Source organism: Gorilla gorilla, chromosome 2 (genome assembly GCF_029281585.2).
Source record: "Gorilla gorilla gorilla isolate KB3781 chromosome 2, NHGRI_mGorGor1-v2.1_pri, whole genome shotgun sequence".
Lineage (NCBI taxonomy): Eukaryota > Metazoa > Chordata > Mammalia > Primates > Hominidae > Gorilla > Gorilla gorilla.
Window position 1 is genome coordinate 177,981,368 of NC_086017.1, and position 72,089 is coordinate 178,053,456.

At 35.8% G+C, this 72,089-nt stretch overlaps 1 long non-coding RNA gene across 1 annotated transcript; it reads right to left on the reverse strand.

Moving 5' to 3' along the window:
* Positions 1-33,764: 33,764 nt before the first annotated feature.
* On the reverse strand, positions 33,765-59,968 carry LOC129532304 (uncharacterized). Its single transcript, XR_008677992.1, has 3 exons — positions 59,843-59,968; positions 56,027-56,161; positions 33,765-33,812 (listed from the first exon to the last, which is right to left on the reverse strand). It is a non-coding gene; the product is annotated as an uncharacterized lncRNA (long non-coding RNA).
* Positions 59,969-72,089: the final 12,121 nt, after the last annotated feature.

A 72,089-nucleotide genomic window follows, 5' to 3' on the forward strand; every position in this document is an offset into this window, starting at 1 on the left:
CATATACATATTCGAAGTCTGATAGAAAAAACTATCTAGCCTGGAGACATTTTTAAATCACATATAGACTAAAATTGACACTGGAAAGATGCAGGATTTATATATACTAACACATATTTAGAAGCAATATATGCACCATATTTCTGCCCATTTTTACTCTTCCATATGTTGCTGATTCTCTGTGGTTTTTCTATTATTTCTCTACCAAAGAGGTTTGTCATTGTCTACTTTTATTCTATATATTTTTTTAATTTGAGAGTACATATTATGGAATAGCAAAGGCTTTACCTCTTATTATGTCTTTACTTTCAGATTCACTTTAACTAGAAATTCTTTTTAAGTCTTTGGTCAGATTCTTGAGGCAGAATACAAATAAGCTTAAAAGAAATTGTTTTCCAGTCAAGCCTTCAGATGAGAATGCAGTCCAGCTGACACTTTAATTTCAGCCTTATCAGAGCCTGAGAAAAGAACTCTATTCAGCCACATTCTGAATGCTGACCCACATAAACTTGGACATAATAAATATGTATATTATAAGCTGTAAAGTCTGTGGTAATTTGTTTTGCAACAATAAATAATTCAAGAGCCATTTTAAATAAAATAATATAAAACAGAAAACAAAGTTAGATAAAAATAATTCATTACAATTTAATGCAAACAATTGGTATTTAGGAGTGGTGTATTTCTATAAAGATACCTGAAAATGAGTTAACAACTTTGTAACTGGGTAACAAGCAGAGAGTGTGGAGGGTTCAGAAGAAGATGAGAAGATGTGAGAGAGTTTGGAACTTCCTAGAGACTTGTTGAATAGTTGTGAACCAAATGGTGATAGTGATATGGACAGTGAAGACCAGGCTGAGAAGATCTCAGATGGAGATGAGGAAGTAATTGAGAACTGGAGCAAAGGTCACTTTTTTTCACCTTGCACGTAGAGCTGGTTGGATAGTGCCCCAGCCCTAGGGATCTGTGGAACTTTGAACTTGAGATTGATGATTTAAGGTATCTGCCTGAAGAAATTTCTAACCAGTAAAGTCTTCAAAATATTGTCTAGCTGCATCTAACAACATATGCTCATAAGCATGAGCAAAGAAATGATCTGAAACTGGAATTTATATTTAAAAGAGAAGCAGATGTAAATGTTTGGAAAATTTGCAGCCTGGCCATGTGGTAGAAAAGAAAAGCCTATTTTATGGGGAGGAATTAGAGCAGGCTATAGAAATTTGCACAAGTAAAAAAGAGCAAAATGCTAATAGTCAAGACAATGGGTAAAAGGCCTCAAAGTATTTAGGAGACCTTTGCAGCAGCATTCTTCATGGCAGACTCTTCTCACAGACACAGATGCCTAGGAAGATAGAATGCTTTCATGAGTTGGGCCCAGGAACCCGCTGCCCTGCACAGCCTCAGGACACTGTTCCCTGCATCTCAACTGCTCTGTCCCCAGTCGTGGCTCAAGAACCCCAAACACAGCTTGGGTCTCTGCTTCAGAAGGTGCAAGCTGTGAGCCTTGGCAGCCTCCATGTGTTGTTAAGCCTGCTGGTACACAATGTGCAAGAATTGAGGTTTAGGAACCTCCACCCATTTCAGAGGATGTATGAAAAGGCCTCGATGTCCAGGCAGAAGCCTGCTGCAGAGACAGAGCCCTTTTGGAGAACCACTACAAAGGCAGTGCAGAGAAGAAATGTGGAGTTGGAGCCCCCACACTGAGTCGCCACTGGGATACTGCCTAGTAAAGCTGTGAGAAGAGGGTCACTGTCCTCCAGATCCCAGGATGTAGATCCACCAACAGCTTGCACCATGTCCTTGGAAAAGCCACAGGCACTCAGCACAAGCCCTTGAAACAGACTCAGGAGCTGAACCCTGCAAAACCACAGTGGTGGAGCTGCCAAGGCCTTGGGAGCCCAGCCCTCACACCAGTTTTCCCTGGATATGAGACATGGAATCAAAGGAGATTATTTCAGAGCTTTAATGTTTAATGACTGCCCATCTGGGTTTTCGATTTTCACGTGGCCTATTGCCTCATTCTTTTAGCTGATTTCTCCCTTTTGGAGTGGGAGTATTTACCAATGCTTTTCTACCAATTGTATCTTGGTAGTAACTAACTTATATTTGATTTTAAAGACTCATAGGTAGAAGGGACTTGCCTTTGACTCAAATGAGGCTTTGGACTTGAGTTAATGCTAGAATGAGTTAAGATGCTGGGGGACTGTTGGGAAGGTTGTATTTTGCAATGTGAGAAAAACATAAAATTTGGGAGTGGCCAGGGGTGAAATGATACAGTCTGGATCTATTTCCCCCCTAAATCTTATGTTCAATTGTATCCCTAATGTTGGAGGCAGGACCTGGTGGAAGGTAATTGGATCATGGGGGCAGTTTCTCATGGTTTCACACCATCCTCCTTGGTGCTGTCATACAGTGAGTTCTCGTGAGATTTGGTTGTTTAAAGGTGTGTGGCACTTCCTCTCTCTTCCTCCTGCTTTGGCCCTGTGAAGTGCTCACTCCCCCTTTGACTTTCACCATGATCATAAGTTTTCTAAGGCCTCCTGAGGGGCCAAGGAGATGCTAGCATCATGCTTCCTGTATACCCTGTGGAACTATGAACCAATTAAATCTCTTTTCTTTATAAATTACCCAGTATCAGGTATTTCATTATAGCAATGCAAGAATAGACTAATACATTGATAAAGTCAATGAACATTTAATTAAACTAAGTAAAACATGCAGCAAACTCAAATACAATCAGAAATTAAAAAGAAGACATTAACACTGATACAACAGAAATAATATGATCATAAAAGACTTACAAAAAATTTTACAACAACAAATTGAATAACCTAGAAGACAGAGATAAATTCCTTGATATATATAACTTACCAAGGCTGAATTATAAAGAAATAGAAAATCTTAACCAACTAATAGCGAGTAAAGGGATTAAAATAATAATAAAAATTATGACATCAATGAAAAGCACAAGTCTTGAAGACTTCACTGATGAATTTAAACATTAAAAAATAACTAATACCAATTCTTCTTAAACTCTTTCAAAAAATTAAAAAGAATATAATTATTTCAAACTCATTTTACAAGGCCAGAATCACTCTGATTCCAAAGCCAGACAAGGACACTACAAAAAAAAGAAAATTACAAGCCTATGTCCCAGATAAGCATACATGCAGAAATCCTTGAAAGAATACTAACAAATCAGATCCAACAGTACGTTAAAAAGATGATTTAATATGATCAAGTGGGTTTTCTTTAAGGGATGCAAGAACAGTTCAACATACGTAAATCAATAAGCAAGATATATCACATAAACAGAATGAAAGACAAAAATCATATCTCAATAAATAAAGATTTGACACAACTCAATATCTTTTTATAAAATCTCTCAACACATTAGAGATAGAAAGTATGTACTTCAGCACATTAAAGATCAGGTATAACAAGTGCGCAGCTCACATAATCAATGAGAAAAAGTTGACAGCTTTTCCTCTAAGATTAGGAACAAGACAAGGGGCCCACAATTATCACTTCTATTCAGTATAGTCCTGAATATTCAAGCCAAATAAATTAGACAAGAAAAAAACATTCAAATTAAAAAGCAAAAAGTTAAATTGTCCCTATGTGCAGATGACATGATCTTATATATAAAGTATTTTAGCAACTCCACCTAAGAAAATTATTAGAAAAAATAAGCAAATTTAGTAATGTTGCATGATACAAAAATCCACATTCAAAATTAGTAGCATTTCTATACACTATATAGTGAGCCATCTGAAAAAGAAATTAAGAAAATACCCCCATTTAAAATAGCTGTAAAAGATAAAATACCTAGGAATAAATTTAACCAACAAGTAAAGATGTCTACATTGAAAACTATAAGACAGTGGTGAAAGAAATTAAAGAAGACACAGATGAATAAAAAGACATATTTATAAGTATGAATAATTAGATTTGTTAAAATGTTCATACCACTCAAGCTGATCTATAGAAGAAACATAATCCCTATTAAAATAACAATGATATTTTTCACAAAAAAAGAGAAAAAATTCTGAAGTCTGTATGAAACTACTGAAAACTGGATAATCAAAGCAATTTTGAGAGGAAAGAAGAAACCTGGAGGCATCACATTACTTGACTTCAAAATATATGACAAAGTCATAGTAACCAAAACAGCATAACACTGCCATAAAACCAGACACATAGACCAAAGGAACAGAAAAGAGTTCTCAGAAATAAATCTACACATTTACAGTCAGTTGATCTTTGACAAAGTCTGCAAGAAACTACAATGGGAAAAGGACAGTCTCTTTAATAAATGATGTTGCGAAAATGGATGGATATCTATATGCAGATGAATAAGATTAAACACTTATCTTACATCATAGACAAAAATCATCTCAAAACAGTTACAAGAGTTAAATGTAAGACTCAACACTATGAAACTCCTAGAAGACAAAATAAGCAAATTCTTCAGGTCATTGGTTTATATAATGATTTATTGGATATGACCCCAAAAGCAGAGTTAACAAAAGCAAAAGTAGACAAATGATATTATATTAGCAAAATTTTCCACACAGTAAAGCAGACAATCAACTGGATGAAAACACAACTTATAAAACATGTGGAAATATTTTCAAACCTTACATCTGATAAGGAGTTCATTTCCAAAATATATAAGAAATACAAATAATGAAATAGCAGGAAAACAAATAACCCAATTTAAAAACAAGCAAAGGATGTAAATACCATTTTTTTCAAAAAAAGACATACATATGGCCAGTAGGCATATAAAAAATATTCAACATCACTAATCATCAGAAAAATGCTAATTAAAACCACAATGAGATATCACCTTACACCTATTGGAATTTCTATTATCAAAAAGATGAAAGATAGTAAGTGTTAGCAAGGATGTGGAGAAAACCAAACCCTCACAGACTGTTGGTGGGAATGTAAATTAATGCAGCCTTTATGGAAAACAGTATGGAAGTTTCACAAGAAAATTAAAATAGAACTACCATATGATCCAGCAATCCCACTACAGGATATGTACAGTAGTTTTAAACATGAAATCTATATTTCAAAAAAAAATTTGCACTCCTATGCTTATTGCAGCATTATACACAGTAGTCGAGATATGGAATCAACTTAAGGGTCCATGAAGGGATGAATGGATTTAAAAAATGTGATATATATACACAATGGAATACTGTCCAGCTTTACAAAAGAAGGGAGTCTAGTCACATATGACTATATAGATGAATCTGTAAGACATTATGTTAAATGAAATAAGCCAGGCACAGAAAGACAAATACTGCCTTATCTCCCTTATATGTGTAATCCAAAAAAATAGAGTTCATAGATGGACAGATTAGAATGGTGGCCACCAGGAGGTGGGGTGGCTGCTGGGAGGGGGGATTGCATTGGGGAGATGTTACTCAAAAGGTACAAAATTTAAGTTTGATAGGAAGAATAAGTTCAAGAGATTTGATGTACAACATGGTTATACTACATAGTTAACAATATATTGTATTACTGAAAAATGCTAAGAGAGTGGACTTAAAGTATTATTACTACAAAAGTGATGACCACGTGAAATAGTTCATGTATAAATTATTTAAAATAATGTGTGGTACATAGTAAATACACAATTTTATCTCTCAATTTCAGAAACCCTCTTCCCTTTATGTTTTTGGCAATGTTCTCTTTGATGACATCTTCATATGAGGGTAGTTTGATAATATTAATTTTCTATTCAGTTGCTTAAAAATAATTTAATCTTTACTATCATTAATCATATATTTAATATCCTTACTAATATATAATGTTCATTTCAAATTTGTAACTTGTTAAGAGTGATGTTATGTAAAGTTTTAGAATCAAATTTGGAATGCAATTATTAGTTTGTTTTAAAAAACTTCGTTAGACTTTAGGGTGTTTCAAATTTACTGGTGCCGTGACTAATTTGAAATTGAATTCACAACCATCATCAACAAGTTTGTCAGTATTCTGTGTCAAATTATCAAGAAATAAATATTTCCAGTGGGTTCATAGAGTTTATTTATTTTCATTAAAATGATTTTAAATCATCATCTATTCAAATGCACCTCTTTAATTTAGTCATTTCTAACCTTTCAAAAACTGTCTTTAAAAAATTATTTGTCTAATAATAACTCTTCTGGTGTGTACGGCTAGCAAGAGGAGAAAGAGATAAAGAGGAATGTGCACACCCCTCTAATTTCAGCTACTAAGTTTCAAATGAAACTGACAGTTACATACTTTGGTCAAAATTTATGATGGAGACATTCTTAACTCTAAGGGAAATTGAGAAACAGTATTTTATTCTAGACTGAATAACTACTATTTAGTTAAAAACTGCAACTTGTATTGCTTAAGGAAACAGGGATATTAGAAAATATTATTAAGAAAATGGTATCTGCTACAACATACATATTTGCCTATTTTCTGAGAAGAGAATCCATTTTTATGAGATTTTTGGTATTAACTGGGATTTATTTGCAGATGAATTTAGACAATTAAAGCAGAAATAGGTTTATTTCAAGGTATTATTTAGCTAGCGTAATTTTTAATGCATGTGGATTCATGTAATCAGTCAAAAGTTTTGTAGCCAGGAGAAACGTCCAATCATTCCATAATACTGTTCCAGGAGAAATCCCTCTTGACACCCCTATAGCCACAGATCCCAGAATCTTTGCCAAGCTACTGCAGAGAAAATCAAATGACTACATGAGTATCTCTGCCAGAAGAGCCATTAAGCCTCACTCATTCTTTACATCATCCTTCTTAATTCTGAGAAGGTAGATTGGCTTAAAGTTCCCTATCCAATCAGTTGCAAGGGATGCTGGAAAATGTAGTTTTGGGTTACAGCCTAAGAAAATGAGAATTCACAGTGAAGAAAGGAAACAAAAATGGCAAAGGCATGTTTAAAATATTTTGTGTGTACAAGCAACATGTCTCATTTTCCAAGGTATCCATGAATCACTAAAATTTTTTTAATGTACTGCACTGTTTATTTGAAGACAGATATAAAATGATAATTTGACAAATTTATATATATTTTAAGAGAAATAAAAATTCATGTGTCCCAATGATATAAACTAAAAGCAAGAATTATTTGCAACAAACTAGATACTCAAATTGTTTATATTCTCAAATTGCATATCTCCTTTTCAAATAAATAAAAATATTAAATTAACATAATAGGTAAAAATAATTGATGTATTAATTATACATTTATAGGAATAGACATTCAAATGCAAAAAATAAATAAATAAATATTTTATTTTAAATCTTAAATCTTAAAATCTATACTCCCTATCACATTAAAAAATATGATGAGTGGTTTGATCATTTATTTTATTATAAAATAAAAATAGATACATTAAAGTGAGAAAAACTTACCAGATTTAGACTTAAAATATCTGTATTCAAATTTTCTTTTCCCTAATTTCTTACTTTTAACGTTTCAGAGGCTTATGTAATGACTAAGAAAATATGGATAACGAAAACTATCTCAAAGTTTAAAAATGTAATTGAAGTAACACATGAATCAGTTTATGAACAAAGGCGAATTGTGACAAAGTAGAAAGAAAAGAATCATTTGTATCACTGACACATGAGACCTGGATTTCTAGTAAGCAAAAGAAAAAGCTATCAGGCATAGGAAATAATGTCCTTGAATCAAAACGAATTATAATTATTGATTTTTTAAAATTGATTATCTTCAATATTCTGACTTAAGAGTAAGGCGTTGGTCTGAATAGCATTAGATATAATGAGAGTACTAAGCACACACAAACAAAATATACTCTTCTCATATTTGAGGAGTTTCCATTGTATTATTATTTGTTTTTTTTTGTTTGTTTGCATTCATGGGTGTATTTAGGCAAATTTCCCTGATTCTTCATAGCATCGCTAGCAAATGAACCCTTTCCCTACCTGGTCCCGCGGTAGCAACTACAGTGATCTTATGTGGGATAATAGACTCAGAGAAAACATCTCTAGGTGAAAATAAATAATAAATAAAAGATCATCATTCACTTGGCTCTAACAATAAAAATGCTAGTCCTAAAGTATACAGTAATAAGGAAATACACAGATTCACTGATATTCTTATTAGTCCTGCTCTGGTGTATTACTTTCTTATGGCTGAGGTAACAAAGTACCACAATCTGGGTGGCTAATAAAAACCTAGTGTTTTTTTTTCTCACAGTTCTGGAGGCTACAAGTCTGTAAATCAAGATGTTAGTAGGATCATGCTCTCTGAGACACTGGGAAGAATTCTTTTTTGCCTTTTCCCAGTTACTGTGGGTTGTCGTCAATCCTTGTGGGTTGTCGTCAATCCTTGTGGGTTGTCATCCTTGGCATTCTTTGGTTTGTAGCTGTATCATCTCTGCCTCCATCACCAGTTACAGAGTTCTCCCTATGTGTCTCTGTCCTTTTCTTAAAAGGCCACTAGTCATATCCTAATGATGTCATCTTAACTTGATTACATCTGCAAAGACTCTGTTTCCAAAGATCACATTCTGAGGTACTACGGGTTAGAAATCAAAATACTGTTTGCAGGGACAAAATGCAACTCATAATATTTGCATCCTTGAAAAATGTATATGTATTTATATTAATTATACATTTTGTTTATATTAAATATATGTAATATGTATTATATATCTAATATATATACTATATATTTATATATTTATATAATACATATCTATATATATTTATATGTAAATATATAATATATATTTAATATATTTATATGTAAATATATAATATATATTTATATGTAAATATATATAATATATATTTATATGTAAATATATATAATATATATTTATATGTAAATATATATAATATATATTTAGTATATTTTTACATGTAAATATATAATATATATTTATATAAACTATTTATATATACATACATATATAATAAACTGTCTTTAAAAATTATTTGTTTAACAATAACTCTTCTCATCATGTTCAGCTAGCATGAGGAGAAAGAGATAGAGGAATGTGCACACCCCTCTAATTACAGCTGCTAAGTTTCAAATGAAACTGACATTGATATACATACATATATATAATGTATATGTAAATATATTTTATATGTATATAAAGTTTTCAAGGATTCAAAAATTATGAGTTGTACTGTGTCCCTGCAAAAGATATGTATATATAAAAAACAAACCAATATGTGTATTACACACACACATACACACCCATTGGTTTGTTTTTTATGTCCCTTATTTTTTTGTGTAATTTAATTTTTAGTTAATCCTGGGGGATGCAATGGATTCCTTATAAGGTTTCTAGGTTACTGGTGAACGGGGAGAAAGTGAACATTTCAAGACTCAGAAGGCCCATATCCTAGTCCCAGTTTCACCACAAATAAACTATAATGCTGGGCCAATGTAAGGATGTCTAATGTCTACTGTGAGGATAGCATAAGATAATACACTTCACTGCAATTTCAAATGTATGACTTTTTCTTTGGAAGCTAAGACCTCCTTACAGGATAATAGGAAGGTAGATGGCAAGGGTTACTTGTTTGTTTCATACACCAAAAAACAAAACTGAGTTGATGGGAAACATAAGAGATAAATCACTTTAACAAGATAAAGGCTTTTTTAAAAAACAAAGGTGTTTGTCAGAGTAGTAATAGGAAGGGTCAATTTGTATGTCACAAATTAGGATAAAGGGAATAGAAGCTGCTCACATGTTTAGACAAGGTTTTGGGCACCAAAGTAATGTCATATATTGATAAGATTTGTCCTGAATGGTATTGCCTAGGTTTTCTTCTAGGGTTTTTATGGTTTTAGGTCTGACGTTTAAGTCTTTAATTCATCTTGAATTAATTTTTGTATAAGGTGTAAGGAAGGGTTCCAGTTTCAGCTTTCTACATATGGCTAACCAGTTTTTCCAGCACCATTTATTAAATAGGGAATCATTTCCCCATTTCTTGTTTTTGTCAGGTTTGTCAAAGATCAGATAGTTGTAGATATGTGGCATTATTTCTGAGGGCTCTGTTCTGTTCCATTGGTCTATATCTCTGTTTTGGTACCAGTACCATGCTGTTTTGGTTACTGTAGCCTTGTAGTATAATTTGAAATCAGGTAGCATGATGCCTCCAGCTTTGTTCTTTTGGCTTAGGATTGACTTGGTAACGCGGGCTCTTTTTTGGTTCCATGTGAACTTTAAAGTAGTTTTTTCCAATTCTGTGAAGAAAATCATTGGTAGCTTGATGGAGATGGCACTGAATCTATAAATTACCTTGGGCAGTATGGCCATTTTCATGATATTGATTCTTCCTACCCATGAGCATGGAATGTTCTTCCATTTGTTCGTATCCTCTTTTATTTCCTTGAGCAGTGGTTTGCAGTTCTCCTTGAAGAGGTCCTTCACATCCCTTGTAAGTTGGATTCCTAGGTATTTTATTCTCTTTGAAGCAATTGTGAATGGGAGTTCACTCATGATTTGGCTCTCTGTTTGTCTCTTATTGGTGTATAAGAATGCTTGTGATTTTTCCACATTGATTTTGTATCCTGAGACTTTGCTGAAGTTGCCTATCAGCTTAAGGAGATTTTGGGCTGAGATGATGGGGTTTTCTAGATATACAATCATGTCATCTGCAAACAGGGACAATTTGACTTCCTCTTTTCCTTAAAAAAAAAATCTCAAAAAACTAGATATCAAAGGAGCATACCTCAATATAACAAAAGTCCTATATGAAAGATCAACAGCTAGTATCACATTGAATGGGGAGAAAGCTGAATCCAAAGACATGTGCAACATCTCCAAGAAATGCAGAATTACATAAAATGGCTAAACTTAAAAATAATTGGTGTTCCTGAGAGAGAAGAGAAAGCAAATAGTTTGGAAAATTTATTTTAGGAAATAAAGAAAACTTCCCTGGCCTTGCTAGAGTTTTAGATAGCCAAATACAAGAAGCTCAAAAAACTCCTGGGAGATTCATTGCAAAAAGTTCATCACCAAGGCATATAGTCATTAGGCTATCTAACAGCAACATTAAGGAAAGCATTCTAAGAACAAATGAGACAAAACCATTAGGCAAACTATAAATGAAAACCTATCAGACTAACAGCAGACTTTTTAGCAGAAACCTTACAAGCCAGAAGGAACTGGGGCTCTATCTTTAGCCTCCTTAGACAAATAACTGTCAGTCAAAATTTTTGTATTTAGTAAAATTAACTTTCATAAATGAAGGGGAAATTAAGTCATTTTCAGACAAACACATGTGAAGGAATTTATTACTACCAGAGTAGCCATATAAGAAATGTTAAAATGAGTTATAAATCTTGAAGCAAAAGTCCTATACGCACCAGAATAGAATCTCTTTAACGCATAAAACGCACAGGACCTATGAAATAGTAACACAATATTAAAAAATGAAGTTAACTAGGTAACAATTAATGTGATGACTAGAATAGTACTTCACATTTCAGTATTAATTTTAAATGTGAATGGCTTAAATGCTTCACTTAAAAGATACAGTTTGGAAAAATGGATTAAAAAAATTCAGATACCAAGTATCTGTTGTGTTCAAGAGACTGACCTAACACATAAGTCTTCATATAAATTTAAGATAAAGGGGTAGAAAGATATTTCATACAAATTAAAACCAAAAGCAAGTAGGAGTAACTATTCTCATATCAAATAAAAAGGACTTTAAAGCAACAACAGTAAAAGAGTCAAAGAAGGTTATTGTATAATGATAAAATAATCTAACAAGAATATATTAATTAAATCCTAAACTTACATGCACCTAACACAGGAGTTCCCAGATTCATAAAACAGTTACGCCTTTACTCAAGAAATAAGACAGCAAGACAATAATACTGGGAAAATTCAATACTCCATTAACAGTACTAGACAGGTCATCCAGACAGAAAGTCAACAAAGAAACAATGAACTTAAACTACACTCGAGAACAAATGGACCTAATAGACATTTACAGAACATTCAACCCAAGAACTGCAGAAAATTCATTCTTCTCATCAGCACATGAAACATTATCCAAGATATACCATATCATAGGCCACAAGACAAGTCTCTATAAATTAAAAAAATAAAAAACATGTCAAGTGTCTTCTCACATCACAGTGGACTAAAACTAAAAATCAACTCCAAAAGAAACCCCTAAAACTATATAAATACATGGAAATTAAACAGTATGCTTCTGAATGATTTTGGGATAGCAATGAAATCAATATGTATATTGAAATATTATTTGAAATGAATAATAACAGTGACACAATTTATCGAAACTTCTGGATACAGCAAGAGCATTGCTAAGAGGGAAGTTTATAGTGTTATATACCTACATCAAAAATTGAAAGATCACAAATTAACAACCTAATATCATACCTCGAGAATCACAAAAACAAGAACAAATTGAAGCCAAAGTTGCCAGAATAAAAGAAATAAGAAAGATTACAGCAGAACTAAATGAAATTGAAACAAAAAATACAAGAAAAGTTGGTTATTTGAAAATATAAATGAAATTGGCAGAACGTTAGCTAGATTAACCAAGAAAAGAGAGAAGATTCAAATATGCTTAATTAGAAACGTTACAACTGACACTAGAGAAGTACAAAAGATCATTCAAGACTACTATAAACACTTTTATGCACACAATCTAGAAAACCTAGGAAATGGATAAATACTTAGTAATATCAACCCTCCAAGATTAAATAAGGAAGAAATTGAAACCCTGAACTGACCAGTAACAAACAGCGAGGTTCAATCAGTAATTTTAAAATTGCCAATAACAAAAAAGCCTAGGGCTAGATGGAGTCACAGCTGAATTCTACCAGACATTCAAAGATGAATTGGTACCAATCCTACTGAAATTCTTCCAAAATATTGAGAAAGAGGGAATCCTCTCTGAATTGTTCTATGAAGCCAGTAACATCCTGATACCAAAACAAGGAAAGGCCATAACAAAAGAAATAAAAAAAACCTACAGACAAATATTCCTGATAAACTTAGATGCAAAAGTCCTCAACAAAATACTAGCTAACCAAATCCAACAGCATATCAATAAAGTAATCTACCATGATTAAGTGGGTTTCATCTTAGGGATGCAGGGATGATTTAACATATGCAAGTCATAAATGTGATACACCTATAAACAGAATTAAAAACTAAAACCATATGATCATTTCAATAGATGCAGAAAATGCATTCAATAAAATCCAGCATCATTTAATGACAAAAACCCTCAACAAACTAGTCATAGAAGGAACTTACCTCAAAATATGAAAAACCCTCAACCAACATCATACTGAATGGAAAGAGTTGAAAGCATTGCCCCTGAGAACTAGAACAAGACAAGGATGCACAGAATGGGAGAAATGCATTCAACAAAGGGCTAGTATAAAGAACCTACAAGGAATTCAGACAAATGTGCAAGAAAAAAAAATAATAATCCCATCAAAAAGTTGGAGAATGACATGAATAGACATTTCCCAAAAGATGTACAAATGGCCAATAAATATGTTTTAAAAGTTCACCATTATTAATCATCAGGGAAATGCAAGTCAAAACCACAATGAGATACCACCTTACTCCTGTAGGAATGTCCATTATTAAAAGGTAAAAACAAAATAGATGTTTTTGTGGATGTGGTGAAAGGAGAATGCTTACACACTGCTGGAGGGAATGTAAATTAGTACAACTTCTATGGAAAACAGTATGGCAATTCCTTAAAAAACTAAAAGTAGACCTACCATTTGATTCAGCAATCCCACTACTGGGTATCTACCCAAAATAAAAGGAGTTATATGAAAAAGACACATGCACGGGTATGTTTATTGCAGCCCAGTTCACAATTGCAAAGATTGGAACTAATCTGAAAACCCATAAACCAATAAGTGGATTTTTAAAATGTGATATATATGCACTACACAATGCTTCTCATCCATAAACAGGAATGAAATAATGTATTTTTCAGCAACTTGGATGGAGCTGGAGGCTATTATTCCAAGTGAAGTAACTCAGGAATGGAAAATCAAACATCATATGTTCTCACTTAGAGAGTTAAACTATAAATATGCAAAGGCACACAGAGTAATATAATGGATTTTGGAAGCTCACAATGGGTAGGGTGGAATGTGGGATAAAAAACTACATTTTGGGTACAACATACACTACTTGAGTGATGGATGCCTTAAAATCTCAGAATTTGCCACCATATAATTCATTCATGTAACCAAAAACCACTTGTACCCCAAAAGCTATTGAAATTAAAAAATAATAATAAAAAGGAAATGTGGTGCATGTACACAATGGATTACTATTTATCCAGTTAAAAAACAATGAGATCCTGTCATTTGTAACAACATTGATAGAACTGGAGGTAATTATGTTAAGTGAAATAAGCCAGGCACAGAAACACAAACTATGCATGTTCTCACTTATTTGTGGGACCTAAAAATTAAAACACTTGAACTCACAAAGATTGAGAGTAGAATAATGGTTACTAGAGGCTGGGAAGGGTAGTGGGGAGAGAGGGATATGGGGATGGCTCATGGGTACAAAAATATAGTTAGATAGAGTAAATAAGATCTAGTATTTGAAATTACAACAGGGTAAGTACAGCCAACAATAATTTGTTGTTCATTTTAAAAATAAAAGTATATAATTGGATTGTTTGTAATAGAAAGAATAAATGCTTGAGGTGAAGGATACCCCATTTACTCTAATGTGGTTATCACATATTGTATGTCTGTATCTAAATATCTCATGTGTTCCATCAATATATATACCTTCTATGTACCCACAAAAATTAAAGATTAAAAATTAAAAAAATAGATTCTCTGAAAACATATGCTTCATTAAAGTCATTGTAAAGCTAGATGCAGTACATTTTTTGCAAGTTTGTGCATTTAACTTACAATTAATATCAAGACTATTGTATTATATCAGCGTTGTTTTGATTGTAACTGACAGCAATTCCTACCCAAACTAGCTAAAAACAAAAAAAAAAAAGTACTATAATGAATTCTGTATAATGACACTGTATTAGTCAGAGTTCTCTAGAGGGACAGAACTAATGGAATATATAAAGGGGAGTTTATTAAGTATTAACTCACTTGATCACAAGGTCCCACAATAGGCCATCTGCAGTCTAAGGAGCAAGGAGAGCCAGTTTGAGCTCCAAAACTGAAGAACCTGGAGTCCGATGTTCGAGGGCAGGAAGCATACAGCATGGGAGAAAGATGGAGTCTGGGAGACTAGGCCAGTCTCTCTTTCCACATTTTTCTGCTTGCTTGTATTCTAGACACGCTGGCAGCTGTTTAGATTGTGCCCACCCAGATTAAGGGTGGGTCTGCCTTTCCCAGCCCACTGACTCAAATGTTAATTTCCTTTGGAAAGACCCTCACAGACACACCCAGGATCAATACTTTGTATTCTTCAATCCTATTAAGTTGACACTCAGTATTAACCATCACAAGTCCACCCCTTGTCAAACTTGAACCCATACACATGTCCTGAGATCATACATAATCTCAAATAAAGACAGTAAAGCCAATAATAAGGTCATAATTGTGCCTAACATAATACAACTATGCTTCCTACAACCAGAAATGCACCAATTACCCACCCAAATACTACTACATAAAGTTAACAATACTTAGACGTTGATGTGAAGTCAATAAATCTTATGTCACATGTTAAAGGAGAAAGCAAATAAAATGAAGATATTTTCTTAGTACAAGTCCATATGTGCACAAATATGTTTTAAACAAAACAAGAAGGAAATATTCATAACAATTACAGTCCTCATTTCTGCAGCTGATCATGTGGTCATAACGGGTATTGATGACTACATTCTTCTACTATCCATTCTATATTCCCTTTGCCTTCAGCAAGCACCTCAGCAGGTAGTGGATCTCTTCCTGGTGGAGTGACCCAAACCTTCATTCCTGAAGCGTCTGGGTCATGTGCAGTCCTGTCTGGATTGGGCTGTTTTAGTTTCCCACTGACCTTAATCACAGGGCATGGTAATACTAAGAGATGCCCTAATGGATCTTCTGTATTCCATGCATACTCTTTCTTACCTCCGTTGTGGAGTACTAGACTAATTTCGTCTTGATAGTCCCAGCCAATCACCCAAGCTAACACTGTAACTCCCTTCTTAGCCTGTTGACTTAAAGGTAGGAGGATCCCAAAGTATCCAGATGACAATCTTAACTTCCAGTTTACTGGAATCGTTGTGTCTTCTGGTAGCAGCATTCCTCCCTCTGGAATTAAGACCTCTAGGCCCGCAGTACTTAATGTTGTGGGAACAGAAAGCAAAAAAATTATTACTAGTGGATCACTAGGGGTAATGGTGAGTGGTGCCACTTCCACTTCTACACCTTGATTTCTTGACCCGTGAATCCTGGCTACAGGAGAAACAGTACCCATATATTGGACACTGATTCAGAGCATACACCACCTTCTGGAGAACTTTGCCCCAGCCCTGCAAAGTATGGTCACCTAGTTGGTATTGTACTTGTGGCTCCAAAAGGCCATTCTACCTTCCTATCAATCCAGCTGCTTCAAGATGATGAGGAACATAGTAAGACCAGTGAATTCCATGAGCGTGAGGCCACTGCTATACTTCTTTAGCTGTAAAGTCAGTGTCTTGGTCAGAGACAATGCTGTGTGGAATACCATGACGGTGGATAAGGCATTCTGTGATTCCACGGATGGTAGCATTGGCAAAAGCATTGTGCACAGGATAGGCAAACCCATATCCGGAGTCAGTATCTATTCTAGTGAGGACAAACATCTGCCCTTTCCATGATGGAAGAGGTCCAATATAATCAACCTGCCACCAGGTAGCTGGCTGATCACCCTGAGGAATGGTGCCATATCAAGGGCTCAATGTTGGTCTCTGCTGCTGGCAAATTGGGCACTCAGCAGTGGCCATAGCCAGGTCAGCCTTGGTGGTGGAAGTCCATGTTGCTAAGCCAATGTGTAACCTCCATCCCTGCTACAATGTTGCCTTTGTTCATAGGCCCATTGGGCAATGATAGGGATGGCTGGGGACAGAGGCTGAGGGGTATCCACAGAACGAGTTATCCTATTCACTTGATTATTAAAATCCTCTTCTGCTGAGGTCACCCTTTGGTGAGCACTCACATGGGATACAAATATCTTCACAGTTTTTGACGACTCAGAGAGGTCCATCCACATACCTCTTACCCAAATTTCTTTGTCACCAATTTTCCGATCATGCTTCTTTCCAGTCCCTGACCATCCAGCCAAAGCATTGGCTACAGGCCATGAATCAGTATATAATCACATATCTGGCCATTTTTCCTTCCATGTGAAGTGTAAAGCCAAGTGCATTGCTGGAAGTTCTGCCCAGTGGGAAGATTTCCCCCTAGCACAGTCCTCCTTCAGGGATGTCCTAGAAAGGAGCTGTAATGCTGCAGCTGTCCACTTTCGAATGGTGCCTGCATGTTGTGTGGGACCATCTGTGAACCAGGCTTAGTCTCTCTTCTTCTGTCAGCTGATAATAGGGAACTCCCCATAAGGCTGGTGCAGGCTGGGGGAGAGGTGCAGGGTGGCAGGAGTGAAGACCATGGGCATTTGAGTCACTTCCTCATGTAACTTTCGTGTGCTTTTGGGACCTGCTTGAGCCCAAACACGTATAGACCACTTCTAATTGATGATGGAATGCTGCTGTGCATGACTCACTTTATGACTAGATGGGTCAGGCAGCACCCAGTTCACGACAGGCAGTGCAGATCACATGGTGACTTGATGACCCATAGTCAAAAGTTCAGTTTCCACCAAAGCCCAGTAACAGCTGTCTCTCAAAAAGAGAGTAGTTATATGCAGAAGATGGCAGGGCCTTGCTCTAAAATCCTCGAGGTCTCCCCTGTGATTCACCTATGGGGGCCTGCCAAAGGCTCCATATAGTATCCCTATCTGCCACTGACACTTCGAGCACGATTGGATCTGCTGGGTCATATGGCCCAAGTGGCAGAGCAGCTTGCACAGCAGCCTGGACCTGTTGCAGAGTCTTCTGTCCTGTACCCCACTCAAAACTGGCAGCCTTTTGGGTCACTCGATAAATGGGCTGGAGTAAGACACCCAGGATCAATACTTTGTATTCTTCAATCCAATCAGTTTTAATCTGAAATGTGAATACACGGTAGAAAAAAATCCTAGCAGGACCCAGATTTGCGGCACCTCTGTTCAACTTGATTTTCTTCTCATTTTGGATTTTTCTAACCTCATGACTGAAGAATGAGTGCTACATGTTCTAAAAATTTGTCTTTTCTGAGTCCCATCTAACAGAAAAAGCAAAGCATCTTTTCCAGTCACTTCACAAGTCTTGAGATATATTGTTTACCACAATGCAGAACAATGGCTTGGATAATCTGATGCACTGCTCCAGTGGTCTTGAGTGTGGAACCTCAATAGCACAAACTAGGCTGAGAGTATAATTTAGCTGATTTCCAAATAATAATCAAAAACTTGCTGGAGGGAAGCAGAGTAATGCCAGGCAGCCAAATCAGCACACTCTGGAAGGACTGCAGAGGCAGAATACTGACTTGGTTTGCACTTTTTCTCCAAAAGGATCATTTGTTTTCTCTCATACTGAATAACTTTGAACTAAAGACAAACACAGTGAATACCTGTTGCCAAAAAATAGATAAATTTAATGGATTATCCAATAAGGTATTGAGGGTTCATATTTGTGTATTTGTTTTGCTTTTTCTCAGTCACCACGAAACCTAACCAGAGATAAAATGAAAATACATAATAAAAAGTTACTTTAAAGATGTCTTTTCTAATAAAATTTTTTATTCATTTCTTATTCAAATTAACATTAAAATAACTTTGGTACTACATGTGTATTATGTGTGCCTATATACGTATACATACACACACACATATGTATACTACATCTATATACTTGCAAATCTCTATATCTATATGTCTATATTGTATATACAGTATGTATATATAGTGCATATGCATATATAAAAGTAGATATAGTACATATACCTACTTATTATATCCAAATGTCTACATCTTCATATATCTAAATATAAACAAAATTAAATATGTCAATTTTTGATGCCATTTATCATATCTATTTTTATTATGCTCCTGAACATCCAATATATTCATAATACATGATAGCAGCTTTGATTTAATATAAGGTTTCTGAACAGTGGATTTTACTTTTTGTTATAGCAAATTGTCTTTAGTGATTTTAGATGATGATATCATTAGAAAATTTATTTTAATATTTGAAATAAAAAACTCAGACAAAAAATTTTGGTTAATAAATTTGTATATGGGTATAATACATTGTGTATATACATATGTGTATGTGTGCATGTGTGTGTGTATATACCAAGGATTACACATGAAAGAATTCAGGAATCAGAAAATGTATTTTTCTATGTGCTACAAAACCTGGTTTGTTTCTAAAATTTTTGCAAGATAGACATCTGACCTTAACCAACCCACGTAATCCCTCTGGATCAGTTTCTTCTTACCAAATGTAAATTGCAGCATATATTTGTTCACAAAATATTTATTGAACATCTATTATGTGTCACCTACTGTTGTAGGTTCTGAAGTCATAGCAGTGAACAAAACTGACAAAGAGGACCCTGCTGGCACAGAATATATATTCTTGTGAAAAAGAGACAATAAATAAGAAAGAGTAAAATCCCCTAAAAAAAAGACTGTGGCTCTCCCTCTCCCTCTCCCTCTCCCCACGGTCTCCCTCTCCCTCTCTTTCCACGGTCTCCCTCTGATGCCAAGCCAAAGCTGGACTGTACTGCTGCCATCTTGGCTCACTGCAACCTCCCTGCCTGATTCTCCTGCCTCAGCCTGCAGAGTGCCTGCGGTTGCAGGCGCGCGCCACCACGCCTGACTGGTTTTTGTACTTTTTTGGTGGAGACGGGGTTTCGCTGTGTTGGCCGGGCTGGTCTCCAGCTCGTAACCGCGAGTGATCCGCCAGCCTCGGCCTCCCGAGGTGCCGGGATTGCAGACGGAGTCTGGTTCACTCAGTGCTCAATGGTGCCCAGGCTGGAGTGCAGTGGCGTGATCTTGGCTTGCTACAACCTCCACCTCCCAGCCGCCTGCCTTGGCCTCCCAAAGTGCCGAGAGTGCAGCCTCTGCCCGGCCGCCACCCCGTCTGGGAAGTGAGGAGCGTCTCTGCCTGGCCGCCCATCGTCTGGGACGTGAGGAGCCCCTCTGCCTGGCTGCCCAGTCTGGAAAGTGAGGAGCGTCTCTGCCCCACCGCCATCCCATCTAGGAAGTGAGGAGCGTCTCTGCCCGGCCGCGACCCCGTCTGGGAGGTGAGGAGCATCTCTGCCCGGCTGCCCCATCTGAGAAGTGAGGAGACCCTCTGCCTGGCAACCGCCCTGTCTGGGAAGTAAGGAGCATCTCCGCCTGGCAGCCACCCCGTCCTGGAGGGAGGTGGGGATCAGCCCCCGCCAGGCCAGCCCCCCCATCCGGGAGGGAGGTGGGGGTCAGCCCCCACCAGGCCAGCCGCCCCATCTGGGAGGGAGGTGGGGGGGTCAGCCCCCCGCCTGGCCAGCCGCCCCGTCCGGGAGGGAGGTGGGGAGGGTCAGCCCCCCACCCGGCCAGCCGTCCCATCCGGGAGGTGAGGGGCGCCTCTGCCCAGCCGCCCCTACTGGGAAGTGAGGAGCCCCTCTGCCCGGCCAGCCGCCCCGTCTGGGAGGGAGGTGGGTGGGTCAGCCCCACGCCCGGCCAGCCGCCCCGTCCGGGAGGGAGGTGGGGGGGTCAACCCCCCACCCGGCCAGCCGCCCCATCCAGGAGGTGAGGGGCGCCTCTGCCCGGCTGCCCCTACTAGGAAGTGAGGAGCCCCTCTGCCCGGCCAGCCGCCCCGTCCGGGAGGGAGGTGGGCAGTCAGCCCCCGGCCCGGCCAGCCGCCCCGTCCGGGAGGTGAGGGGCGCCTCTGCCCGGCTGCCCCTACTGGGAAGTGAGGAGCCCCTCTGCCCGGCCAGCCGCCCCCTCCGGGAGGGAGGTGGGGGGGTCAGCCCCCCACCCGGCCAGCCGCCCCATCTGGGAGGTGAGGGGCGCCTCTGCCCGGCCGCCCCTACTGGGAAGTGAGGAGCCCCTCTGCCCGGCCAGGCGCCCCGTCTGGGAGGCAGGTGGGGGGTCAGCCCCCCGCCCGGCCAGCCGCCCCGTCCGGGAGGGAGGTGGGGGGGTCAGCCCCCCACCCAGCCAGTGGCCCCATCCGGGAGGGAGGTGGGGGGGTCAGCCCCCCGCCTGGCCAGCTGCCCCGTCTGAGACGGAGGTGGGGGGGTCAGCCCCCCGTCCGGCCAGCCGCCCCATCTGGGAGGTGAGGGGCGCCTCTGCCCAGCCGCCCCTACTGGGAAGTGAGGAGCCCCTCTGCCCGGCCGCCACCCCGTCTGGGAGGTGTACCCAACAGCTCATTGAGAACGGGCCATGATGACAATGGCGATTTTGTGGAATTGAAAGGGGGGAAAGGTGGGGAAAAGATTGAGAAATCAGATGGTTGCCGTGTCTGTGTAGAAAGAAGTAGACATGGGAAATTTTTCATTTTGTTCTGTACTAAGAAAAATTCTTCGGCCTTGGGATCCTGTTGATCTATGACCTTACCCCCAACCCTGTGCTCTCTGAAACATGTGCTGTGTCCACTCAGGGTTAAATGGATTAAGGGCGGTGCAAGATGTGCTTTGTTAAACAGATGCTTGAAGGCAGCATGCTGGTTAAGAGTCATCACCACTCCGTAATCTCAAGTACCCAGGGACACAAACACTGCGGAAGGCCGCAGGGTCCTCTGCCTAGGAAAACCAGAGACCTTTGTTCACTTGTTTATCTGCTGACCTTCCCTCCACTATTGTCCTATGACCCTGCCAAATCCCCCTCTGTGAGAAACACCCAAGAATGATCAATAAAAAAAAAAAAAAAAAAAAAAGAAAAGACTGTGATGAGTGCTAACGTTTTTAGAGAAATTATGGAATGAGAGTAGAAAGTGATATAGTAGCAGGTTGATCAGTAAAATAGGGTAAGTGGTGAAGGGCCTGAAGCTGTTTCTTAGGAATGTCAAATTCTATTCTGGAGAACACATTCTAGGCCTTAAACATTCTGTCTGAATTTTTCAAGTAAATAACTGTATATGTGACTGAATATCAATTAAAACAGGCAAAGTAATATTTACCGTGTTTAATAAATTCATTTCTCAACTGGATAAAAGTAATCTTTCTCAGAGGACTCCTTATTATTCAAGTTACCACAGCCCAAACCCTCCAATTATTTAGAATATTATATGCTTCAAATAAATTAACCAAATTATTTTCTAAAAATCTTTGTTTAAATGTGTATATGTATATATTATATTTTATATTTATTATACACATACTAGTATATATGAAAAGCAATTAATATTTTATTTTCAGTTCTTCCAATATTTGGAACTAAAGAGAAAATTTGCTTTTGTAGCAAGTCACTGCTGAAAATGATATATGTGGCTAAAAGTTTTAATCCTCTCATATTTTCTTTTAATTTTCAGGCTGTCAAATTAATGCCAATAAAAAATTCTTCAATTAACAGTCTGCGGGAACAAATTCCTTCACACAATTCCTATCATTGAAGGATTATTTAACCTTCATATAACCCCTTTAACAGAATTACTAACACTGAGATCTTCAATAAGAAAATATAATTCAGAGTGAAAAGAATGAATAAAATTGTGGCAGGTGACACTGGAAACAGATTTGAAATGACAATGTGTGTTGTGAAATTATTATTTCTCCTGTCACATCTTTATTTCCTAAAGCAACCTAGAGTTTTCAGTTTATTCATAATTCTTATTTATTTTGACTTAGAAACACTAACAGTGAATTTAATTAAATTAATTATGACTCAAGCATTATTGCTGCATTTCAAAAAATAACATAAAATAAATATTTAAACTGTTGTGACCTTCACTTGCATATACCAAAATATGAGCAACTATTTATCACATAATTCTTATATTCAGGAATATCTAAATACCTTCTATTAAGGTATATTATATAATTGTTATATTTAAGCATTAAGATTTATAGAAATATTTCAGGAAATATAGCCATCTTTCTAGCAATAAAAGCATTTCATAAACCCATGCAGACTGTCATCCCAAGACTGAATAGGTAAACAGGTCCAAATTATATCATCAGAGTCAGCAATTAAGAATTTTAGGTTGCTACATCCTTATTACTTCTCTAGTTTAATTCGATTACAACAATATAATTAATAAGCACAGAGGCACATATACAACCTTGTTTGTCTGATCTATTCTAGTTGGCACCCTTACTTGGGGAAAAGTCACAGAAGCCCATGTCAAAATAAGATGGAAACTCCTAGTGTCTTGGTCAAGACTTCCTGGAATTGGAGAAATTGTAGCCGACAATTATTTAAATTGCCCTTCCTCTTTCAACCACAATCATTTTTTGCACCAATAATGTTTAGGGGTCCTACCTTCAGTTATTCAAGATAAAATTTATAATTTTTAGTATATCATTCAGAGACCTTCATTATTGTTCATTGGTTCATTTTTTTCATGCTCATTTCTAGCTACTCCTCTATAAAAACCTTAAATAAAAGCCACTCCAGTATGTCTGGTTTCAGAAGAAATATTTTCTCTTACTTTTGTGCTTTTATTCGTCTTCCTGGAAAGTTGTTTCTTCTATACGTGGCTAACTCCCAATCATTCTCCAAAACTTATCTCAGGCATTACCTTTTCTGAAATATTATTTTCCATGCGACACTGTGGATTAGAAGTTTTTCAATGCATCCCCACCATAGCATTATCTATTTCCTCCCATATTAACAGTTGCATTCTGTCATAATTGATAATATAGAATTAATGGGGCATAGATAATATATATTTGGAAAAGTAGATTTTGGGAGGTCAGGCTGACCTGGATTCAACACTATCCTTAAGTGTTGAACAAATTAATGAATCATATTTAGTCTTGTTTTTCTCTTCTGTAAAATGAGGGCTAAAAGTTTATGCAATAAAAGAAAGTTTTGACAATAACTTATCTATTAATTCAGATATATATACATATATATACACATCTGAATAAATAAATGAATAAAAGAAGAGAGACAGAGAAACATAGAGACAAAGAGAGGAAAAAAATCTGAGAATAGAAAATGGTGTGATTTATACAGCATAGGATTTTACCATCTAACCATAAAAAGAAAGTGAAGAAAAATATTTTTTTCTAAATTTGGAAATTTCAGACTTAAGAAATAAAGAGAATGGGAAAAATAATAATTCAAGACAATGTAGCTAAATTATTGGAATAAATGAGCAAGGCTCATGAAATGTTCTTTTCAAAGAGATTTTTTAAGTTTATAAATTTCAGACAACAGTAAATTATGGATAGAGCCATAAGAGTAGTTTACTTAAATGAAGTAAAAACAGTTCTCTAGCTATGAAAATTTGTATACTTCAAAAATATAATATGTATATAATTATATAACATACATGTTTTACTAAAGATATTTTTAATAAAACTTCTATAACTATTAAGGAGTTCATATTACACTATTTATAAAAGTGTATCAAAATTTATTCTATCACATGGGTAACGTTTAGCTCATTTCCAGTTCCACTATTGTAAATCATCCATTATATACACATGTGTGTGTCTATAAATGTTTATTTACAATGTTTTATCTGTATTGTGCATTATTTCTCCTGAAAAAAAAATTCTAGAAATGTAATTTTTAAAATTATGACTAAGATTCATGTACAAATTGTCAAATATCTTTACAGATAGGGTTAGGCCATATACAAATGCAATCTCACTGGTACAGGATAGAAGACTTCTATGCATTACACTTTTCCCATCATTAATTCGTATTACTTTTGGACAACTTACAGTAATTTGAACAACATATTAATTACTTTCTTATAGATTGTTATTCTTATGTAATACAAGTTTTTTAATAACTAAATATATGTCTTTTAAATGTTTCCTTGTATGTCAAGTGCATTTTTGGTCCATCTAAATTGCTTAATTTTCCAGTGATAGTCATTTGAAACTATTTTTCAGGAACCCCAATTATTCTTATTTTAAATCACATTCCTCTTTAATTCATAACAAAGACTCCTCTCCATCATTTTAACTATCATTTCTCACTGTCTATTCAAATAAAGGCAACCCAAATATCAGTCTTTAAAATCACTGATTAAATCTTCATCCTCAACTCATGTCTTTCTTCCTTTAAAGTACTTACTGGATTACAGTTTGGGTTTTGTTTCATTCATTCATTCATTCATTCATTCATTCATTCATCTATCTATGCATTCATTCATATAATTCAAAAATCAAAATATTTGAGAATACATATGTAATGAGCAGAATTGTACCATTTCGAAATTCATATGTTGAAGGCCTAATTCACAATGTGCTGGATTTGGAGATAAGGACTTTAAGAAAGTAATTAAGGTTAAATAATGTCATAAAAGTGGGCCTCTAAATCTTATAGGACTAGTGTACTTACAAGAAGAGTTAGAGACACTGAAGATCTCTTATTTCTCTGCACATGCTCACAAAAGAAAGGTCATGTGAGGACACAGTGAGAAGGTGGCCATTTGCAAACTGAAGACAGAGTCCTCACCAGAAACTAACCCTACTACCATCTTGATCTTGAAATTCCAGCCTCCAGAACTGTGAGAAAATAAATTTCTCTTTTTTAATCTACTCTGTGGTATTTTGCTTTGTCAGCCTTAGAAAACTAACGCAACATGCAATATAAACTCTCCACACTCCACCTTCTAGTCCCCTAATTCATTTACATAGAGGCAGCAATTTTATTAATTTTAGAGTTCTTCTAGAAATATTTGTTGCATGTATAAGTAAACACACACACATTCATATCTTTTCATTTATTTTTTATAAATGATACAACACACTACCTATACTGCCATTCACATTGTTTTTTATTAAACTGTATTAATTAGCCACCATTTATAACCGTAAAAAAAAAGGAGATTTCTCATTAATTTTTTTTTTTTTTGAGACTGAGTTTTGCTCTGTCACCCAGGCTGGAGTGCAGTGGCATAATCTCAGCTCACTGCAAGCTCTGCCTCCTGGGTTCATGCCATTCTCCTGCCTCAACCTCCCGAGATTTCTCATTAATTTTTAAGTGGCTTATGAAGTCATCAAAATTTATTTAGCCATTCCTCCAATAATAAAATTTTATTTTCAGTATTTTGCTACTAAAAATTTGTTAGACTGAAAAAATTGTATATGTATCATTTCCTACTTTGCAAATATATCTGTAGTATAAACTTCTAAAAGGAGAATTGTTTTATCAATGATTTTAGTACTCACAATTTTTATAGAAATTGCTAGTCTTCTATATGGGATTGTCTTAATTTACACTTTCTCCAGAAATATGCAAAAATTTCTGTTATCACAAACACTTTCTGTTACTAAACTTTTAGATATTTGAGAACATATGTGAAATGTAATAATTTGTATGGTATTTATATTTTTATTACTCTTAGTAAGTTTGAACATTTCTGTTCAAGAGATGGAAATAAAATTGTTGGCTGGGCTTTTCTTCCTTTTCATATTTTAATATGCTATTCAATATTTTCCTGCATAAAACATTGTCAAAAAATTCGTCTATCTTTCATTTTCTTACAAATAATATGACCTTTGTGGTTTGCTTGCTCATTTGTTTTTTATGTCTAGCTATTTTAGCAGATTAGTTTCAATTGTATTTGCTTTAAGTTTATTGTAGAATGCCCTTTTGATATAAACTTTCAAATGTTTTAATTCTTTACAAAAAAAAGTCAAATATTTTGAAATGAAGTTTTTAGGTTGCTAGTATCTGGGCTGTTTCACTCTATTTTCTTGTATATATAATGTGTGTATATATATATAGTTCTTATATATACATGTAGACCTTTGGTATACATGAATTGGCTTTTGCTTACCTAACTTCTCTATTTTTTCTCATTTCTTATTATAACTTTCATTCCTTTTTTAAAAGTTTCATTCTTTCACCTTCTAGCATCTTATGTCACTTTTCTTGATCTTTTAAAAAATATTTTATTTCTCATTTATTCTTCATTTCTGGAATGTTTTCTTTTACTATTTTATAAATATTTCTTGAAGTCTCATGTCTATTTTCTGAGTTTTTATATTTCTGACTTTGTTGTGTTTTTATATTTTTATCTGTTTTTACTGTAATTTAAAGATAATTTTAATATATGTGGTCATGACTTTCTGACATCTTTTCATTGTCTGTAAAGATGACATTCTGTTTTTATACTTTGAAAAAAATACTTCTGAATGGAATTCTTGATCTCAATTATTTTCTGTTACTCATTATTAAGCTAGGTTTATTTTCTAGACCTTTTAATAAGATAAATTGGCCAGGGAAGCTTTCATAGTTTCATTTCTCCAGAAATTTCTGTTGTTTTTGCAAAGTGATTTAAAAAAAAAACTCCTATTTTCTGACATCTCCCAACTTTGTTACATATTCACCTCTTATGTGGTCTTGCTCTTTGTCCCTATTGCATCTGTTCTGATTAGTTAGGAAAATATCACTAGCAGTTTCTCCTTAGTGTGAGACTCTTTCATGGTTCAGCTACTTAATTTTCAAAGCTCTTTTTTTTTTTTTTTTTTTTGTAGACGGAGTCTCGCTCTCGCTCTGTCACCCAGGCTGGAGTGCAGTGGCGCGATCTTAGCTCACTGCAAGTTCCGCCTCCGGGTTCACGCCATTCTCCTGCCTCAGCCTCCCGAGTAGCTGGGACTACAGGCACCTGCCACCACGCCCGGCTAATTTTTTTTTTTTTTTAGTACAGACGGGGTTTCACCGTGTTAGCCAGGATGGTCTCGATCTCCTGACCTCGTGATCTGCCCACCTCAGCCTCCCAAAGTGCTGGGATTACAGGCATGAGCCACCGTGTCTGGCCAATTTTCAAAGTTCTTAAAGCCCAAATGATCCCAAATCTTCAAGCATGATTCCGGATCACCAGTACTTGCCCAAAATTTAAGTGTAGATTGCTTCTCAGTTAAATTGTCTGTTTTCAAACTGCCCTAGTGTACATCCTAGTGAATATCTGTATGATATTTGGGGCAGGATGCTACTCTTTGTATCTCCTCCAACATGTCTTCATTTCTGTGATGATTTAATTTTTATAACTTTTTTTTGGTTTTCCTTTCTCAGATTTGAATATATCCTCTTGTCTTTGCATTTCTTTCCTAACTTTGTGTATTTCTACAATGTGGATTTGTTTCTCAACTACAATCATCTTGTTATATTTTTATAACATTTATAGAAAAGTATTTAGTTTCGGTTTTCATTTTTTTCCCTTGGAATTTTTTTCTTGTGAATATTTTTTGTTTATGATTTACTTTTCCTTTGCTCTGACAGCGTAGTTGTAGATACAGTCATATTTCCTGAAGAAAGTAGGTTTTTCTGTTTTTAAAGACTCTGATTCCCTTTATAAGCAATGCCATCATAGTAGAGAATTCGCTGTTTAATAACAGGCTGCCCTCTATTTCTATGTTAGGGCTTCACAGTGAAGAAAAACAGAACTCATGTTTTAACCTCATGCTTGCTGGGTGCACTTACCAACAGCTTCATTAAATTTCTAGATTCTTGCAAAAGGTTTATTTTTGCAGTCTTCATGTCAACTGTAATTGTTCTCTTTACTGTCCTCACAACAGAATAAAATATATCAAGGAGAGCTTGCCAGGGGCTATGTTAAATGAGAAGATTTTTGATAATTATTTTGTACGCCATGTTTTTGGGAAAGCTGTGTGCCAGTGAAACAAACATTCATTTAGTGCTTGTTTGTACCTAGATAAAGATACAGATACAGACTAACATCGAATGTAATGGTGAACAGCAAAGAAGAAGTTTTAACATTCAAGGATTTTATATTAATGGGAGAAGAGATATATAAAGAAATAAACAGTTAACTAAGTTGCACTTCAGAAAGCTACTTAGAGAAAAATTAAGCATGGTAAGTGTGATAGGGAAGCCCTGGAGATTGATTAGGATTGCTGTTTTATATAGGGAAAGCAAGAAAAACCTGTAGTAGATTAAAAGTTGAGCAGCTACTGGAAAGAAGCAGAGGTAGCCATGGAAACAACTGTTGAGGGCCTACACCTTAGGAGTCTAAATGTACATGGAACTCAAGAGCTTGATTCTACTCTACCTTTAAAGGTATGTTTATGTGTGTTCTGTCCTAGAATTTTATAAACTTAGTATTCTTAACCCTTTTTTTACTTTATAATTTAATTGATCCTTTAGTTATAGGTGTCATGTTTTTCTACTCTTACATTATTTTAATACTAGATTTAGATTGATACTTTTTTTCCAGTTACAATATGATTTTCTGTATTACTGACTATGGAAACTTTCTGATACATTATCAGAAAGTTTCCAAAATATTATTTAAACAAATTTGTGATAATTATTTATTCTCTGTTATAGGTTGAATTGTGTCCCTTAAAAAGAGATGTTGAAGTCCCAATCCCCAGTACCTGAGAAATGGGTCAGATTTAGAAATAGGATTGTTGCTAATGTAGTCAGTTACAATGAGGTCATTAGAGTGAGTCCTAATTCAATATGACTGTTGTCTTTATTAAAGGGGTAAATTTGGAGACAGAGACAGACATGAATAGAGGGAAGACAATGTGAAGACATACAGGGAGAAGGTGACCATATGACAGGAGTGGTGCTCCTACAACCCAAGGATTGCCCATAAACCACCAAAAGCAAGAAAATTCAGGGCAAGATACTCCTCCAGAGGCTTCAAAGAAAGCATGGCCCTGCCAATACCTTGATTTTGGATTTCTAGCCTCCACAGCTGTGAAAGAATAAATGCATGTTGTCTTAAGCCACCTAGTTTTTGATATTTTCTTATGACCTTTCCCTAGGAAATTAGTATATCCTTGTATGTCTTGCATTTTCTTTATGTCTCACTGAGCTATGCCAACATAGAAATAGAAAAATGCAATTTTAAAAAATATTTATTCCCATCAGCTTACAAAATCCCTCTTCCTTTTACTTTACTTATTTCACAGCTTTGGAAAGGTCCCTGCTTCCTCTGAGCCTTCTACAGATACAGCAAGAACCCATTGGACGAGGTGACCTATGGCTTTCTCCTATAACTGGAGTATCTTCTGGCCAGGCCCATGGAGGAATACTCCCTAATAACCAAATTCTGAGGCATTCATTCATTATCTTTAAAGCAGTGCTTCCCAAACTGTAACATGTATATTAACATAAATTACCTATTGATCTTGTTAAAATGCATAGTCTAATTGAGTATTCTGATTGAATATTTTATATTTCTAATAAGTTACCTAACAATGCTGATGCTCATGTTCCAAGGACTGCATATTGAGACACAAAACTCTAAAACTTGACCCAATAACTCAAGCCATAAACCCAAGTATCACTCTTACCTTCCTCAGCCAAAACTACTTCCAGGTTAAGCAGCAGTTTTCTGCATTTTTGAAAAATGGTACTTCTCTAGATGTTGAAACTTGAAAAAGATATTCTATTGGTGAATAAATTAAAAATAGATGCCCCACTTGGTTGGATATTTTAGGAGACAACACAGCTTCTGTTGGAATATATAGTTCTAACAGGACTCAAGGACTGGCAAATTAAACAAGAGCTGCATTTCAGTCTCCACTTTCCTTTTACTCAAATGTCTTTAAAAGGCACAACCTGCAAAAAGTGAGGCCTATCCCTTCTCCACCTTCCTGCTCATCAAGAGCAATCAAGTTATGTCAAGTATAATTCAAATATTCTCTTTAATCTATCTTCTCTTTCCTCCTTGACTCATTCAGACATTAATCGCATGTAATCTAATTACTTATCTTCAATCACTTACCCCAGAAAAATATTTTCTTTATTGCAACCATATTTACCCTTCTAAAACATAACTCTACTTATCTTCTTCCTCTCCTTAAAAATGTATGAAGAGTACACACCGTTATTAGTCCATTCTCACGCTACTGTGAAGAAGTTCCTAAGACTGGGTAATTTACATAAAGGAAAGAGGTTTAATTGACTCACAGTTCAGCATGGCTGGGGAGTTCTCAGGAAACTTCTAATCATGGCAGAAGGCACCTCTTCACAGGGTGACAGGAGAATGAGTGCCAGAGGGGAAATCCCAGACACCTATAAAACCATCAGATCTCATGAGATTCTCTTACTATCATGAGAACAGCATGTGAGAAATAGTCTTTATGATCCAATTACTTTCCAGTGGGTCCCTCCCAGGACTTGTGGGGATTATGGGAACTACAATTCAAGATGAGATTTAGGTGGGGACACAACCAAACGATATCAACACCTTCAAGGTGATAACCTACAAATCCCTCAGCATGACATAGAAGAGGTTTTAAGGTACTACCCTAACTATGACTTAAGGTTGACTGTACTTCTTTGGTTTCTATTTCCCTATATCTCACCCGTGTATTTGCCTAGAGTTTCTGGCCACTATTGTGGTATACCAGGTGCGGTGGAACTTAAAATTATCAAGCCCAGACTAGGTTGGCAAACAAAACAAGCATACTATAGTCCAATGGAGAGAATTATAATATCAAGAGGCTTTGCTACAAGTGAAAGCTTGCATGTAATAATAGAACTTAATACTAACCTTCAATGTAGTTATTCATTAGATTTTGTTAAAGTCTTAACACAGTTCACAAGTAAAAACAAACAAACAAAAACATGTTTATCTATGATACTGTAAAAGATAGTGCCTGTGACTCATTAAAATGGGTAATGTCTTCCTGGGCACAGAGCCAGACTCCATTTCTTACTCTCACTTCTACATAAGTATAGCCATATATCTAAGTTCTAAATGATGTGTCCTACATTGTTACAACAATGCCACCTAGTGAATTATATCTCTGTACATCTCCATTGCTTTACAAGGTGACTTCACAACTCTTCATATCAAAAGATGGAGTTCATTTCCAACCTCTTTTAATTCAGACTGGCCTTGGGACTTCTTTTGAGCAACAAAATATGGCAGGAATAATGTTGTGATCTCTGAGGTAGGTCTTACAGCTCTTGCACCTTCTGTTTGCATCCTCCACCATCCACTTGCATTTTAGTCTTTCATTTTAGGCTTCTCCAAAGCATAGGCATTGCTTTTCTATGCCTATGCTTTGGAGAAGCCTAAAATGAAAGACTACTTGACCAGGTCCCAACTGATCCATCAGCTGAATGCAGCCAATGACTTAGCCAAAACAAGCACTAGCAGAAGATCAACTCAATCAAATCACGAAATTGTGTGTATCAGGGGAATCATTGTAGTTGTTTTGGGACATGGAGTGTTGGAGTGATCCTTTACACAGAAATAGATACAGAAAGTGACATTTCCAAAAATAATTGTACCGTTTCCAAAACTGACCCAAAATACTCTCTTCCTTTTCTCATTAGCTGGAATGGAGATGATTCCCAAAAAACCTTAGAAGGCATTAATGAAGATAGCAAAACTTCCCAGAGCCTGATTTCTGAATGATTGTCCATTTGGCATAGTCACCAGGTAAGTTCAGAACTGCAAGAAATAAAAAGTATATTTTAGTCATTTTACATTTTGAGTTTTAGTACAGAATTTAACTTACACTAAGTAATATACAAGCAGTAATACCATTAATATAGTCTTTGGCATTTGTTTAGCTAATGTCTAGTTTCAGAAGCATTTTATTTATAAACAAATAGCTTTTGTGAAAAATTATTGGTTATTTATATATAATTATATTTGCAATATTAATTAATTTTTTTCACACAAAAACATTTTGGTAAAATAGAGAAAAATTCAGGATAGGGAAGCATTTACCTATAATTCCAATACTTGCATGTTTTATTTCTTGCATGTGTGCATTTTTTACTAAATTTATACTTTAAGCTAACATATTATATACAATTTCTATACTAATTCATAACTTTTGAAAATGGTTGCATCACACTCCATCTAGTGGATACAGCATAACATTTCTTATGCCTTTTTATTAATAATTTAAGTTCCAAATACTCAGTGTTGTAATTCTATAATGAGCATTTTTGTAAACATAGTTTTTTCTTTTTTATGTCACTCCTTTATTTGCCACTCTTAAACTCAACATTTTATTACTTACATTGAGTTATTCAAATTATTTAGTGCACTTAATTCACTTCACATATTATTTGCTTTAAGTTTATGTTATGGTTATTTAAAAGACAATAATATTAATATAATATTGAATTCTTTATCAAACACCACAGTTTCCCCTCAATTTTCAAGCTTAATCACTATATAGAATGTGAAATAATGATGATTATTTCTTTCTCCCCCCAAAATGTTTAGGCTGTTATTTCCCAAAAAATGGCTTAATACTTTGTACATCTTTTTTTCCTATATGATTAATAATAGTTATTTTCCAAAAACCAAGAACCAAGAACACTTTTGTTCTACTGAACCATGTTCTCCATATTATGTTACCCGCAAGAGACAATGATTTCATGTAATGCAATAAGATAACCATACCTACCACCCTATCATTGACTTCTTCACATCTTCTTCTGTTTATCTCTACTTGAATATATTGCTGACACCTGAAATGTAAAATTTTAAAACAACATAAATTACATTATCTGTCAACACATACTTTTCCCAATGTTTCTATTACTTTTAAAATGTTGTCAACACCCTCAAACTTACCCAGAGCTTTCCCCTGCTATTCAGACTCCTGTATTTTTCATTAGCTGGCCCATAGGCTCCTGAAAAATAATATATGTCCAAAATGAAACCAATCATTTTACTTTTGCATCTACTTCGATTTCTGATTTTTCCCTCTCTGTGAGTAGTGGTATCAATCCAAGTCATTCAAACCAAAAACCAGAGTCATACTCATGCTACCAAAACCCTTCTTATCTGATCACTCTTTTTATTTGGTTTTGTTCATTTTTGCTTGTTAACATTTTTATTGACATATAAACTTTATGCAGAAAGTACAGAAATAAACACCTTTATGAATTTTTACCAGCCAAATACATGTTTATAAGCAGGAGCAATTTAAGGAGAAGAACATTGCTAATATATGAGAACTCTGTTAATGCCTACTTTCAGTAACTAAACTCCATAGAAGTTTAACCATGATACTAATTTTCTTTTTTTTTTTTTAATTATACTTGAAGTTCTGGGATACATGTGCAGCATGTGCAGGTTTGTTACATAAGTATATACATATGCCATGATGGTTTGCTGCACCTATCAACCTGTCATCTACATTAGGTATTTCACCTAATGCTATCCCTCCCCAAGCCCTCCACCCGCTAGCAGGCCCTGGTGTGTAATGTTCCCCTCCCTGTGTCCATGTGTTCTCATTGTTCAACTCCGACTTATGAGTGAAAACATGCAGTGTTTGGTTTTCTATTCCTGTGTAGTTTGCTGAAAATGATGGTTTCTAGCTCCATCCATGTTCCTGCAAAGGACATGAACTCATCCTTTTCTATGGCCGCGTAGTATTCCATGATGTATATGTGCCACATTTTCATTATGCAGTCTATCATTAATGGGCATTTGGGTTGGTTCCAAGTCTTTGCTATTGTGAATAGTGCTGCAATAAACATATTTATGCATGTGTCTTTATAGTAGAATGATTTATAATCCTTTGGATGTATACCCAGTAATGAGATTGCTGGATCAAATGGTATTTCTGGTTCAAGATCCTTGAGAAATCTCCACACTGTCTTCCACAATGGTGGAACTAATTTACACTCCCACTAACAGCGTAAAAGCATTCCTATTTCTCCACATCCTCTCCAGCATCTGTTGTCTCCTGACTTTTTAATGATTGCCATTCTAACTGGCAAGAGATGGTATCGCATTTTGGTTTTGATTTGCATTTCTCTAATGACCAGTAAAGATCAGCTTTTTTTTTCATGTTTCTTGGCCACATAAATGTCTTCTTTTGAGAAATGTCTGTTCATATCCTTCACCCACTTCTTGATGGAGTTATTTGTTTTTTTCTTGTAAATTTAATTTCCTTGTAGATTCTGGATATTAACCCTTTATGAGATAGATAGATTGCAAAAATTTTCTCCCATTCTGTAGGTTGCCTGTTCACTCTGATGGTAGTTTCTTTGGCTGTGCAGAAGCCATTTAGTTTAGTTAGATCCCGTTTGTCAGTTTTGGTTTTTTGTTGCCATTGATCTTGGTGTTTTAGTCATGAAGTCTTTGCCCATGTCTATGTCCTAAATGGTATTGCCTAGGTTTTCTTCTAGGGATTTTATGGCTTTAGGTCTTACATTTAAGACTTTAATCCATTTTGAGTTAGTTTTTGTATAAGGTGTAAGAAAGGGTCCAGTTTCAGTTTTCTGCATATGGTTAGCCAGTTTTCCCAATGCCATTTACTAAATAGGGAATCCTTTCTCCATTGCTTGTTTTTGTCAGGTTTGTCAAAGATCAGATGGTTATAGATGTGTGGTGTTATTTCTGAGGTCTCTGTTCTGTTCCACTGGTATATATATATATGTGTGTGTGTGTGTGTGTGTGCGTGTGTGTGTGTGTGTGTGTGTGTTGGTACCAGTACCATGCTATTTTAGTTACTGTAGCCTTGTTATATAGTTTGAAGTCAGGTAGCGTGATGCCTCCAGCTTTGTTCTTTTTGCCTAGAATTGTCTTTGCTACACAGGCTCTTCTATTAGTTCCATATGAAATTTAAAGTAGTTTTTTCTAATTCAGCGAAGAAAGTCAATGGTAGCTTGATGGGGATAGCACTGAATCTATAAATTACTTTGGGCAGTATGGCCATTTTCACAATATTAATTCTTCTTATCCATGAGCATGGAATGTTTTTCCATTTGTTTGTGTCTTCTCTTATTTCCTTGAGCAGTGGCTTATAATTCTCCTTGAAGAGATCCTTCACATCCCTTGTAAGTTGTATTCCTAGGTATTTTATTCTCTTTGTAGCAATTGTGAATGAGAGATCACTCATGATTTGGCTCTCTATCATTGGTGCATAGGAATGCTTGTGATTGTTGCACATTGATTTTGTATCCTGAGAGTTTGCTGAAGTTGCTTATCAGCTTAAGGAGATTTTGGGCTAAGACGATGGGGTTTTCTAAATATACAATCATGTCATCTGCAAACAGAGACAATTTGGCTTCCTCTCTTCCTATTGAATACCCTTTATTTCTTTCTCTTGCCTGATTTCCCTGGCCAGGACTTCCAATACTCTGTTGAATAGGAGTGGTGAGAGACGGCATCCTTGTCTTGTGCTGGTTTTCAAAGAGAATGCTTCCATCTTTTGCCCATTCCATATGATATTGGCTATGGGTTTATCATAAATACCTCTTATTATTTTGAGATATGTTCCGTCAATGCCTGTTTATGAGTTTTATTTTATTGAGTGTTTTTGCATGAAGTGGTGTTGAATTTTATCGAAGGCCTTTTCTGCATCTATTGAGACAATCATGTGGTTTTTGTCATTGGTTCTGTTTACATGATGAATTATGTTTATTGATTTGTGTATGTTGATCCAGCCTTGTATCCCAGGGATGAAGCTGACTTGAACGTGGTGGATAAGCTGATGTGCTACTGGATTCAGTTTGCCAGCATTTTATTAAGGATTTTCACAACAATGTTCATCAGTAATATTGGCCTGAAATTTTGTTGTTTTGTTTTGTCTCTGCCAGGTTTTGGTATCAGGATGATGCTCGCATCATAAAATGAGTTAGGGAGAAGTCCCCCTTTTTCTATTGTTTGGAATAGTTTCAGAAGGAATGGTACCAGCTCCTCTTTTTACCTCTGGTAGAATTTGGCTGTGAATCCATCTAGTCCTGGACTTTTTTTTGGTTGGTAGGCTATTAATTACTGTCTCAATTTCAGAACTTGTTATTGGTCTATTCAGGGATTCGACTTCTTCCTGGTTTAGTCTTGGGGGGGTGTATGTGTCCAGGAATTTATCAATTTCTTCTAGATTTTCTAGTTTATTTGCAAAGAAATGTTTATAGTATTCTCTGATGGTAGTTTGTATTTCTGTGGGATCAGTGGTGATATCGCCTTTATCATTTTTTAATGTGACTTTTTGATTCTTCTCTCTTTTCTTCTTTATTAGTCTGGCTAGTGTTCTATCTATTTTGTTAATATTTTCAAAAAAAAACAAGATCCTGGATTTATTGATTTTTTAAGGGTTTTCTTGTGTCTCTATCTATCTCTTTCAGTTCTGCCCTGATCTTAGTTATTTATTGTCTTCTGCTCGCTTTTGAATTTGTTTGCTGTTGCATCTATGGTTCTTTTAACTGTGATGTAATGGTGTCAATTTCAGATCTTTCCTGCTTTCTCATGGGGTCATTTAGAGCTAAAAATTTCCCTCTAAACACTGCTTTAGCTATCTCCCAGAGATTCTGGTACGTTGTGTCTTTGTTCTCTTTGGTTTCAAAGAACTTATTTATTTCTGCCTTAATTTCATTATTTACCCAGTAGTCATTCAGGGGCGGGTTGTTCAGTTTCCATGTAGTTCTGGGTTTTTGAGAGAATTTCTTAATCCTGAGTTCTAATTTGATTGCACTGTGGTCTGAGAGACTGTTTGTTATGATTTCTGTTCGTCTGCATTTGCTGACGAGTGTTTTACTTTCAATTATGTAGTCAATTTTAGAATAAGTGTGATGTGGTGCTGAGAAGAATGTATATTTTGTTGATTTGGGGTGGAGAGTTCTTAGATTCTGTTGGGTCTGCTTGGTCCAGAGCTGAGTTCAAGTCCTGAATATCCCTGTGAATTTTCTGTCTCATTGATCTGTCTAATATTGACAGTGAGGTGTTAAAGTCTCCTGCTATTATTGTGTGGAAGTCTAAGTTTCTTTGTAGGGCTCTAAAAACTTGTTTTATGAATCTCGGTGCTCCTGTATTGGGTGCATATATATTTAGGATAGTTAGCTCTTCTTGTTGTATTGATGCCTTTACCATTATGTAATGCCCTTCTTTGTCTTTTTTTTTAATTTTTGTTGTTTTAAAGTCTGTTTTATCAGAGACTAGGATTGCAACCCCTGTTTTTTTTTTTTTTTTGGTTTCCATTTTAAATTTTCTTCCATCACTTCGTTTAGAGCCTATATGTGTCTTTGCATGTGAGACGGGTCTCCTGAATACAGCACACCAATGGGTCTTGACTCTTTATCCAATTTGCCAGTCTGTGTCTTTTAATTGAGGCATTTAGCCCATTTATATTTAAGGTTAATATTGTTATGTGTGATTTTGATCCTGTCATTATGATCCTAACGGGTTATTTTGCCTGTTAGTTGATGCAATTTCTTCATAGTGTCTACGGTCTTTACATTTTGGTATGTTTTTGCAGTGGCTGGTACTGGTTTTTCCTTTCCATATTTAGTGCTTTCTTCAGGAACTCTTGTAAGACAGGCCTGGTGGTGATGAAGTCCCTCAGCATTTACTTGACTGTAAAGGATTTTATTTCTCCTTCACTTATGAGGCTTAGTTTGACTGGATATGAAATTCTGGGTTGAAAATTATTTTCTTTAAGAATGTTGAATTTTGGCCCTCACTGTCTTCTGGCTTGTAGGATTTCTACAGAGAGATCCGCTGTCAGTCTGATGGTCTTCCCTTTGTGGGTAACCCAACCTTTCTCTCTGGCTACCCTTAACATTTTTTCCTTCATTTCAACTGTGGTGAATCTGATTATTATGTGTCTTGAGATTGCTCTTCTCAAGGAGTATCTTTTTGGTGTTTTCTGTATTTCCTGAATTTGAATGGTGGCCTGTCCTGCTAGGTTGGGGAATTCATCCTGGATAATATCCTGGATTGTGTTTTCCAACTTGGTTCCATTCTTCCTGTCACTTTCAGTTATGCCAATCAAACATATGTTTGGTCTTTTCACATAATGCCATATTTCTTGGAGACTTTGTTCGTACCTTTTATTTTTTTTCTCTAATCTTGTCTTCATGCCTCATTTCATTAAGTTGATCTTCAGTCTCCAATATCCTTTCTTCCACTTGATTGATTCAGCTATTGATACTTATGCATGCATTATGAAGTTCTCATGCTGTGTTTTTCAGCTCCATCTGGTCATTTGTGTTCTTCTTTAAACTGGTTATTCTAGTTAAATGTTCCTGTAACCTTTTATCAAGGCTCTTTGCTTCCTTGCATTGGCTTAGAACTGCTCCTTTAGCTTGGAGGAGTTTGTTATTACCCACCTTCTGAAGTCTACTTCTGTCAATTTGTCAAACTTATTCTCTGTCCAGTTTTGTTCCCTTGCTAGTGAGGAGTTGTGATCCTTTGGAGGAGAAGAGGCATTCTGGTTTTTGGAATCTTCGACCTTTTTGCACTGGTTTTTCCTCATCTTCATGAATTTATCTACCTTTGGTCTTTGATGTTGGTGACCCTCGGATGGGGTTTTTGCATGGATGTCCTTTTTGTTGATGTTGATGCTATTGCTTTCTGTTTGCTAGTTTTCCTTCTAACAGGCCCCTCTTCTGCAGGTCTGCTGGAGTTTGCTGGAGGTCCACTCCAGAACCTATTTGCCTGTGTATCACCAGTAGAGGCTGCAGAATAGCAAAGATTGCTGCCTGCTCCTTCCTCTGGAAGTTTTGTCCCAGAGGGGCACCTGTCAGATGCCAGCTGGAGCTCTCCTGTATGAGGTGACTGTCGATCCTTGCTGGGAGGTGTCTCCTAGTCAGGAAGCACGGGGGTCAGAGACCCACTTGAGGAGGCAGTCTGTCCCTTAGCAGAGCTTGAGTGAAGTGCTGGGAGATCTGCTGCTCTCTTCAGAGCTGGCAGGCAGGAATGTTTAACTCTATTGAAGCTACGCCTACAGCCACCCCTTCCCCCAAGTGCTCTGTCCCGGGGAGAATGGAGTTTTATCTATAAGCCCCTGACTGGGGCTGCTGCCTTTCTTTCAGTGATGCCCTGCCCAGAGACATGGAATCTAGAGAAGCAGTCTGGCTATAGTGGATTTGTGGTGCCACAGTGGGCTCCACCCAGTCTGACCTTCCTAGTGGTTTTTCTTACACTGTGAGGGGAAAACCACCTACTGAAGCCTCAGTAATGGCAGATGCCCCTCCCCTCCCAAGCTCAAGCATCCTAGGTCGACTTCAGACTGCTGTGCTGGCAGTGAGAATTTCAAGCCAGTAGATCTTAGCTTGCTGGGCTCTGTAGGGGTGAGATCCACTGAGCTAGACTATTTGGTTCCCTCCTGGCTTCAGCTGCCTTTCCATGGGAGTGAATGGTTCTGTCTCACTGGTGTTCCAGGTGCCACTGGGGTACAAAACAAACTCCTGCAGCTATCTCGGTGTCTGCCCAAATGGCCACCCAGTTTTGTGCTTGGAATCCAGGGCCCTGTTGGTGTAGGCACCCGAGGGAATCTCATGGTCTGTGGTTCGCAAGGACCATGGGAAAAGAGTAGTACCATGATACTAATTTTCAACACCATAGATTGATTTCTGCTGTTTTTTAAATTATATAAATTTTACAATATATTATTTACCCTTTTATATTTATATTCTTTCATTTGTGTTGACTTTAGTACCAGTTCTTTCATTGTTGTCACTATAAAGTATTCTATTCAATGTATGCAACAAATTTATTGCAATAAAATGGATAATAGATCTTTGTCTTTTGGAGGGGTTTATTTTAATAGAGTTTCTGTGCATGTACCTGTACATGATTTATTGTGCATTTATGTAGATATATGCTGAAAAGAGAAATAAAATTGCAGACTAATGGAATATAAATATGTATAAATATACAGATGTATCTATCTATCAAGAGATGATAGATAGATAGATAGATAGATAGATTCTGCTCTATTTGATACTAAAATGGTTTAGAGAATTGTTGACACAAACTTGCATTTCCAGCATTAGTATACAAGCAAAGGTTGCAGTTACTTTACATCTTTTCAAACATTTTATATCGTTTGTCTTTTTTTTTCTACTTTTGCCATTGCTGTGTGTGTATAGTGGTTTTAGATTATGGATTTAATTTTAATTTTCAAATGAAACTCAGTAACTTTTCATTGGAATATCCTCTTTTATGAAATACCAATATTTTCAAAGGATTCTCTTTCTCATGCTTATTAGAATTTCATTACATATTATGGATATGAGTCATGTATTGAATATATATTAAAAAATTTCTCCCACATCATGGTTTTTTAAATGTCTTAATGCTGTATGTTATATATAATCCAATTTACGTTTTTATCTCCTTTGTGATTACTGCTGTTAGTATTCAGTTTGAGAAATCTCTGTATACCTCACAGCCATTAAGTTGATTTTTTTATTTTCTTCTAAAACTTATTATTTTACCTTACTTAATTAGCTCAAAATTCACCTGAAAAATAGTGTTTTTCATTGTTTAACTTAGGGTCAAGTGTATTTTTTTTTCACGTATTGATACAAAATTGAGCCTCTGTAACATATGCAGAAGACGATCTTTTCTCTACTGTTCCTCTTTTTAATAAAACACATGACATAAAATTTGTAATTCTGTTTTGAGTTTCCTCTTCTGTTCCACCCGTCAATTTATCTTTCATTATGCTGATACCATAGCATCTTTTTTTATAGTAACTCTTGATAAGATAGCTAGAGTTCAAGAGCTTTGTTGATCTTCAATATCAGCTTGGTTGCTATCAGCCCTTTACATTTTTATTAAAAAATTAAATAAACCTCTTATTGTCTATGAAAAACATTGCTGAGATTTTGCTAGGAGTGTATTAAATCTGTAGAATAATTTGGGGAAAATTGACATCATTATAATCTTGAGTGTTCCAACCCATGAACATTTTGTATTTCTTCATTTATTTAAATATTTCATTTTATTATTTTTATTATATTTTTACTTTTAACATAGAGGTTGTATGGGTTGTATGATATATTTACTCATAGATATTTGATTTTTTTTGACGATGGTACTTTTTTTTTTTTTGTATTTTCTGGTGGCCAGGTACAGTGGTGCATTCCTGTCATCTCAGCTAGTTGTGAGGCTGAGGTGGGAGGACTGCATAAGCACAGGACTTTAAGGCCAACCTGGGCAACATAGCAAAACACTGTGTCTAAAATTTTTATTTTCTATTTGTTCATTGCTGGTGTTTAAAAGCTGGAAGCAATCTTTGTATATTGACCTTGTATTAACAACTTTATTAAATTCATATGTTCCATATTACAAATCTCAGAAGATATGTTTAAATTTAACCCATCTGCATGATAAATTATGTAGATTTTCTGTACTTAATAGATTGAAGAAGATCTCTTACCAGTTTGCTAAATGCTGTTGTAATTATTATTTGCTAAATTTTACTATATGCTTTTCCTGTATTTTTTCTGAATAGTTTAATTTTTGAATGTTAAACCATTAGATTCTTTTTTTTTGTCTTAAGTCTGTTCATGATACTAAAACAAAATAACTTAAACTGACCATTTAATAGGAACAGAAATGTATTCCTTACAATTCTGGAGAATGGGAAGACCAAGATCAAGCTGCTGTCAGTTTCAGTGTATGGTGAGGGCTGCCCTCTACCCAACTGGTACTTTCTCTTTGTGTGTGTGTGTGTGTTTTTTGATATTTTCTTTTCTTAACTTTTATTTCAGGTTCTAAGTTACATGTGAAGGTTTGTTCCATAGGTAAACTCATGTTACAGCTGTTTGTTGTACAGATTATTTTATTACCCAGGTATTAAGCCCAGTACCCAATAGTTATCTTTTCCGCTCCTCTCCCTGCTCCCATCCAACCTCAAGAAGACCTCAGTGTCTCTTATTTTCTTCTTTGTGTTCATGAATTCTCATCATTTAGCTCACACTTACAAGTGAAAACATGTGGTATTTGGTTTTCTGTTCTTGTTTTACTTTGCTAAGGAGAATAGCCTCCAGCTCCATCCATGTTCGTGTAAAAGACATTACCTCATTTTTTAATAACTGTATAGTGTTTCATGGTGTATATGTACCACACTTTCTTTATCCAGTCACTGATGGGCATTTAGGTTGATTTCATGTTTTTGCTATTGTGAATAGTGCTGCAACAAACATTTGTGTGATTAAGGCTTTATGTTAGAATCACTTATATTCCTTTGAGTATATACCCAATAATGGGGTTGCTGGGTTGAATGGTAGTTCTGCTTTTAGCTCTTTGAGGAATTGCCATACTGCTTTCTACAATAGTTGAACTAATTTACACTCCCACTAAGAGTGTATTGTTTTCTTTTCTCCACAACCTTGCCAGTATCTGTTAGTTTTTGACTTTTTAGTAATAACCATTCTGAGTGGTGTGAGATGGTATTTCCTTCTGGTTTTGATTATACTCTAATGATCAGTGATGTTGAGCTTTTTTTCCTATGCTTATTGGCCACATGTACGTCTTCTTCTGAAAATTGTCTTTCCATGTCCTTTGACCTGCTTTGTAATGGTGTTGTTTGTTTTTCTCTTGTAAATTTGTTTAAGTTCCTAATAGATGCAGGACAGTAGACCTTCGCTAGATGCATAGTTTGCAAACCTCCCATTCTGTAGGTTATCTGTTTACTCTGATGATAGTTTCTTTTGCAGTGAAGAATCTCAAGTTTAATTAGATCCCATGTGTCAATTTTTGCTTTTGTTGCTTTTGGTGTCTTTGACATGAAATCTTTGCCCATTCCTATTTCCAGGATGGTATTGCCTAGGTTATCTTCCACGGTTTTTATAGTTTTTGGTGTTTTACTTAGGTTAATCAATGTTGTATTAATTTTTGTATACAGTGTAAAGAAAGGGTCCAGTTGTAATCTTCTGAATATGACTAGCCAGTTATCCCAGAACAATTTATTCAAGAGGGAGTCTTTTCCCCATTGCTTTATCAGCTTTGTTGAAGTTCACATGGTTATAGGCATGAGGCCTTATTTCTGGTCTCCCTATTATGTTCCTTTATGTGCCTGTTTTTGTACTGGAACCATGTTGTTTTGGTTACTATAACCTTGTGGTATAGTTTGAAGTTGGGTAACATGATGCCTCCAGCTTTGTTCTTATTGCTTAGGATTGCTTTGGCTATTCAGATCTTTTTGGGTTCCATATTAATTTTAAAATAGTTTTTTCTAGATCTGTGAATAATGTCATTGATAGTTTGATGGAAATAGCATTGAATCTGTAAATTGCTTTGGATAGTATGGCCATTTTAATGCTTGATTCTTCCTATTTATAAGCATGGGATTTTTGTTTGTGTCTTCTCTGATTCTCTTGAGCAGTGGTTAATAGTTCCCCTTGAAGAGGTCCTTCACTTTCCTTGTTAGTTGTATTCCTAAGTATTTTATTCTTTTTTGGCAACTGTGAATGGGACTGCCTTCCTGATTTGGCTCTTGGCTTAGCTGTTGTTGCTGTATAAGAATTCTAGTGATTTTTGTACATTGATTTTGTATGCTAAAACTTTGTTGAAATTTTTATCAGCTGAAGGAGGATTTGGGCCAAAACTTACGGTTTTCTAGATACAGGATTGTGTCTGAAAACAGAGATAGTTTGACTTCCTCTCCTACTATTTGGATGTCCTTTATTTCTTTCTCTTGCCTGATTGCCCTGAATAGGACTTCCAATACTATGCTGAATAGGAGTGGTGAGAGAGGACATGTTTGTCTTATGTTGTTTTTCAAGGGGAATGCTTCCAGCTTTGCCCATGTAGTATGATGTTGGCTGTGTTTTTTTTTTTTAATAGATGGCTCTTATTTTGAGGTATGTTCCTTCAATACCTAGTTTGCTGAGAGTTTTTCACATGAAGCAGTGTTGAATTTCATCAAAAGCCTTTTCTGCATCTATTGAGATAATCATGTGGTTTTTGTCTTTAGTCTTGCTTATGTGATGAATCACATTTATTGATTTGCACATGTTGAACCAACCTTGTATCCCAGAGATGATGCCTACTTGATCGTGGTGGATTAGCTTTTTGATATTCTGTTGGATTTGGTTTACGAATGTTTTGTTGAAAATTTTACATCAGTGTTCATCAAGTATATTGACCTAAAGTTTTCTTTTATTGCTGTGTCTCTGCTAGGTTTTGGTATCAAGATGATGCTGGTCTCATAGAATGAGTAGAGGAGAAGTCCCTCCTCCTCAATTTTTTGGAATAATTTTAGTAGGAATGACACCAGCTCTTCTTTGTACATACGGTATAATTCAGCTGTTAATCCATCAGGTTTTGGGCTTTTTTTCTTTGGTAGGCTATTTATAACTGAGTCAATTTTGGAGCTCATTACTGGTCTGTTCAGGGAATCAATTTCTTCCTGGTTCAGTTTTGGGAAGGTGTATGTTTCCAGCAATTTATCAGTCTCTTCTAGGTGTTCTAGTTTGTGTGCATGTTTGTGTGCATAGAGGTGTTCATAGTAGTTTATGATGGTTATTTTTTTATTCCTTCAGGATCAGTGGTAACATTCCCTTTGTCATTTCTAATTGTGTTTATTTGTATCTCTCTTTTCTTTACTAGTCTGGATAGTGGCCCATTTTATTAACGTTTTCAAAGCTAACTCCTGAATTCTTTGATCTTTTGAATGGTTTATCTTGTCTTGACTTCCTTCAGCTCAGCTCTGATTTTTGTTATTTCTTGTCTTCTGCTAGCTTTGGGGTTGATTTGGTCTTGCTTCAATTAATTCTTTCAGTTGCAATGCTAAGTTGTTAAACTGAGATCTTTCTAACTTTTGATGTGGACAGTTAGTGTTATGAATTTCCCTCTTAACACTGCCTTAGCTGTGTCCCAGAGATTCTGGTATGTTGTATTTTTGTTCTCATTATTTTCAAAGAACATTTTTATTTCTGCCTTTATTTCGTTATTTACTCAAAAGTCGTTCAGAAGAATGTTGTTTAGTTTCCATCTAATTGCATGATTTTGAGCAATTTTCTTAGTCTTGACTTCTATTTTTATCTCACTGTGGCCTAAGGTTGTGTTTGGTATTGTTTTGGTTCCTCTACATTTGCTAAGGATTTTTTATGTCCAAGTACATGGTTGATTTTAAAGTATGTGCCATGTGATGATGAAAAGAATGTCCATTCTGTTGTTTTTGTGTGGAGAGCTCTGCAGAGGTCTATCAGATCCATTTGGTCCATTGTTGAGTTCAGGTCCTGAATATCTTTGTTAATTTTCTGCCTTGATAATCTGTCTAATCCTGTCAGTGAAGTATTGCAGTGTCACGCTATTATTATGTGGGAGTCTATTTCTCCTTGTACATCTCTAAGAACTTGCTTTATGAATCTGGGTGCTCTTCTGTTGGGAGCATATATATTTAGGATAGTTACGTCTTGTTGAATTGAGCCATTTACCAATATGTGATGCCCTTCGTCTTTTTTGATTTTTGCTGGTTTGAAGTTTGTTTTGTCTAAAATTAAGTAAGCAACCCTGCTTTTTTTCTGGTTTCCATTTGCTTGGTTGATTTTCCTCCATCACTTTATTTTTTGCCTATGGGTGTCATTACATGTGAGATGGGTCTCTTGAAGACAGCATACCATTGGGTGTTACTTTTTCATTCAGCTTGCCACTCTGTGCCTCTTAGGTGGGGCATTTACCATATTTACATTCAAGGTTAGTATTAATGTGTGGATTTGATCCTGTTGTTGTACTGTTAGCTGGTTATTATATTGCCCTGTTTGGCTGGTTGCTGTCCAGTGACCCTGGTCTGTGTGTTTAAGCATGTTTTTGTATTAGCTGATAGTGGTCTTTTCTTTCTATATTTATTGCTCCTTTCAAAATCTTTTGTAAGGCAAGTCTAGTGGTAATGAAGTCCATCACCATTTCCTTATCCGAAAAGGATCTTTTTTCTTCTTCATTTAGGATGCTTAGTTTGACTGGATATGATATTCTTGGTTGAAGATTTTTGTTTTCTTTAAGAATGTTGAATATAGCCCCTGAGTCTCTTCTGGGTATAGGATTTCAGCTGAGAGGTCCTCTGATAGCCTGATGGGCTTCCTTTGTAGGTGACCTGCCTTTTCCTCTAGCTGCCTTTAACATTCTTTCTTTAATGTTGACCTTGGAAAATCCGATAATTATGTGTCTTGAGGATGATCTTTTCATGTAGTCAAGTAGCCAGACTGTTTTCCGCAGGGGTCCCTGCCTTTGCTACTTCTCACTGGGCAGCTCCTCCCTAACTGTGTTTCCAGCACAGTCTCCCTATTCCCACCTTAATTCTCTGGCCAGTAGCAGCCCTACATTTCTCTGGGATGAAGCTCCCAGAGGTAACAGAGACACTTGCCATTTTTCCTGTTGCTACAACTCCTACCTCTACTCCCCTAAGGCTGGGAAAGAGTGAACAACCTAGGAGTATCACGGGCCTCCAGGACACTGAAACTCACTCATGCAAAAGTGGCCAGACTGTTTACCATGTGGATCTCTAACCCTGCTATTCTTCACTGGGCAGGGCTTCTCAACCAGGGCCCCCAGCACAGTTGCCCTGACGTTGCCTAAACACTTCAGTTGGTGATAGCTTTGAATTTCTCTAGGGAGGAATCCCTAAAGACAACCCACAGCCCTCTGCCCTTGTAGCTGCAACTGTATGACCTTACTGTCCTTGGTCTAGGGAAGAAACAAAGAGCCCGGTTGCTTCACTGGCAACTCTAGCATGCCACAGCCACCATACAGAAGGGAGTGCAGTCTCTCTTCCCTGTGAGATCCCACCCATTACTCTTCACCAAGCTTGGCCCCTGTCTTGGGCCTGTAGCACAGCCACCTCACCCCTTGCTGAACATTTCCATTGACAGAAGCACTGTGATTCTCTGAGGTGGGGCTCCCGGAAATAATTGACAGCCCTTCTGCCATGCCACTGCAGTGATACTGCCTTTGCTGCCCTCAGAATGGGAAAGGAACAAACATCCTGAATGCTTTACTTTAACCTCCAACATGCTGCAACCACTCTAAGGTGAAGAGACCAATATTTGTTTGCTGCTAGCCCTCTTCCCCTAATACTTGTCACCAGGGAGGGTCATTGAGCTTGAGCCTGCAAGGCAGCTACCCCACCTGTTGGTGACCATTCCAGTTGGCAGTGGCTCTGCATTTCTCTGGGATGGAATCCCAAGAAACAAGTGAAAGACCCTCCGCTACTGCCATCGCCATGTTCCTCACCCCTTCTGTGCCCAAGTTGGGAGACAACAAAAACCCTGAGTTCTCTCAGAGCTGCATTGCACAGCCTGGGAGTACCAAGCAGAGATCTTCAGCTAGCATTCAAGTGGGAGAGAAACCCATATCCTCATAACACTGAAAGTGAGCACAACTGCAAATACAAGCAAGTATACAGGAGCAACGTGGCTGAGCAAGATCCCACCTACCAGCCATTACACTTAAGGGCCAGGTACTGTATTGCAGCCAAACTAATATACCCTGCTGTGAAACCAATTACAAGAATTCAGCCACAAATAAAGACCCTCACACAACTTCCATCCTGTAAAAACATCCAGGAATGAAGCCAAATGACTATAATCAAATTACACAACAGTTAAGGGAACATCAGCTTACCCAGGTGAGAAAGAATTAGTGCAAGAACTCTGGCAACTCTAAAGGCCAGGGTGCCTTCTTACCTCCAAATGATGACACTAGCTCCCCAGTAATAGTTCTTAGCCAGAAAAAAAAAATGGCTGAAGTGACAGACAGAATTCAGAATCTGGAGGGCAACAAAGATCATTGAATTTCGGGAGAAAGTTGAAACCTATTCCAAGGAATTTAAGGAATCCAGTAAAATGCCTTAAGAGTTGAAAGACAAAATAGCCCTTCTAAGAATGCACGAAACCAAGCTGATGGAGCTGAAAAAAACTCACCAGAATAATTTTATTTTACAATCACAAATATTAACAGCAGATTAGAAGAAAGAATCTCAGAGCTCAAAGACCAGCTGTTCAAATTAGCTCAGGCAGACAAAAATTTAAAAAAGGATTTTAACGACTGAGCAAAACCTCCAAAAATATGGGATTATGTAAAGAGATCAAATCAAAGAATTATTGACATATGTGAAGAAGAAAGCAAGCAACTTCAAAAACATATTTGAGGATAACTTCCATAAGGACTGTCCCAACCTTGCTAGAGAGATAGACATGCAAATTCAGAAAATGTAGAGAACTCACACGAGATATTATATGAGAAACCATTCCCAAGATACATAGTAATCACATTCTTCAAGGCCAATGTAAAAGAAACAATATTAAATGCATCTAGAAAGTAGGAAAAGGTTACCTACAGAGGGAATCCCCATCAGGCTAACAGCAGACCTTTCAGCAGAAACCCTACAAGCTGAAAGAGATTGGGGGCCTATATTCATCATCCTTAAAGAAAAAAAACTCCAACCAAGAATTTCACATCCAGCCAAACAAAGCTTCATAAACAAATGAGAAATAAGATCCTTTTCAGATAAGCAAACACTAAGGGAATTTGTTATTACTAGGTGTGCCTTAGCATTGGCCCTTGAAGAGTGCTACATATGGAAATGAAAAACTGCTACAGGCTACCACAAAAAGGCACTGAAATCGATAGGCTATCGACACTATAAGCAAATACACAATCAAGTCTGCGTAACAACCAGCTAACAACACAATGTCAGAACCAAATTCACACATATCAGCATGAACCTTGAACTTAGGTTAAATGCCCTGTGTAAAAGGCACCAAATGGCAAGTTGTACAAAGAAGCAAGACCTAATTCTAGGCTGTCTTCAAAAGACCCAACAAGAAATTTAATCGTTCAACAGACCAATAACAAGTTCCAAAATTGTTTCAGTAATAGAAAGCCAACCAACCAAAAAAAGTTCAGGATCAGATAGATATACAGATGAATTCTACCAGATGTATAAAGAAGAGCTGGTACCGTTACTACTGAAACTATTGCAAAAAATTGAGGAGGAAGGATTTCTCTGTAACTCATTTTATGAGGTCAGTATCATCATACAAAAACCTGGCAGAGATAAAAGAAAAATAAAAAACTTCAGGCCAATATCCTTCATGAACATAGATGCAAAAATTTTCAACAAAATACTAGCAAACAGAATCTAGATGTGCATCAAAAAATAAATCCACTATGATCAAGTAGGCATTATTCCTGGAATGCAAGGTCAGTTCAACACATGGAAATCAATAAATATGATTCATCAATAAACAGAAATAAAAAAATCACGATTATCTCAATAGATGCAGAATAAAAAAAACTCTCAATAAAATGCAACATGTCTTCATGTTAAAAACCCTCAACAAACTAAGCATCAAAGGTATGTACCTGAAGAGTGATCACATCCACAGCCAACATTATACTGAAGAGACAAATGCTGGAACCATTCCCCTTGAGAACCAGAACAAAACAAGGATATTCATCCACTCCCACGACTCCTATTTCACATATTAATGAAAGCCCTAGCATGAGCAATCAGGCTAAAGAAAGCAATAAAAGACATCCAAATAGGAAGAGACGAAGTTAAACTAATATTAAGAAAATAAAACAATGTATCATTATTATTAATAATTGAGACAACTGAACATTTATGATATTTTAAATATTATACTTTTTATTTTGTCTCTTTATTGTTCATTGCTTTCTTTAGTCCTTTGATGTGTATCTGAATACCCCAAAACTTAGTTACTTAAAACAATGATTTCTATTTCTCATGATTTTGCAAGTTTCCAAGGCAGTTTCTGCTGTGGTTTCAGCTGGGTTCACTCATGCTGCTTCATTTAACAGAAGACAATTCTGTGCTGGAGCTGACTCTTAGCAACACGGAGAGCTGATGGTTGCAGAAGTTCTGTAAACCAGATACCATCACATTAATGGATTGAAATTTACCATGATTGATGTCTTTAGACAGAAAATGCCAAATGCTACAAATTAGTCATTTTTCTTCACATAGAGCCGCATTGTTAAACATTTATCAGCACACCACCTATTGGAGGACTGGCTGAACTAAAAGTTTCAAGATGACTTCACTAGATGTTTTCACTAATTTCTGTCAGCTGGTGTTGGCAATTGTCTGAGGAACCTCAGCTTTCATCCATGATACGTCTGATTATCTAAAAGTGTGTGGTTCCTCCCCTCTTACTGTTGTTATTATCTTCTGCTTGCTCCTGCTTTTGCCATGTGACATGCCTGCTCCCCCTTCACCTTCCACCATGATTGTAAGCTTTCTGAGGCCACCCTAGAGGCTTCCTGTAAAGCCTTCAGCCAATTAAACCTCTTTTCTGTATAAATTACTCAGTCTTCAGTATTTCTTTACATCAGAGCAAGTATGGCCTAAAACAGTCCACATGACCACTCACACTCCAGAAGTCTGAGCTGACTTCTTTACCTAGCAGTTTCAGTGCAACACTCTAAGAGGAACAGAAGTAGAAGTTGCTATCTGTCTTAACAAGTCACATAACATTACTTCAATCACATTCCATTGGTTACTTATGTAGCCTCTCTGATGCCTAGTTTCCTTTATCTATAAAGTTAATGTAGCTTACTAATAGCTTTTATAATAAGAGTTAAGTAATAAAACCCTTATGAAACACTTATGACAGTAACTTTTACATTAAAAATATTCATAAATGTCAATTACTATTATTATTTTATACTTTACATCCTTAATATGTCTCATATCGGTCACATTTTTCACCTCATTACCACAGTCTTTGTAAAAGATATCCTACTTAATTCCTTAACTGTACCTAGTCTATGGTAATTCGGTCTTAGCACTCATAACTGTAAAGAAATAGTTGTTCATTTACCAGATTCCCACTTTTAGACTATAAACCATGGGAGGCTTAAACTCTGGAAAAATCACTCCATTCAATAAATATGTTTTGTATTAGTTTTCTTTTAACACTATGAGAATGATTAACCTGTTACCCTTTTCCCCATTTTCCCATGTTAATCCTTTCCCTGTTTTCCCTGAAAATACACACTGGCGGCACTTGCTGCTGCAGCATTTACCCTGAGATAAGTGTACCACAAAATATCTCACTTTTATTATTGTTTTTGGATTGCTCTCGAATATTGACTTTAGAAACAAAAGACATCATTCTATTTACAGCATTCTGTTTTTTAGTAGTGGTATTTCTGTTTGCAAAATATAGTAATTCTCAATTGATGAAAATGTCAAATCCTATAAAACAGCATTTCTATATGTGATATTAACACCATTCTTGAACAGTTGTTACCCAAAGATTCATTTGAATCCAATTTTTCCAAAAATCAGAATCCATTAGACAATTCTGATGATTCAAACAATTCTGATGTTAGTTCTGTTTAGAAATAACACCAATAACAGTTTTTATATTTTATTTTCACATTGAAAATTGGTCAGATTTGCTTTAGCTTCATAGAGCATGTTTATGTAAAATTAAATGCGCACAGGCAGCAAGCTGCATGTTTTTTCTAAATAGGAAAAGAGTTCAGTTTTAATTTTTATCATATTGATACAGATATGACAATACATTCTTGGAGAAAAAATTAAGAACAGTATTAAATAAATAATTGAATGGTAAAATAATTAAAATACCTTGAGGATAAATATACAGTATTGGTCATTTAAAATACTGCGGCCAATAAACAAGTGTCAGAATGTGAGAGAAAGTATTTTACAGTAGTTGGGTAACAGACTCTTGATACAGGTTGACTGTAATCAGATGTCAGCTCAACAGCTTTTGCTGTGACTTTGGTAATATACTTGAACTTTTTGTGTTTTAGTTTTCTCCTGTGTAAAACTAAGATAAGAATATTTGTATCTTAGACCATTATCGTAAGCATTTAATAAGTTAGTGTATGTAAAGTAATAAAATACTAATTGTCACATAGTAACTTCCATTTAAATTTTCTTTGTTATTTATCATATTTTCTGACACTCTGTCCTCAGAAATCTTTGTTCTAAAAATATCATAAATATTACAGATTCAATTAAATTAGAAAATGTGTCATGCCACACTTGAAGAAAGTTGAGTATAATGCAAGTATTCTATAGTTTTCCTTTTTTGAAAAATGAATCACTACAATATATTTTAATGACATTTTCACTTTAAATATAGGATAATTACCTATATCTGTTATGCTTTTTTTCTGTATTAGTATCTGACAAATATTAACATATATGGTTTGCCTCACGTAAACATGTGGTGTGCATAAAAAACTATAAAAGTAAGAAAAATTAAATCATATCCTATAATCTCTTGCATTTATTGAATGTCTCTGAAGAACTCTGGCATAGTAGCTCTTACGTAACTAAATTATTTCTTGTGCTTAATCTTGCTATTTCCACTGTTTGTCAATTATCTTTTCTATTTTAATCCATTTAAAATCTCTTAGCTTTTCTTTGGTTTTGTTTTTCTATTTCAAATTTACCTATTATAACATTAACTTAGCTTTCAACAGAATAGCTTGTTATTGACCACCATGTAACACTAAAACTTGTTTTAGTAACTACTTTGTACCTAAACATTTTTAATACAGTAATTTCCCTAAGCACCACTTTTACTTTAGACTGCCTCCAGCTACATTTTCATCTCCATATTAGGTTATTCTTGCATCCCTTGAAAGAAATACCTGAGGCTGGGTAATTTATAAAGAAAAAGGCTTAATTGACTCACAGTTCTTCAGGCAATACAGGAAGCATGATGCTGGCATCTGCTTGGCTTCCGGGGAGGCATCAGGCAACTTACAATTATAATGAAAGCAAATGCAAGTGAGGTGTCTCACATGGTGAGAGCAGAAGCACGGGTCGGGGGAGGTGCCACACACTGTTAAACAACCAGATCTCATGAGAACTCAACATCACTGAGGACACCTCCAAGTGGCATGCTCTTAAATCATGAGAACTTCCCCCATGATCCAATCACCTCCCACCCAACCCCACCTTTAACACTGGAGGGTACAATTGAACATAAATTTTTGGTGGGCACACACAGCTGAACCACATCCTTCTTCCCCTTGCTCCTTCCGCATCTCATGTCCTTTCACATTGCAAAATACAATCATGTCTTTCTAGCAATCTCCCCCAAAGCCTTAACTCATTACAGCAATAACTCAAAAGTCCGAAGTCCAAAGTCTCATCTGAGACAATGCTACTCTCTTAAGCTTATAAAGTCAAAATTCTTTTTAAAAAATCTAGTTACTTCCAAGATACAGTGGGAGTATAGGCATTGTGTAAATACTCTCATTCCAAAGGAGAGAAATCAGCCAAAAGGAACAAGCTACAGGCTCATGCAAGTCCAAAATCCAGCTGGGCAGTCATTAAATCCTAAAGCTACAATATAATCACCTTTGACTTCATGTCCCATATCCAGGGCACACCGATGCAAGAGGTAGGCTCCCAAAGGCTTGGGCAGCTCTAGTCCTGTGATTTTTCAGGGTTCAGCCACCACAGCTGCTCTCACAGGCTGGCATTGAGTGTCTGTGGCTTTTCCAGGCACAGGATGTATGTTAGTCCACTCTTGCTTCTCTATAAAGAATTATCTGAGACTTGGTAATTTATAAGGAAAGAGGCTTTATTAGATTGTGGTTCTGTAGGCTGTTCAGAAAGCATGGTGGCATCAGCTTCTGGGGAGGCCTCAGAGTACTTAAAATCATAGCAAAAGGTGAAGAGGAAGCAGACACATCTGTCTGGAGCCGCAGGAAAAGAGAGAGGGAGGAGGTGCTACACAGTTTTAAAGAAAGATCTCATGGGAATTTTATCACAAAAACAGCACTAGGGGGATGGTACTAAATCATTCATGAGAAACTGCCCCTGTGATCCAATCACCTCCCACCAGGCCCCACCTCCAACACTGGGGATTATAACTGAACATTAGATTTGGATGGGGACACAGATTCAAACCATATCAATCTTCTTCTACTGCACTTCCATCTAATCTTAAATCTACTATTTTGCCTCATACATGTTTCCTTGACTTTTAAAGACGGTACTTGAAATTTACTTGTTTCTTTGACTTTTATGGATGCTGGTTAAAATTTACTTCTGTTCTGTGTAGTATATGTTGTTTCAACAGATGATATTATTTATCTTTTGTATGTATGTCTTACTTCCTCTGTGCCACAAAAAATCACCTTGTTTCTTTTTCTTAATTTATTTTTTGCATCTATATTTTTCTCTTTACCATTAAAGAATTGGGAGTTCTCTTTTAGTCTGATATTTCAGAAATAAGAAATACTTCAGAAATAAGGTTTTTTTTTAGAATTTTCTATTTTGAACTGGTATGTGTTTACAGACCATTTTTAGGGCCAACTATAAAACTTGTTAACAATGTAATCACTGAGCTGGTTATTTGTCTGTAGGCACTTAGCTCTGCTCTAACCTTTTGTGATTTCCCTTCCCTGCAGGAAGCTGGAAGCCTAAAAACTTTATTTCCACTGATCCTATACCATCTTGATTATTTAGCTTCTGCCACAGGGAAGTAAAAATGAATTGGAAGGTGGAAGTAAGAAAGGAGTCCTTTATTCTCTTCATATTGTGGTGCCTCTGGAAGGGGGCCGATGGAGACTGAAATATCTCTGATGGTTTCAGTGTTTCTGAATGTACACTGACTGAGCTCTTCCAGTGCAATCAGAAGTAGCCCATGTATTCCACAATGTACTCATCATTCCTACCATTATAATCAAGCAAAATAGCCCATTTCAGCCTCACATACTTGCCTTTAATTTAATCCAGTTGATGTACAGTTTTGCATTTGCTGACATGAAACAGAAATAGCCCATTATTCACTGGCAAAAAAGTCACAACTTTCAGATGACAAATAGATTAACAAACTCACATTCCAATCCTTGAAAGCCTATTTCTGAGTTTGCTTCTTTAACAAATACCAAAGCAGCCAAAGTTTAGTTGGGAAATGAAAGCCTCTCTGGTGATATCAAACAGACAGGTATATTCCTGTCTTTATTTCTTTATATTAAGAAATTTATTTCTTTATATTAACAAATAAATTGATGGCAGAGAGTTCTTGAGAGTTAAAGGAAGGGGTTTTCTGGAGAAGTGACTGGAGATTATGAAGGGGATGGTGAGCAGCTGTTGGAGAGTGTTATGGTCACTTGCCTTAGTCCATAAGGTCACACTTACCTCCAACAAGCTGAGGGTGATGTCACTGCCTTTTCTTCTGTTGCTATTGCTGCTTCATATGAACTAAGCTTGCCCTCTCTGCTCCAGATGCTGTTGACACCACCACTGATTCTGCTGAAGCCACTGTAACAGTCGCTGTGTAGGCAACACATGAAGCAGCAAAAATGGCTTTTTCCTTCCTCTTGCCAGTGCCCTCATTGTAAAAGCTGTCTCCTGGTAAACTGCCCTGAAAGTCTGTCCTTTGGAGTTAACAAAAATATACTTTGCAGGCTTTTAGTCCCTTAGAAATATAGAGGAAAGCATGGAATGACAATAGGAACTAAGAGACAAAAATAAATAAATATTATGCAGAGGAGAGTTTGCATGATTTAGCACTTTGGCAATCCTGGTAGGAAAAATTCATCTTTCAATAGATTATCCTATTTGGGACAAATGTACTGAATTAACTTCTAAACCCAGTGTTAATATGCCTCTTTCCAGAGAAGGAAGAGCCTTGATTCTTAAGATCATTTGTTGACTAAAATAATCATTAAGACAGCAAAGAACTTTACTGCCAAGTAAAAACTTTCTCTGGGGCTACTACTATCTCCACCAAAAGCTGCGTATATTAAGTACAACTACACAGTCATCTGAATTTTCAGGTCCTATCCAGATTATTAAACATTTCCTGCATCCAAGAAGACTCTCAAAAACTGCTCCCTGCTACTTCAGGCTTTCTGTTAGGAACAGGAAGATGTCACTACTAGACCTGTACACTACTACAAGCTTTCTGTCAGGAAATCTTGAGTAATGACATCACCATTGCTATGACATCTGCTAATCTGTAGTAACGAAAGGCATTCTAGTTAAAATACTTGTTTGGAATCTCACAGCCTGTCCCTGTCAGCCATTTTCCTGTCAAGGCAATTCATGGGATATAGGCTCTCTTCTGGTTTATTTGGAGGAAAGACATGTTCTTATTTCAAAGGAAAGTTTTGAGATGTAGGCTGGTGGGTCCCTTAATTTCAATCTATTTCTGCTGTGTGTAGTAGAAAACACAGAAATCTGAATTAAGATGGTTCTTTTGCCTTGCTTTCAATTCTAATGAACAGTTTTCCCTGTTTTATATTTCTTGTGCCATTCAGGTGGAAAAAAAAGATACGTCAGTTTTCTATTGCTGCTCTAACAAATTACCACAAACTTAGTTGCTTAAGTGATACAAATGTATTCGTCTGATATTTCTGTGGGTTGGAGGGCCAAGGGATTCACTGAACTAAAATCAAAGTGTCTGAAGAACTATATTCCTTTCAGGAAGTTTTAGAGGAGAATCTATTTTCTTGTCAGCTGCTAGACTCTGCCCTCACTTTCTGGTTCATGGATCTTTTGCCCCATCTTCAAAGATGCCAAATGCAGGTCAGCTCCTCCTATCACATCACTTTTACTCCTCTCTCTCTCTCTCTCTATCTCACCATACCTGAGAAGGTTTCTATGTTTTTAAGGACTCACGTGATTATATTGGCCCACCACAATAATCTCCTCTCAAGGTCCAGGATTCCAATCAGATTTGTAAAGTCTCTTTGGCCACAGAAGATACCATATTCACAAATCTCAGGAATTAGGGCATGGATATTTTGGGGGAGTTATTATTCTGCCTATTACAAAAGAGTATTATTTCTTAATCCTACTATCTTTTCCTCTTTCCTTCCTTTCTTCCTTTCTTCTGTCCTTCCTTCTAGAATGACATTTTCACTACAACTTCCTAATATATTGCAAAGAATTTGAGTATAAAAATCTGTCTTAATTTTGTATAACCCCAGGACCTAGCACAGTGTCTTGGCAGTGAAATATAGTGAAAATAACGATCCCTAATTTATCTTAAAATATCTTTCTTACACCTACTCAGGGCTGGCGATTGTGCAATGTAGTAGAGACAGAAAAGTAAGCAAAGTAGAAATCTTGGGGAATGGAGATAGTAAACACATACTTTAAAGTGTCAGAGTGCAAGAGAGCCAGCATCACCTAACTGCTAAATAGCCTCTCTAATTTTCTCCTTCACAAAATAAAAATAACCCAATAATATCTACCTTCAGTTTTTTTGTGTGAAGAATAAAGAGGCTAAAATATCACAAAATACTTTACAAACTATAATGTCCTGTATTGACCAAACAAAAAAAGTGTTATCACTTGTGAAGGCACCAAATGTTACTTCAATTGTTGAATTAAATTTTCACTAAAACTCAAGAGACTGCCATGCTAGTCTGTAATGGGCAAATATTTTAAATTTATACCAAAATGGAAGCACTGCCTTTACTGCAATCTTTTGGTTTAGTCTTTAAATAATAGTCATTAATCTCCTCTATGCTGATGTGATTTAGAAGGCAGTGTGTTCATTTTTCCCACCTAGCATTTAGATTAATGCCATTCTGGCATTTCTTTGTGCAGGGTAATTCAAGGGACAGCCATACCGCAGAGATGGTTATTTTATATTGCTCTGTCCAGATTACTTTATCTACTTGTAGGTACTAGAGTCCAATCATTCCTGCTTAGAAAAATTGAGGAAGGGACAAGATTTATTTTCTCAAGTATTTTTCTAAGAATCTAATACACATACATAAAACACTGCACTAAATGTTGGTAATATGAATATACATACAATCATGTCTCTCCTCTTAACTTGTTCACTGTTTACTGTAAAATATATAAAGTAAACTGATTGTCCTAAAGAATGTGAAGAGTCCTATGAAAACAACAGCAAGTCTATTTTATATATAATAGGTTTTCAAGATTTTGTAATTTCTTTCAACACCCTGGAAAATTAGTGCAATTTTCATGCCCAGTAGAAAATCTTGAAAAAAAAAAATCGCACCATTTCCTCTTCCCTGGGCAACAGATCCGAAAAAAAAAAAAAAGTACATGGGAAGTTCTGCATCCCTCTCTTTCACCTGCTAGAAGAGACTCACAGGACTCAGAAGGAAAACAGCAATAAGAAAAGAAAATTTGAGCAGGGAAGAAGTAAGGTAAGGATGTGAAGAAAAAAGAGACCCAGCAATCTTTCTCAATTGAATAGCAATTTCAGTTTCTATTGCAGGTCCTTATGAAAAGCAATGAATTTTAGTTTTTAGGAGTACATTTCTGTTCGTTCTAGGTCAACTTTTTTAAAAGAGGGAGAATTCTTGCATTCATTTTCCAATTTAACTTACAGATTTTATAATGACATCTGAAAAGTGTTAATAATTATTAGAAAGATTAACCTCTTTTTTTTTTTAACTTAAACATTGGTTTTCTCTACTGGACACTTATGCTTTTATTAAATATTTCTAAATATAATTCTCCCTGGCTATTTTGAGAATATTGTTTAAGTGACATTGAAATTTAACTAGAATTCCTAAAAAAGTATGCTAATGCTTTTCTTCAAGCAGTTCCAATTCCGAATGGAGTGCAGAAAATGTTAGGTGGTAATGGGAGGTGAAGGGATAGTCCACGAGTGATCACACCACACGTTTTAACTGTCAAAGTCTATAGCTCGCCAAACTGAAATACTCATGAAATTCTTCTGTAAAGTATCAAGTACCATACTAACATTGCAGCTCTTTTTCAGTCCTAACTAAAATGCAATAGATTAAAGACAGACTACATACACTTAAGTGACATTTTTAATGCATAAAGTTTGCCTGTTTTGACTATTTTTACCAACCAAGGTTGATACTTTGATCCACTTTAGATCTTGGCTTTGCATTGATGATATGTAAGTGATACAAATCCTTTCGTTGTAAGAAAATTTTGATTATTTCAAATTAAATATATTAAATGTATTTATATTTATTATATTGTACTTACTTCTATAATGAGATCACTAACTTTTCTTGTTTTCTAAGAAAATATTGAAACTTCAGCTTTAAATTTTTGCTTGATAATCTTAGACAAGTTCCTTAACTTCTCTTCTTTTCAGTCTCCAATCTGAAAAATAGAATCCAGTATATCCATTTCACAGGGTGATAGAAAATGTATAGAACATTAAAGATTGCCTGGCATAGTATATTTATCTACTTCTAAAAATCATCACAAGGCACCTCATTAATTTATATCTGTATAATGGAAAATTTACAGAGTTATTGCTTTGTAGATATTTTAAATTATTTTATCTTAAGCTTGTCTTAGTTCTTATGAAAGAATAAATTTTACTTGATGTTTAGTAATTACATTACTAGACTAAAAAACAAAAGCCATAATATTTTAATAGACCACAGCTGGCATAGGTCTACACCATCACAGAACTACATGCATTTAGGGTTAATTATTTCCATCTTCTGTTAGCTTCTGTCAGGATCTCTAATAATAGGTTATTCTACTACTCTTTCACTAGAAAAAATAAACTGGAAAGGACACAGAATAGAGTAAAAACAATTCTGGTTTGTATTTAGATGACCAGTTTAGGATCACTCCTTTATAGTTATTAGATCTATGGCACTGAGCAATCATTATCCTTATGTCCTTTTTCAGGGATTTTTCAACAGTCTGTTGAGGAAGCCAAAGGACCTTCCTAGTCATTTATCATGCATTGATGTTACTTTCATCTGTGAACATATGGATTCGGTTACTTTCATTAGAAAAACAAAATTGCAGTGTTTAAACTGTTGTATTCCTACAAGACAATTTCTTACAAAGGAATGAACACATACAAAATATTTTTCAGTCTTTATATCTTAAAGTATAACATGAGAATGTATTTTATGCATTATTCTTAATATGCATGGTAGAGAATAGAAGCAGCTCTGTTTTTCAGTGCCCTAAATAAAAAAGAAAAAGTTAAAATTATATTTTAATTTCTTCACATATAAGCATATTGGGCAACAAAAGGGAAGGCAACCCAACCTCAGGACAAGAAACACTGACAGGTTTTTGTACATGAAATGAGATTGATGGACAATTTTGTCTGCCACTTTTAAGACAAAAAAAAAAATTTTAATCTTAAAAATTGTTAAATTTTGTCCAGACATTTGAAATAATTCAGATAGAACCTTCACCACCAGAAAGTTAAGAAACCAGTGTTTGTAATATTTCTTGAAAAATATTATCTGGATAAAAATGGAAGGACTTTGTATTCTCTTTAAAGCTCATGAATTTAAATTTCACATATTTCATTTACTGACTTAAAATTAATTTATTAACTACTTTGTGGCCTGGAAAGAAGACAGACATTTCCCATGATTTGGGTAAAAAATTTCCTAAAACATGAAATGTGCGATGATAAAATATTAACTGAAAAATACTTAAGTAGAATCAAATAAATGTTTCACAAGTTTTAATGTTATGTATGAACAAAATTATCCTTAAAAATCCTGCAAGTCACCCTGAAACCGATTTTGAACATTTTGTATATCCATACAATTATTATTTTGTATGTACAATCTGTCTTTATATATGTATAAATGTATTATTTGCATGAGTTAATTTTATACATATTACATTTTATACCCACACAGCCTCATGAGTCTATTGTTATTAGTTTCATTTAATCAATAAGGCTAAGCTGCAATGGCAACTGGACCAAGGTTACCAAGTAGAAAGTTGCAGAATCAGTCTATTAAATAAATAATTACTAAGGGGGAAAAAAATCCATATCTTTATAATCCACACTGGGCAAATCAAATGTTACTGATTTAATTTAAAATATCTAAGTCAGTATTACAACAGTGAATGAAACATTCTCTCTCTCTCTCTCTTTCCATGCCCTAAAAAGACAAAAATACAAATTATATTTGCCTCAAAGAAATTTTTTTTAAAAAATGCCTTGCTTTAAGGGATTAAAAACAAAGAATAATAAAATCTCATTGAATAACGGAAGGTATGGAATACAGCTATCATATACCCAGAAGTAAGGGTGCCTCCTTTCTCTAAACAAGAGCATCTAGAAGCCCTTATTTTTATATTTGATTGGCCAATGCTAAAAGGCTTAGTTCCGAGGTTCTCAAAGTGTGGTCCCGGAACCAGCACATCAACATCACCTGGAAACTCATTAGAAATGTCAGTACTCTGGCTCCTCCCCAAACCTACTGAATCAAAAACTCTGAGCGTAGGGCCCACTAGTCTGGTTTAACAAGCCATGCAGGTGAGTTTTATATACTAAAGTGTTTGAGAACCTTTGGCTTACTGAGACTATGTGTTTTATTTTCTCCCCTCAGGTGTGGGTGAAACGAGGCTTCACCCCTGAGACAAGTTTCTCCACAATGCTACTGTGAGATCAAGATCTCAACTGTACATCCTGGAGACAACACAACAACACAAGGGAATAAAATCTTATACAACTGTCAGAGGTATTGTGGAGTTCAAATTAGATGATATACAATGACACCAAGGAAAATACATTGTGAAATTTGACGAGATTCTGAACTCAAAAAGAGATGCTGCTCTATTCATTTCAAAACAACTCATAATAAAAGTGTTCCGCCGGGCGTGGTCGCTTATGCCTGTAATTCCAACACTTTGGTAGGCCGAGGCGGGCGGATCACGAGGTCAGGAGACCGAGACCATCCTGGCTAACGCGGTAAAACCCCGTCTCTATTAAAAAAATACAAAAAAATTAGTGGGGCGTGGTGGCGGGCGCCTGTAGTCCCAGCTGAGGCTGAGGCAGGAGAATGGCGTGAACCCGGGAGGCGGAGCTTGCAGTGAGCCCAGATCGCGCGACTGCACTCCAGCCTGGTCGACAGGGCGAGACTCCGTCTCAAAAAAAAAAAAAAAGTTTTCCAACTTAGCTAGTTTCCGGCATTAACTAATCACACCTCAATCTCACTTTTATTTTTGCTCTTCTTGTTTTTTTAACTGGCACCTGGAGCAGGTCAGTCACATTCCTCATTTTTCAGGGACACCTTCGATGCCAGATTCTTTTTGCCTTCCGGTAAGATTTTTTTTTCAGTATCTTGGCTATTTAGGGGGAGGGAGGATAAGAAATAAAGGGACAGTATTAGAGCGTTAATAAATTGTTTTTTGTAAATATGTTTTAGGATGTTCACATGTAGTGCTTCTTCAAGATTTCTAAAAGTATCTACGTTATGGCTTCACTCTATCATTGTAAGCCTTACTAGGATTCCTGAATTTTGACATATATTTATTTTTTCTTCTGACTCAAGCTTTGAATGACAAGAATACTGTCATGTTTTCTATATTTTCCACAAGATAGAATAAAATACCCATCAACTCTCTTTACACATAGACTTTTTAATAAATTGTTTAAACTATTCACATCTCCAATGGCTAATTTGGGATGATACAGAAATGCACATGTTTTTAAATATATATCAAGAGCATATTAAACAATTCCACAGCACAGATGAATAATATTGTTACCAGTGAAATTTATGCTGTATCCTAAAACAAATAGCCAATATTTGACATAATAAAGCAAATATCCTTTTACCTTTACTATCAGTTTGGGGGCTGTTAAATTATTGGGGAAGTGGCAGGTAAAATTTTCTTTTTATCTTTTCTGAAAATAAAATAATTTGGTTATGTTCCAGGTCAGTATACAAAGAGTTTTCTAATTTATGTATAAATTTTTAAAATAAAGTATAATAGAGCAAAAAGCTCACTAGCATTTAGAACTGTCCTGATAACAGAATGCCAGGGCCTGGGCTTGAATTTTGTGTAAAAAGATTGTAGGTGCCAAATCATCTCCATTTCTCATATCATGATTAATTCTCCAGAGAATTATAGCAGGTACACAAATTAGAAGAGCTCTTTAAATCTTACTTTCAAATTTGAAAAAGAAAATGTGTATTGTTTTGCAACATAGCTTTTGAATTAATGTTTTTAATTTATATTATTATTCTGACCTAATATTTAGGTATTATATATTTGAAATAAAAAGACAGGCCACCATCATATTAAGCATGACATGAAGTACCTGGCATATTCTGAGTTATGTGTACAGGTAATTAGTTCTAACTCAAGGTAATGTTCTCATAAATAGGGAACAAATATTACCAAATTCATTAATTAGTCATGCTTATACTTCAGTCATTTGGAATAATGTGTTTGCTTGAACTAAGGTTTCCTATTTGAGTCATTAATGACTGTCAGTAAGATACAGTGCTCTAACATTTCACCAATATTTGAGAAATGCACAGGTATTGCATTTTTTTAACAGGGGACTAGTCTCATTTTATATCTTTATGGAATGACAACCATAGTATTAAATTCCCTTGGCCTATTTCTGCTACTTTCCTTTATTTCATTCATCCTACTGTGCTCCTCTACCATTTTTATTCTTATAACACGTATATCATTGTATCATAATTACTTGTTTGCATTTCTGCCTTCCTCCACTAAAGCACATGAATCATTCTGCTTCTCATAAGCATCCTCATTTATTGTTTAATGAATTTAAACATTCACTTATACACATATATTTCAATAAAACTTTCAAATAAACTATTTTAACTAAATTAAAATATTTTAGCTGTTAATATACATATGCAGTCATTCTTCTGTGAGCAGCATACATTACTTTGCATTATATATCTAAACACAAACACAAGGACTATTGTATTAGTCCTTTTTCATGCTACTGATAAAGACATACCCAAGACTGGGTAATTTATAAAGAAAAAGAGGTTTAAAGGAATCACAGTTCCATGTGGCTGGGGAGGCCTCACAATCATGTTGGAAGGTGAAAGGCACATCTTACATGGCAGCAGCCAAGAGAGAATGAAAGCCAACTGAAAAGGGAACGAGAATAAAAATATATATCCATGCTAATGGGAGGTTGCTTATAAGACAATGTCTTACATATATGATTTATTACAAGTTATTGATTCCAATATTTTTAAAAATCTACCACAACACATTATCAACAAAATAAAATCACACAAAATCCTGTTAAATATTTTGTTATGATATTTTATGCAACTTTTTAAAGCATATATTATTTCACTTAAAACGTATATGAATAATATTTCTACATTTTCATAATGAACTAAGGCAGCATTTCCCAAAGAGTGTTTCAGAAAATATGTCTTTAGAGATGTTCTTTTTAAAAAATGAATTAATGTTATATAGATTAAAAATAAGCATATGAAAATGTTCTCAACAACATAAGTCATCAGGGAATTGCAAATTAAAACAACGAGATACCACTACATACATATTAGAATGAATATAATAAAAAAAACTAAACTCAAATTGCTGACAAAGATGCAGAACAAGACTTCTCACTCATGCTGGTGAGAATATAAAATGGCACAGCCACTCTGGAAGACCACTTGGCTATTTCATACAAAAACAACACTTTTCCTATACAACATAGCGATCATGCTACTAGATATTCATCCAGCCAAACTGGGAATGTATGACCACATAAAAACCTATATGTTAATGTTTATAGTGACTTTATTCATAGTCAGCAAAAATGGGAAACAATCAAAATGTCTTTCCATAGATGAACAGATAAACTTGACACATTCATATAGTGGAATATTATTCAGCAATTTAAAAAATGAGCTCTCAAGCCATGAAAAGGCATTAATAACTTTTTTTTTTTTTACTTAAAGTTTTGGGATACATGTGCAGAACGTGCATGTTTGTTACATAGGTATATGTGTGCCATGGTGGTTTGCTACACATATTAACCCATAACCTAGGTTTTAAGCCGCACGTGCATTAGCTATTTATCCTTATGTTCTCCCTCCCCTAACCACCCCCCACAGACAGGCCAGAGTGTGTGTTGTTTCCCTCCCTGCATCCATGTGTTCTCATTGTTCAACACCCACTTACGAGTGAGAAAATGCAGCGTTTGGTTTTCTGTTCCTGTGTTAGTTTGCTGAGGGTGATGGCTTCCAGCTTCGTTCAAGTCCCTGCAAAGGACAGGATCTCATTCCTTTTATGGTTGCATAGTGTTCCATGGTGTATATGTACCACATTTTCTTTATCCAGTCTGTCACTGATGGTCATTTGAGTTGGTTCCATGTCTTTGCTATTGTGAATAGTGCTGCTATAAACATACATCTGTATATATCTTTATAATAGAATGATTTTTATTCTTTTGGATATATTACCCAGTAATGAGATTGCTGGGTCAAATGGTATTTCTGGTTCTAGATCATTGAGGAATTGCCACACTGTCTTCCACAATGGTTGAACTAATTTACTTTCCAAACAGTGTAAAAGCTTAACTATTTCTCCACAGCCATGCGAGCAGCTGTCCTTTATTGACTTTTTAATAATCACCATTCTGACTGACATGAGATAGTACCTCATTGTGATTTTAATTTGCATTTCTCTCAATGATCAGTTAAGCTTTTTTCAGCCACATAAATGTCTTCTTTTGAGAAATGTCTGTTCAAGCCCTTTGCCCACTTTTTGATAGTGTTGTTTGTTTTTTTCTTGTAAATTTGTTTAAGTTCCTTGTAAATTCTGGATATTAGATCTTTGGCAAATGGGTAGAATGCAAAAATTTTCTCCCAATCTGTAGGTTGCCTGTTCACCCTGATGATAGTGTTTTGTTGTTGTTGTTTGTTTTTTTGTTGTTTGTTTGTTTCTGTGCAGAAGCTCTTTAGTATAATTAGATCCCATTTGTCAATTTTAGCTTTTGTTGCAATTGCTTTTGATAATTTCATCATAAAATATTTGCCCATGCCTATGTCCAGAATGGTACTGCCTAGTTTTGCTTCTAGGGTTTTTATGGTTTTGGATTTCACATTTACATCTTTAATCCATCTTGAGTTAATTTTGTATAAGGTATAAAGAAAGGGTCCAGTTTCAGTTTTCTGCATATGGCTAGCCAGTTTTCCCAGCACCATTTATTAAATAGGGAATCATTTCCCCATTGCTTGTTTCTGTCAGGTTTGTCAAAGATCAGATGCTTGTAGATGTGTAGTCTTATTTCTGAAGTCTCTGTTCTGTTCCATTGGTCTGTACGTCTCTTTTGGTACAAGTACCATGCTTTTTTGGTTACTGTAGCCTTGTAGGATGGTTTGAAGCCAGGTAGTGTGATGTCTCCAGCTTTGTTCTTTTTGCTTAGGATTATCTCAGCTATGCAGGCTCTTTTTTGTTTCCATATGAATTTGAAAGTATTTTTTTTCTAATTCTATGAAGAATGTTGGTGGTAGTTTAATGGGAATAGCACTGAATCTATAAATTACTTTGGGCAGTATGTCCATTTCACAATATTGATTCTTTCTATCTGTGAGGATGGAATGTTTCTTCATTTGTTTGTGTCCTCTCTTATTTCCTTAAGGAATGGTTTGTAGTTCTACTTTAAGAAGTCCTTAACATCCCTTGTTAAGCTGTATTCCTAGGCATTTTATTCTCTTTGTAGCAACTGTGAATGGGAGTTCATTCATTATTTGGTTCTTTGCTCGTCTATTGTTGGTGTATAGGAATGCTCATGATTTTGGCACATTGATTTTGTATCCTGAGACTATGCTGAAGTTGCTTATCAGTTTAAGGAGATTTGGGGCTGAGACGATGGGGCTTTCTAAATATACAATCATGTTATCTGCAAACGGTGACAATTTGACTTCCTCCTTTCCTATTTGAATACCTTTATTTCTTTCTCGTACCTGATTGCCCTGGCCAGAACTTCCAATATTATGTTGAACAGCAGTGATGAGAGACGACATCTTTGTCTTGTGCCAGTTTTCAAAAGGAATGCTTCCAGCTTTTGCCCATTCGGTATGATATTGGCTGTGGGTTTCTCATAAATACCTCTAATTGTTTTGAGATATGTGCCATCAATACTTAGTTTATTGAGAGTTTTTAACATAAAGAGATGTTGAATTTTATTGAAGGCATTTTCTGCATCTATGGAGATAATCATGTGGTTTTTGTCATTGGTTCTGTTTATGTGATAGATCACATTTATTGATTTGCATAGGTTAAACCAGCCTTGCATCCCAGATATGAAGCTGACTTGATCATGGTGGATAACCTTTTTGATGTGATGCTATATTTGGTTTCCCAGTATTTTATTGAGGACTTTAGCATTGATGTTCATTAGGGATATTGGCCTGATGTTTTCTTTTTTTGTTGTGTCTCTACCAGGTTTTGGTATCAGGATGATGCTGGCCTCATAAAGTGAGTTAGAGAGGAGTCCCTCCCTTTAAATTGTTTAGATTATTTTTTGAAGGAATGGTACCAGCTCCTCTTTGTACTTCTAGGAGAATTTGGCTGTGAATCATCTGGTCCTGGGCTTTTCTTTGGTTGGTAGGTTATTTATCACTGCCTCAATTTCAGAGCTTGTTATTGTTCTATTCAAGGATTTGACTTTTTTCTTGTTTATTCCTGGGAGGGTGTATGTGTTCAGGAATTCATTCATTTCTTCTAAATTTCTAGTTTATTTGCAAGAGGTGTTTACAATATTCTGTGATGGTAGTTTGTATTTCTGTGGGGTCAGTGATAATATCTCCTTTATTATTTTTGATTCTATTTGATTCTTCTCTCTTTGTCTAGCTAGCAGTCTATTTTATTATTTTTTCAAAAAAATGAGCTCCTGGATTCATTAATTTTTTTGGAGGACTTTTCATGTCTCAGTCTCCTTCAGTTCCATTCTGATCTTAGTTATTTCTTATTTTAATTTCCAAAACATCATTTTGACAAGGTGAGAACTATTTTCTAGGCTTCACTGCCCACTAGGAACGAAAGAGAACTAGATAACCCACCATATTCACCAACAGTAACATTCTCCTCAATTGATTTCTGGTTGTTTCTTCTACTTTTCTTTTTCAACTTTTATTTTAGGTTCAGGGTTATATGTGCAGGGTACATATATGTTACGTGGGTAAATTATGTGTCATGAGAATTTGGTGTACAGATTATTCCATCATCCAGGGAATTAGTATACTACCTAATAGGTAGTTTTTTAATCCTCATCCTGCTACCTCCCTCCACCTTCAAATAGACCCTGGTATCTATTATTTCCTTCTTTGTATCTATATGTATTCAATGTTTAGCTTCAACTTATAAGAGAGAACATATGGTATTTGATTTTCTTTTCTTATGTTAATTTGCTTAGGATAATGGCCTCCAGTTCCATACATGTTCTGCAAAAAACACATTATTATTCTCTTTTATGATTGTATGCTATTCCATGGTGTTTATGTACCATAATTTCTTTATCCAGTCTACCATTGATGGGCATTTAGGTTGGTATTATGTATTTTTGCTATTGTGAATAGTACTATAATGAATATAAGCATGCATTTGTCTTTATGGTATAACAATTTATATTCCTTTGGCTATATATCCAATAATAGGATGGCTGGGTTGAACGGTAATTCTGTTTAAGATTCTTTGAGAAATCTCCAGATGGTTTTCCACAGTCTCTGAACTAATTTACATTCTCACTAGCAGGGTATAAGTATTCCTGACTCTCTGCATCCTCACCAGCCTCTGTTATTTTTTGACTTTTTAATAATAGCCATTCTGACTGGCATGAGATGCTTTTGATTTCTATTTCTCTAATGATTAGTGATTTTGAGCACTTTTGATATGCTTGTTGGTAATGCACATGTCTTTTTCTGAGAAGTGTCTGTTCACATCCCTTGCCTATTTTTAATGAGGTTGTTTGATTTTGTTTGCTTATTTAAGTTTTTTCTATATTGTAAATATTAAACCTTTGCTGGGTGCAAAGTTTGCAAATATTTTATTTTATTCTGTAGGTTGTCTGTTTATCTGTTGATAGTGTTTTTTGCTATACAGAAGGTCTTTAGTTTAATTAGGTCCTACTTGTCAATATTTGTTGTTGTCATTATCGCAATTGCTTTAGGGATCTTTGCTATGAAATCTTTGCCAGGGCCTATGTCCAGAATGGTATTTCCTAGCTTTTCTTCTAGGATTTTTATAGTTTTAGGCTTTATATTTAAGTCTTTAATCTATCTTGAGTTGATTTTTGTATATGGTAAAATGTAGGGGTCCAGTTTTAATCTTTGGCATATGTAGCTAGCCAGTTATCCTAGCACCCTTTAGTGAATGGAGAGTTCTTTCTTCATTGCTTGACATTGTCTACTTAGTCAAAGTTCATAGGGTTGTAAACGTGCAGCTTTATTTCTGCTCTTCTGTCATCAAGAGCTCTACCAATGATCTTCATCAGGAACACTTGGTTCAGTGTTTTAGAATCACTTGACAGTGATTCTAAAATAACACAAGATAATGCTAAGCTACAGAAACCACATGTATATATACATTGTGACGTAAATTACACACCTTACCTTTATTGCCAAAGTAGTTTGCTTCAGTTATCTATTTTAGGTAATCTGAGCAAAATTACAATGTGAAATGTAAAATAACAAATAGAAAAAATAGCTTTGCAGCACTTAAATTAATGAGCATTATGAAAATAAATAATTGTATTGAGTGATATAACAGTCTCAGACATTTTATATTTCTGATTCAGCTTAATATTTATCACAAATGGCTTAAGGAAATTGCTGTGACCTCCAATGTAGAAAAAATAAAACTGAGGCCCAGATAAGTTTTCACTTGTAGTAAAATTAAATCTTTTGTATTTAAACATAAGAAAGTTTCATTGCTTAATCAGTAAAAATATACACATCTAATGATTTCAGTTATTTAATATAGCCACACCTAAAATTATATTCAATCAATGTGAAATTTGTAAGTAAATGTACTCTTTTATTTGATCTAGAGTGTTTATGCCATCTATTATGTTAACAACTTTAAATTATCCAATTAAATTGTAATATTAAGTGCTTAGTGGTATAAAAAATAATAAAGGCAATTTCTTTATTGTGTGGGCATTCTAGTGGAAATTTGTTTATGTTTCACAATGTTTGCATAGGCAATAATGCCGCTTTGCGAATTATGAGCTTGTGTTTTAAATGAGAACATTATTTTAATTATAGAATATCTTAAATGGAATATAAAGGCTAGCAATGTAATTTTATTTTAATGATCTCGATTTAAAGAAATGCAGCTATCATTTTCTTAATGCTAGTAGGAGCATCAATGTGCTTCCTAACACAAAAGCATTCACATTTGAATTCAAAAGCATTTTTAAAAATTTTCTGCTTCTTTCCCTGTAGACAAAAGAAAATTATTGGAGCAGTAGTAAGAGAGATCAAACCCAACACTTTACAGAGAATGAACGATTATCTGTCTCATTTGACCAATCCCTCAAATTTAGCTTTGTACATGGTCATAAAAATCAAGAGTCTACTCAATTTCAGTGAGAGGCTAAACCTTTCTGTCTACCAGAGTAAGATCCTGTTCTAGTTTTCACAGTAGCTAAAATTACACCACTGGAAATGCTTTGAAAAAAGTAAAATCATCTCTTTTATAAATGACAGATGCTTTTGCAATGTTGTACAGTATTTTCACTAGCATTTTAACTTAAATGAACTTAATATATTACTTTGTGCTCTTACACAAGTGACTTAGATCAATATGAAGTTGCCTTGAGCACAAGGGAAGTGGAAATGGAGAGAAAGAAAAGGTCTGCACCGGATGAGATTCTTTTTCACTGACTGAAATCAAAATTGGAATACCTTAAGCAAAAAGGAAAATGACTTACAAAGGTAATGAGGTGTCTCATAAACTACCAGGAAATCAATATAAGTGGGCCTTAGGATTTAATACCAAGCCCAGTTCCCCATCTTCCACATTTCCTATTTTCTAGGCATTTGTTTTATGTTCTCTGAAGACCCACAATGTGGTTCACATGGCAGAAAACTTGACAGCAGAGAGCATCTAGTTTAATATCTTATATAAATAGTTTAAACAGCTTCAGCTTCCAGAAAGACTACAAGATTTTCTCTCTATCTCAAGGCTTATATTTTTAGGAGATCACTGTGGCTTCATCTTGAGTGTAGAACCTAACTGTGATCAGTTGCACATATATTTAGTTCTAGTGCAAGACTCATGCATTCTTCCAGTCGTGAGGATTATAGAATCACAGAATATAAGATCTAGGTTTATATAAGGTCCTATAATCCAGTCCTTTCATTTTACTTATAAACAAACTGAAGTTTAGAAAGCAAAGTCAACTTTTTCAGGAGAAGCAGCAGAGACACTGCTCATGCCCCAGTGTCATCAAGAGCTAAACCTATTCTGGGTACATATATAAATTGTCAGA